General features: G+C 38.6%; 1 protein-coding gene across 1 annotated transcript; it reads right to left on the minus strand.

Moving 5' to 3' along the window:
• Window positions 1-25,355: 25,355 nt before the first annotated feature.
• LOC126149144 (uncharacterized) lies at window positions 25,356-60,739 on the minus strand. Its single transcript, XM_049915797.1, has 5 exons — window positions 59,276-60,739; window positions 58,949-59,133; window positions 29,645-29,801; window positions 26,611-26,720; window positions 25,356-25,399 (listed from the first exon to the last, which is right to left on the minus strand). Exons 1-5 carry the CDS (start codon window positions 59,327-59,329, stop codon window positions 25,393-25,395), a joined length of 513 nt encoding a protein of 170 aa, XP_049771754.1. The 5' UTR covers window positions 59,330-60,739; the 3' UTR covers window positions 25,356-25,392.
• Window positions 60,740-63,752: the final 3,013 nt, after the last annotated feature.

The following is a 63,752-nucleotide window of genomic DNA, read 5'->3' on the forward strand; positions in this document are numbered from 1 at the left end:
TCGAAGGCCAGACATATCAACAATTAAAGAGAACAGCCATGGGTACCAGGTTGGCCCCCTCATACGCCAACCTATTTATGGGTTGCTTAGAGGAAGTCTTTTTGGTTACCCAGGCCTGCCAACCCAAAGTTTGGCACAGATTTATTGATGACATCTTCATGATCTGGACTCACAGTGAAGAAGAACTCCAGAATTTCCTCTCCAACCTCAACTCCTTTGGTTCCATCAGATTCACGTGATCCTACTCCAAATCCCATGCCACTTTCCTTGACATTGACCTCCATCTGTCCAATGGCCAGCTTCACACGTCAAACACATCAAACCCACCAACAAGCGACAGTACCTCCATTATGACAGCTGCCACCCATTCCATATCAAACGGTCCCTTCCCTACAGCCTAGGTTTTCGTGGCAAACAAATCTGCTCCAGTCCTGAATCCCTGAACCATTACACCAACAACCTGAAAACAGCTTTCGCATTCTGCAACTACCCTCCCGACCTGGTACAGAAGCAAATAACCAGAGCCACTTCCTCATCCCCTCAAACCCAGAACCTCCCACAGAAGAACCCCAAAAGTGCCCCACTTGTGACAGGATACTTTCTGGGACTGGATCAGACTCTGAATGTGGCTCTCCAGCAGGAATATGACTTCCTCAAATCCTGCCCTGAAATGAGATCCATCCTTCATCAAATCCTCCTCACTCCACCAAAAGTGTCTTTCCACCATCCACCTAACCTTCATAACCTTTTGGTTCATCCCTATGAAATCCCCAACCCACCTACCCTACCCTCTGGCTCCTACCCTTGTAACCGCCCCCAGTGTAAAACCTGTCTCCAGTCCAGTAAACCGGAAGATGTACACGATCCAAGGCAGAGCCACATGTGAAAGCACCCACGTGATTTACCAACTGACCTGCCTACACTATGACGCTTTCTATGTGGGAATGACCAGCAACAAACTGTCCATTCACATGAACGGACACAGGCAGACAATGTTTGTTGGTAAGGCAGATCACCCTGTGGCTAAACATGCCTTGGTGCACGGACAGCACATCTTGGTACAGTGTTATGCCGTCTGGGTTATCTGGATACTTCCCACTAACACCAACCTATCAGAACTCCGGAGATGGGAACTTGCCCTTCAATAAATCCTCTTCTCCCGTTACCCACCAGGCCTCAACCTCCGCTAATTTCAAGTTGCCGCCGCTCATACCTCACCTCTGCCTCTGTACTTCTGCCTCGACGGACATCTCCGCCCAAACTCTTTGCCTTTATGTATGTCTGCTTGTGTCTGTATATGTGCGGATGGATAAGTGTGTGTGTGCAAATGTATACCTGCCCCTTTTTCCCCCTAAGGTAAGTCTTTCTGCTTCCGGGATTGGAATGACTCCTTACCCTCTCCCTTAAAACCCACATCCTCTCGTCTTTCCCTCTCCTTCTCCCTCTTTCCTGATGAAGCAACCATTGGTTGCGAAAGCTTGAATTTTGTGTGTACATTTGTGTTTGTTTGTTTGTGTGTCTATCGACATGCCAGCACTTTCGTTTGGTAAGTCATATCATCTTTGTATAACCTGGACTTTCTATTGTTCGAAACATTCCAAAGATTTACATCTGATACTTACATCTGAAACTTATAGACAATTTGAGGACTGTCACTGATATTGACGGTATTGATTTGAGCAATGAAATTATTGCTTTGAAATAGCATTTTCTAGAATTTCATTGTCAAGATACCCATACCACTCTGCAATATCTTTTTACAAATCATTAATACCAACATTTCCCAGCTCAGCAATATCCTTAAGAATACTTCTTCCTCTGCCAGTTACAGTTGCATCAGGTGAAAGTTTCTTTTCAACATTTAAAATTGTGAAATAATATTCAATATCACCAACATGTCAGCAGAGACTTTTTAATTTTGCTATTATTTCTATATAGTATGAAATCTTAGTGTGTTTTTGTACTAGGCAAAAATAGAAGATTTTGTAAATATTTGCCAAATAAACCCTGCAATAAATGACTGATTGCTGTGCTCAATAATTTATAAAAAATATAAAAGCAACAAAATTTCAATTTGTGTATGTATATTTCAGTCTTAAAGAACTTTCATTCAGAAACTGTCAGAAAATCAACCAGATTAAAATACTCTTGGATTTGGCAAAACAATAAATTATACAAGCACTGCAAAATAGAAATGAGAGAGGTGAGGAGGGAAAAGGGGGAGGGGGGGGGCATTAATCTGATCCACACATGGGCACCAAAGCGGCTTGTGGTGGAGGTGGTCAGAAATTTAGATTTCAGTGCAGCTCTTGGTGCAATACTGTAACACTCTACATAAATAATTTATACTTCTCCATATTAAATGGTAGGAAAAAAAATGGATTTAATTTAACTTCTTCATTGCAGTCTGCAGTATTTTGTTCGCATATGTTCATGATCAAGAAAGGACCACTTTAATTGCTCAGACTGTGTAATATGAGGGGGGTATGTAGTGAGGTCTGTAGTTCACACTGCAACTAGCATGTACTGCATCTCAATATGCACCACAGAAATGGCATTGTGTTCTGCATTTAATATCAGATATCAATTTCTGGAAAATGTGACACACCTCTGCTGACTGTAATGCTAATTCTTTTTTGGGACTTATTTCCATTTTTTTTCTTCAATCAAAAGATCATTCACACTTTCAGCAATGCCATACAACTGTTCAGAGAACAATTTCATGCAGTCACTGCCTCCATACAATTTAAACTCTGAATATCACTTGTCATTGCCGCAATATATGTAACAGGCTAGGGTGAATGATGTAAGCAAATGTACCTGATTGCAATATGAGCCAGACTCACTAATATGACTGCAAGGAGCAACTGGTTTTAACACACACTGCATATCAGTGTAAATGAAGCTTTAGCTTGTTGCTGCACTTGGTAAATGTTATGAATTTATTCTTGCTACTAGGCATGACACTTGTTGACTGAATTAAACTGCTCAGTCAACTAACTGCGCATTTAGGTTTTTTTTGTAATGAAGATAGCACAAATGGTGTTCACATACTACAATAAGCAATAGAAATAGTATGTATGACACCTGTATTAGCAACCTGCAACATCAACAGATGTTTCTCACAATGATGTTTTGTGATCTGTAGCAGTAGAACTCTAAACTGTCTCTCCCCCAGTCATCTACGACCATCTATTCATAATCAGAATACTGAATATCATACATGTTTACAGAGATACGTTTCCTTTGTTTTTCAAAAATGTTTCAGCTCAATAGGAAATGGTATGTTGACAAATTTTAATTTGTTTGCAAATGGAAAATAGTTAGACACACAGTCTGCATTCTTATTTACTGGATACACTTTGGTTAAAACTGACCACTTGAAACAGGCATTGTCATATGACTGACAATTTAATACTGTATTTATTCACTACCACTTTGGGCAGTTTTGTTTATAGTCCTGAGTGAAACCCTTTATTTTCATTAACATTCATTAGGCTTCTTTTTTAGTGTCCTGCCTGCCACCTTTTGATTGAAGGGAGGGTGGGGAAGGTGGGGAGGGGGGGAGAGGGGGGGGGGGGGGCTACACAGCAGCTGCTTACAGATTTTCCATTGTCCCAAGAGGTACTAGAGAAAAGCAGATGCTTGCAGAATCTGTAATACTGAATAAAAAGCATGTCCTAGTTACAGAAAGTAGGTGAAACTGGTTTCATTCATATATATGTAAAGAGATGCAACCAAGAGACATTTGTAACAAATGCTTCAATGATATACTTAATGGTCTCCATAACCGTACACATACATCCATTCAATGTATTTTGAAATGAGGCTCGTCTGAACAGGCAACTTGTTTCCACTCATGAACAGTCCAAAGCCAGTGTTGACAGGCCCAGGCAAGGTGTAAAGTTTTATGTTGTGCAGTCATCAAGGATACACGAGTGGGCCTTCGGCTCCGAAAGTCCATATCGATGATGTTCCATTGAATGTTCGCACACTGACACTTGTTGACGGTCCAGCACTGAAATCTGCAGCAGTTTGCGGAAGGATTGCACTTCTGTCATGTTGTCTGATTCTCTTCAGTCTTTGTTGGTCCCATTCTTGGAGGATCTCTATCCGGCCGCAGCGATGTCGGAGAGTTGATGTTTTATGGATTCCTGATATTCACGGTACACTTGTGAAATGGTTGTATTGGAAAATCCCCATTCGTTACTAACTTGGAGATGGTGTGTCCCACCACTCATCCGCTGACTATAACACCACGTTCAAACTCACTTAAAACTTGCCATTGTAGCAGCAGTCTAACAACTGCACCAGACACTTGTTGCCTTATATAGGCATTGCCGACCACAGCGCCATATTCTGCCTGTTTACATATCTCTGTATTTGAATACGCAATGCTTATACTACTTTCTTTGGCGCTTCAGTGTGCATGTGCAGTTTTCGGCTGCACACATGCCCTTGAATGGAAAATCATTAAAAAACATTGGCACTTATCATCACATAACTTCAATACCTTGCCTCAAGCAGAAACTCCACATTTCTGCTGAATCAGCTGAATAGTTCTGAATACTTCTGAGCAGTTCCTAACTTTACTGCTGAATCAGAAAGTGATGGGAAGAGAAAAGTGTGTGCACATGCACTTTCCCAGAATTATTTATCTCATGTTAAATGCCTACTCAACAAGTTCCCATAAGTTTCAAGATGTGTTCCATCAGTCAAAAAAGCAATAATAAGTCCTCTCTTGTCAATATATGCATCATATTTCTCTTCTACGTTTCAAGTTACTGAAATGCAGCTGTTGCTTTGCCATATCTATGCTGTATGAATTATATTGGCTGGCAATAATTATAATTTCACAGTGCAGTTAACTCAGTTGTCTAATACTCAGCAGCATGAGTCAACATTGAAAGCTGTGATAATAGCAGCTTGTCACACTAAGCTGTTGTTCGCCAAGGCATCGCAAGTTGTCTGAAGTGATGTGATGGACTATGCATTACCTTTTATGTTATGGAATTGTTTATCCCACTTAGCTTCATTTTGCATGTAACAATTTTCTTAACCTGTGCATTTATTCTCTTGCACTTCAGGAATTTTTCTTGACTTTGTTGCTTGCGATAAGCACTTAATACAGGATGGCTTTGTGGCACTGCCTGAGAGCAGATAGAGTTCCTCCAAACAGGAGGAGGATTCCTGACAAAAGTCTTTCTTCCAAGGAATGGAAGTGTCTGTTGCGTCATTAATAGCATCAAGCAACATCTTGTAGGATGCCTGTTGGGGTAATTAACAGCTGATGTGCAGGACTGATTCTTGTCGAATCAATGCATAATGTGGTCAGAATGCCTGTTCGATGTTCCATGGGATAGAGGGGAAAAAGTATGTGAGTGCAGTTTAGGTGAGTTGCAAATGTTATCTCAAATGGAAAGTGGTCGGACCCTGTCTTGACACACCTGAAAAACTGAACAAAGTGTGATGTCAACATCTGTTCTGTTTCTAAGCGGTGCTGAGGCCACTGTAAGAGATCCTGAATTCAGAATAATTAGGCTGTTGTCACCTGTGGCCTGCAGCAAATCTATGCCATTCACGTTCACAATGCTACATTCCATAGCTTGATGGGGAGCATCAAAAGCTCCACAAACTATATGTATACATGGAGATGGAATTCATTTAAATAAGTTGCCTCAAGAACTGCTTTGGACTCTAATAACAGGTAGGCTGGTCTTCTGTGGAGATGCAGAGTTCAGTAGTAGGAGTCTTGATCTTAACAGCTATTGCCTGGATGTCTAAGTCACATTTATAGGTACTCACTCGAAAGCAAACAAAAGGTTATTAAAAGAGTGGCATTACCTTTACTGTCTTTTCAGTCCTGTGATACTAGCTTGTAACTTCAGAAGTAGATATTAACTTTAGGTTTGAGCCACATTTCGCTCAAAGCAACTGCATAACAATTGTTCTGGAAAAGTTCTCTCAGAAAAGCCTGTCAGTTACGTAGAACATAACAAGTTTTCCATTGGAGAGCAGTACTAGCTGTTGTAGTTGTTTATAGAAATAGCAGCTATGTTTCTTAATTTCCAAGCTTTACCCGTTTTAAATAACTACTCTAGTGATCTGTTCATGATTCCAATAACCTAAGTCAAACAAGGGAAAGTCCAGGATGGACTGTAACAACATAATGAAAAGGATAATTGCCACTCACCATATAGCAAAGATGGTGAGTCATAGATAGGCACAACAAAAAGACTGTCATAAAATAAGTTTTTGGTCAACAAGGCTTTTGTCAAACACACACACATTCTCTCTCTCTCTCTCTCTCTCTCTCTCTCTCTCTGTGTGTGTGTGTGTGTGTGTGTGTGTGTGTGTGTGTGTGTGTGTGTCTCTCTCTCTTTATCTCTCTTGCAAATGTAACCCACACACACTCACTCATGCAAACGTACAGTAACTCACACACAAATGACCACAGACTGTGGCAGCTAAAACCAAAGTCAAACTTAATCATATTTCCTAGCATACGCTGAATATCTGACACATCAATTGGGACTCCTACTTTTGTTTTTTCAACAATTTTCATAATGATATTAAGAAGTTTCTTGATAACTGAACTGGAATCATGATTTGATGGATTGCTGTTACACAAGACGTCAATTCTTTCTGGTATCCTTGATGTGGCTTATGGACATGACAATGTCATCAATGAATATGGATTGCCTTTTGTAGTACTACATAATTTGGTTGCTTGGTCATACACACAGGAGTTGGAGTAGAGTTCATCGGAACTAATCGGTTGACTTTGGCCTTAGTAACTATACAGATATTGCTGCGAGTTACAAAAATTGCTTTGTCATGTGTATGTCAGATTATAGTACATCTTTGGCTATGGCACACTATTTGGTGTTAGCTGTAGAATGACTTACCTGAAGCTCTGTTGATTGGTGGTTGTCTCAAAGGAGGATTCTATGGTGCAGTGCTTCTGGTTGTTGACGGCACCAACACCGTCTGATCACAGGAGTGGTCTGCTGTACAGGGCTGCAGGGGCACAAGGACCTTGTAAACATACTCTTGCCTGAGTGCAGCTTAACATTGATGTTTTGGGCATTTTCTGTCCACTGGCAAGTACTTTCATTGACAGAATAGGCAATACAGTTCATTCCATGATGTGCACTGACTGAATAAGTGTTGGCCAGAAACCTACAGCATTTGGGCTGTCTGTGACACTGTGAATTTCTATGATAAAATTTTAGGCAATTAAAGCACTGAATCCGAGGGGGAATGTATAGTCCCACATGGCATAAGGCTTCATACAAATAGACATCTTCTTGGAGTCTCTGAGATTTAAAGGTTAAAGTACAATCTGATTGTCAGGCAGCCTGTTCTAATACATTAATGTTAACTTCCTTAGTATACTGCTTAACATTTAAGATTTCTTTTTCATAGGTAATTTCTTGCTTGATTTCATCATCTATTAGTGAGATGTATGCATATTTAACAACTTATTGCTTTGTAGTCATGAAATGAGGGGTGTAAGCCTCCATGTGATTTTCTGGGAAAAGCTTCAGCTCCACTAAGCTATTTTCAGTAGACACTGAATGCATTTCCACCTTATTTCTGTTTCTTGTAGCTCTTTACATGGTCTGGTATTTTATGTGATTGATTTTACTGATGTGAAAAGTCGTTGATTCTAGTGGCCTCAACTTTTATATGTGGATGTACAGAACATTGCCAACACATTTCATGCGCAGATAACTTTACTGACTGTGAAGTTTGTTTATTGCCCTTCTGAGGAAGATGGGTTTAATTTCATAGAAACCATGCCAAAGGTTAATGGAAAACCACTATTTATTACAACTGGTTGGTTGTTTTTCATCTGTTATGACGTGTAAAATATCTATGGCTGAAGAAATGAATGACAACCAGCATGAATGAATGCACTGCCTGTATGCCACAGGAATTTCTGTGACTATTTGAAAATTTACAGAGTGAGAGAGGTTTTGAGACATTTCACTGATTTCTTCCCTGGTTGTCTTGAGCGTTTACTTCTTGTTTCTATCAAGATGAAGTGATCATGGAGGAGTAAAGTGTGGAATCATTTCACCGTCCCTGATAAAATGTAGTTTGTGTGGCAAACAGTTGCCATACAGAACTATTAAAATGAAATTGAAGAATCATATTTAAATATCACATATGATGGTGAACTCTGCAACAAATTCATCAAGACCTGTGGATCTGTCGAGCCAGAGCTAGATGTATAACAATAACTGACTGTTTTATGGGATGTATAATTATTTTTTTGTTTGCACTCTCTTTTAAATTGTGGGGATCAAGATGTTACGTACGGTAATATCAAACCCAACATTAAGCATTCGCTCGTTTATACTGAATTAACTTTATTTCGATCATGTCAGTACATCTACATCTACATCTACATCTACATGACTACTCTGCAATTCACATTTAAGTGCTTGGCAGAGGGTTCGTCAAACCACAATCATACTATCTCTCTACCATTCCACTCCCAAACAGCGCGCGGGAAAAATGAACACCAAAACCTTTCTGTTCGAGCTCTGATTTCTCTTATTTTATTTTGATGATCATTCCTGCCTATGTAGGTTGGGCTCAACAAAATATTTTCGCATTCGGAAGAGAAAGTTGGTGACTGAAATTTCGTAAATAGATCACGCCGCGTCGAAAAAGTCTTTGCTGTAATGACTTCCATCCCAATTCGCGTATCATATCCACCACACTCTCTCCCCTACTACGTGACAATACAAAATGAGCTGCCCTTTTTTGCACCCTCCGTCAATCCCATCTGGTAAGGATCCCACACCGCGCAGCAATATTCTAACAGAGGACGAACGAGTGTAGTGTAAGCTGTCTCTTTAGTGGACTTGTTGCATCTTCTAAGTGTCCTGCCAACGAAACGCAACCTTTGGCTCGCCTTCCCCACAATATTATCTATGTGGTCTTTCCAACTGAAGTTGTTCGTAATTTTAACACGCAGGTACTTAGTTGAATTGACAGCCTTGAGAATTGTACTATTTATCGAGTAATCGAATTCCAATGGATTTCTTTTGGAACTCATGTGGATCACCTCACACTTCTCGTTATTTAGCGTCAGCTGCCACCTGCCACACCATACAGCAATCTTTTCTAAATCGCTTTGCAACTGATACTGCTCTTCGGATGACCTTACTAGACGGTAAATTACAACATCATCTGCGAACAACCTAAGAGAACTGCTCAGATTGTCACCCAGGTCATTTATATAGATCAGGAACAGCAGAGGTTCCAGGACGCTTCCCTGGGGAACACCTGATATCACTTCAGTTTTACTCGATGTTTTTCCGTCTATTACTACGAACTGCGACCTTTCTGACAGGAAATCACGAATCCAGTCGCACAACTGAGACGATACCCCATAGGCCCGCAGCTTGATTAGAAGTCGCTTGTGAGGAATGGTGTCCAAAGCTTTCCGGAAATCTAGAAATATGGAATCAACTTGAGATCCCCTGTCAATAGCAGCTATTACTTCGTGTGAATAAAGAGCTAGCTGCGTTTCACAAGAACGATGTTTTCTGAAACCATGCTGATTACGTATCAATAGATCATTCCCTTTGAGGTGATTCATAATGTTTGAATACAGTATATGTACCAAAACCCTACTGCAAACCGACGTCAATGATATAGGTCTGTAGTTAGATGGATTACTCCTACTACCCTTCTTAAACACTGGTGCAACCTGCGCAGTTTTCCAATCTGTAGGTACAGATCTGTTGGTGAGCGAGCGGCTATATATGAGTGCTAAGTAGGGAGCTACTGTATCAGCGTAATCTGAAAGGAACCTAATCGGTATACAATCTGGACCTGAAGACTTACCCGTATCAAGCGATTTGAGTTGCTTCGCAACCCCTAAGGTATCTACTTCTAAGAAACTCATGCTAGCAGCTGTTCGTGTTTCAAATTCTGGAATATTCCATTCATCTTCCCTGGTGAAGGAATTTCGGAAAACTGCGTTCAATAACTCTGCTTTAGCGGCACAGTCGTCGGTAACAGTACCATCGGCACTGCGCAGCAAAGGTATTGACTGCGTCTTGCCGCTTGTGTACTTTACATATGACCAGAATTTCTTCGGATTTTCTACCAAATTTCGGGACAATGTTTCGTTGTGGAACCTATTAAAGGCATCTTGCATTGAAGTCCATGCCAAATTTCGCGCGTCTGTAAATTTTAGCCAATCTTCGGGATTTCGCGTTCTTCTGAACTTCGCATGATTTTTCCGTTGCCTCTGCAACAGAGTTTGGACCTGTTTTGTGTACCACGGGGGATCAGTTCCATCTCTTACCAATTTACAGGTATGAATCTCTCAATTGCTGTTGCTACTATATCTTTGAATTTGAGCCACATCTCGTCTACATTTGCATAGTCAGTTCGGAAGGAATGGAGATTGTATCTTAGGAAGGCTTCTAGTGACACTTTATCCGCTTTTTTAAATAAAATTATTTTGCGTTTGTTTCTGGTGGATTTGGAAGAAATGGTATTGAGCCTAGCTACAACAACCTTCTGATCACTAATCCCTGTATCAGTCATGATGCTCTCTATCAGCTCTGGATTGTTTGTGGCTAACAGGTCAAGTGTGTTTTCGCAACCATTTACAATTTGCGTGGGTTCGTGGACTAACTGCTCGAAATAATTTTCGGAGAAGGCATTTAGGACAATCTCGGAAGATGTTTTCTGCCTACAACCGGTTTTGATCAAGTATTTTTGCCAATATATCGAGGGAAGGTTGAAGTCCCCACCAACTATACCCGTATGACTGGGGTATTTATTTGTTACGAGACTCAAATTTTCTCTGAACTGTTCCGCAACTATATCATCGGAGTCTGGGGGTTGGTAGAAGGAGCCAATTATTAACTTATCTGTTAAGTATAACCTCCACCCATACCAATTCGCATGGAGTATCTACTTCGACTTCACTACAAGATAAACCACTACTGACAGACACAAACACTCCACCACCAATTCTGCCTAATCAATCTTTCCTGAACACCGTCTGAGACTTTGTAAAAATTTCTGCAGAACTTATTTCACACATCCGCTCGAATACAGAGTTCGGAACACACTGAGATCAACAGTTTTCAAAGAAGTTCGTTCTCAAAGATGAGGCGGACAATTCTTGCAGTCGGTAGCCACTACAGAGCCCCTGCCGGTAGTGCGGAGCACGGTAAGGATGATGAGAGGGAGGCGTGTGTGCACCCGGTCGGCTGATGGTGCAGGTGCGCGTGACTGATTGTGTAGTGGCAGGCGTTAGTGCGAGGCGTGATCGAACCGTTTCTCGATGTCTTGGTAGGCACGACCAGCGGAGGCACGGAAAGCGTCCACAGGTTGACCATGCCATGTGTGTCGGTGGGGAGAACATCGTCGCGCTGAGGCCATGCGGCGCAGCGGGGTTTTGATCCAATCAAAGGTGAGGAGTGTGTCGAAGATGCGATGTGATGTTTTGCCGAAGTATTTGCCAGTGAGCGCCACGGTAAGTGCAACGTGTCGGTAGCAGTTTGTTATTGGCCGTATGACGTAAAGGAGCAAGCATGCTGTGGCTTAACAGGTTGTGTAAGAGATGCCGGATGAGCAACACTCGCAGTAATGACAGAGTTATAGAGGCGTTTGATGTCGCAGCAGGGGAGAAAACAGCAAGCTGCACATGACTGACCTTGGCGGCGGTGGATGACTTCGATGTAGACGGAAGCATCACCTCAGAGTCCGTGGAGGGTGAGTGTGTTACAGCAGTAGATGGCAGGATGTTCCAAGCAGTGTCGGTGTTTTGATGTGCGAAACAGCTGTGATCGAAGGTTGGGGGGTGTGGCCGAGAGCCCTGTGCATGAGGCATGGTGACGGCGAGAGGTGGTGGGAGGCGGACGTGGTCGGCGAAACCATGGTCGGAGCAGGAAGGCGATGAGACGTAATGTGAACGTGAAGAAGTGGAATCGGCGGATGAACTACTGGTCTGTGGTGGAGAGGCAACACAGTTCGATGGAACTGTAGATGCATGTGTCCTGTCGCTGTCGGCACTGTGGTCGAGTCGTAAGGCTGCAAGCTGCTCGCGCGAAACTGCTGCACGGTCGTGTGTCAGAGCGGAAAGATGCTCACTCGTCGAAGCAGAAATAGCAGATGTGTTGCTCATACATTGCGGAGGTAGTGAAGAGGGCAGCAAAGCAAGCAGCAATGGAATGTGGCTGGTTATGCCGTGGTACAGAAACGAAGTGTCTGGTACTACCAATGAAAGGTGGCAGTGGCGTAAATAAGTTGCTTGTATCACATCAGTAACATAGAATTTCCAGTTGAGGCGGCGTGATGATGACAGTTGTGACATCTGGGACATAGATCCATGCAGCGTGATTGTCAGGGTATTAGTTGTAGCTGCTAGTAACAGCAAAGGATCGTCAGCAGTCAGAGGCGGAACAATGACAGGAGCATCTCTTTGCATGTCATGCTAGGTCGGTGTCGGCTGCAGCATGTGTAACTGATCTTGTACCAACAAGTTGTATGTCGTAATTTGCTCACGTAGCTGTTGCAGTTGTTCAGGCGAAAATGCATGTCGTCAAGCAGTCTGCTAAGTATCACTGAGTAAGATGGGGTCGAAATCAGAATCTGTCTCTATCAAAAGGTAACCTGGCGTACAAGACAAGGTTGGCGCCACAGTATAGACATAACAGTTCAAGTAGAAGAGATCGTGTGCGCGATCACGAATGTGAAACTCATTACTCGGTGTCAGCAGAGTGAGAACACGTTCACTGCTGTATGAAGCATTGATATGGCTGAAATCGTCTCCTGGGGTGGGTGAAGAAGTTGCAGGCCCAATCGAGTACTGAACGGAAGGGCTGTAAGCGTGTGTAGTGTCAGCGAGTTGTTGACAAGATGCGGGTGCGGTAGCCATGGTAGGATCGTATATTGTGCAGCTGTTTGTTTCGACTGGGTCGAGGTCAGTGAGCCAGCAGGCGGTGGCCGTGACGTCGCTGTCAAGCAGAGTCGCTGCGGCTCGGGTGCTTCGTAGAGGGAGGCGTGCACTGAGAAACAGCCAGCATTGTCATCCGTGTAATTGGTGCATTGTCGTTGATCCGTAGGATGCCCTTGATGAAATTGTTCCTGTGATGTTGGTGACAGGCGCTGAATTAAAGCAGCCTTCGCCCTGGTGTACTTGTCATTCAAATTGTCATAGATAATGTCCGTAATTATATAACGATAGTCCTTTAGGTGCCTGAAGAGTACGAGGTCTTTTTCAATTTCATCGATGATGCCATAAGAGGAGAATATATACTCCGCGGCCATGAACCACATTGGAAGTTGGTCCGAGAGAAATGTTGGTAGTTGAATGCTGTAAATGAGGGACAAGCGCTGAGAAGCGGTGGAAAACTTGGTGCGAACATTCGAACTCTGGAAGATGGGCTGTGCGGAAACCAGGTCAAACGAATTTGCGGAAGACGCGGTAGCCGTGACAGGCGTTTGTGAATTCGACCAGGCATGCGATTTAGCCGTAGTTCGGAGTTCATGCAAACTGGGATTTGCAACATAGTGCCCATTTGTTGCAGTCCATTGTTTGGCATGATTGTCCAGTGTCGAAGCACTGCACAAAGTTAATTCATTACACAAAAGCAAGTCAAAATTGTCCGAATTAATCGGCAAAGGAGCACTGCACTGTCCAGAAGTGAAATTACCGACGTGTTGAGCGGGTTTCGACGGACGAAGTGTGCGCCTCGGTCACATTGTTGGTGTGTGAGAAGGTGACAAAAGTTACCAAAAAGCACGATTCACACAAGAGTCGGGAATTTACACACTAATTACACTTCCTGTACACTGCGTCCAGATGCAGTGCGATGCGAAGTCGATGGACATAGAAATCTGACAAAGGGTTGCTGCATTGTTTGTCCATGGCAATGTTCCAGTACACATTTCTGGCATCGCCAGCGGTGTTCATGAGTGTCGGGGTCACCAGTGTGGGGATCGAGATGTTACGTATGGCAATATCGAACCCAACATTAAGCATTCACTCGTTTATAATGAATTAACTTTATTTTGATCATGTCGGTACAAACACATCCGCTCGAATACAGAGTTTGAAGTTCGTTCTCAAAGATGAGGCGGTCGACTCTTGCAGTCAATAGCCGCCACAAAATCATTGGTAATAATAACGAAAGAAGAGCATACTGGGCAGTATGATATTTTACATAATTAATATGGAAAACTTACTACTGGCTCTAGGATTGTACTTTTATTTATTTTCTCCCTACTGTATCTGCATTCAGAAGTACAACAAGGGTTGCCACAAGTTTCCCCAAGTGAAATTCCCTGATATTTCCCTGATTTCCAGACAAGTTTTGGCATTTTTTCTGGACAAATTGTGAGATCGCAAGGGTAAATTAAGATGTAAGTTGACAATCTGTCTTTACAGCTACAGTACATGAAACAATACTGTAAACAAGGATGTATCTAAAAACACTTGCAAGCAGATGGCGTTTCCTGATGTTGATGTGAGCAAAAATCTTAAGTACTAACATCACCATCATTTGTAATGACCTGTTTTTAGATGGAGAAAGCAAGCCAGATGGTGTATGTGTTTCATTAAGACCACTGATGTTATTTTATTTCAATAAAACGAAACATGTCTGGTGACAAAAATAAGCATTTCCTTGGTATCGCAAGATGGATTTAAAATATCTTGAGTGATTTCAAAAATAACCTCAGAAAAAAGTAGTCCTCTTGAAAGAAGTGTATAAGGCGGGAAGATTTGGGTAAACCAACATTACAAGTGACTGCCAATAAAATGTTGATCCTACTATGTTCGTTATTGTCAGTTATTACCCACTGTATTGTATCTATTATTTTACAGGTATTGTGTGATTTTTCTTTTGAGAAATATATGAATACATGAAGTACAAACAACCAGAAACTGACACAATTTCCTTCTTCTTTTCATCCATAATTTCTAACATATAAACTACTTTTGAAGTTCCAAAATGTAATACAACAAATAAAATGACTATAAAACATCACACTGTACAGCGTACTTGTGGTGAGACTGTCACATTTCCTGAAATCCATTATCCAAGGCCTCTGACCTGCTGATGAACACCGCAATCCTGAGTCCATTGATAAACCATGAAAATCTCTCGCATTGCGTCGCACAAAAACAGAACCAGCCTGCGGGCAGATTAGTGAGACTAGATCCGACAGGCAGGAGCCACACATTAGTGGGAAACGATGGGCTTCAGATCGGCAGGCCAGATTCATTACAGATACCTGGAGAAACGGCTCCCAGTTGTGGTCCGTCATGGAAATCCACTCGTGTGGCCAGCTATTCATGGGCCACAAGCATGTTGATGAAATGAGACCACAGAGATCAATCCATGCAACAACTTGTTCAAATAGTCTGAGAAACAATAATAATGAGGATAGGTAGAAACTCTCCATAAATATGATCGCTGAGCTGCAGACAGGCATGTAGAAAAGACAATCACACACTCACAACTAAATTTTCAGCCAAAGCTTTTGTTAGAAAACAAGAGCACACACATATTCAAACAATCACGCCGACACAACTCGTGCAATCATGACCACCACCTTCCACCACTTCGTTTACACTCTCTGAGAATCAGATCCAAACAAAACACTCCTCAATGTCTTCCTGCCTCTCGTTGGCAGCCACTGGGCTAGTGGCTAGAAGTGGTGGCAGCACTGATTGCAAGCTGAGGGAAGTGTAGGAATGAGGGAGTAGGGAAGCAGCACACATACTGAGCTGCACCCAGCCAGTGACAATGCCGGACACCTCAGTAAACAAACTGTTTCATCTACTGGCACAAAAATTAGATTTTTCTTTTTTTTCAAATTTCCTTGATATTCCCCTGATTGCCCAGACTCGTTTGAAATTCCCTGATACTCCCTTATTTCCAGAAATGTGGCAACCCTGAGAACACTTTCCATTGGTCTTGATTGAATGAGAGATTTCCACCTTCTGTGACACTTGAGGTAGCGTGTTTGTGCCATGCAATATTGGTGAAGTCATGAGCGAGCCAATGTAAGTCTGATCCAAATGTATGCTACAGCCATTAAAAACGTGCATGTACTCCCGTCACATAACCAATTCGGGGACTCTCATGTTCACTCATTCCCCATGGCAATTGCGCACTTACATCCAGAACACTTTTATCACTAAGTGTCTCAAATGTAGTAAAAATCTCAACTTCTAATTAAAAGCAAAGGAAACAGATAATTTCCATACGGGTGACAAATTACACAAGGCAAATAAAAAAAAAAATTTTTTTAATAAAAAATCTGTAAATGTAATGGAAACAATGATACTCTTCAAATCATAAACGATTACAAAAATTCTCCCCAATGGTTTAACAGCAGAATGTCCAAATCTCAGTTACTCTAAAATTAATGAACTACAAGTTGTACTTTCAGAATTTATGGACATAAAAGTAGTCTGTTTAAATCAAATCTGGCTCACAAAATAATTTTAAACTCAGCTGCAGCTTTTGTAGAAACAACACATCTTGTGGAGCCTCCTGTGTTCTACTTGATGGTGTAATAAACTATAAAGTTAAAGATTTCAGCTGTTTAAATTAAGAATGTTGTTTTTGAAAGTGGTTGTTTAAAGCAAGGTGATTTGAAAACTGAGATATCATTGTACAGAATTCCTGGAACTTCTGCCACTAAACTTTTCTTAGATAAATTTCAGCCTGCTTTGGAAAAATTTAAGAAAGAAAACAAGGAAAAAGATACTGATCAGAGCAGACTTCGAATTAGTACATTAGTTGAAACCAGTAACACTGTAAAATTTCATGATTTAATCCAGAAATCTGAGTTTAAATTAAACTTTAATGTTTGTGCTAGAGAAAACTTTTGGTCAGCAATCTGCTTAGATAACATTCTAACTAATTATCAATTTGCTGATACAAGGAAGCTTTGCCTAGATGTAGGGATATTTGATCACTCAGCTTTACTTACAGAGCTCCCAAAAACAGACAAACTATAATCTGAGTCTTATATATGAAGCAATTTAGATTTGTTTTGTGAAAAGTTAAGAGTTATAAACTGGGCTTTAGATGACTGTACTCCAAGCTACATAAACTTTGATAAGCTTTTTACATTTTTTTTTAAAGTGTGTTCAATGAAACACTTCCCTTAAATCATATCAAAACAGAATAAAGAGTAAACTGAATTGGATTACATCAGGAATAAGAATTACAGTGTCAGAAAAAGACAGCTGCATGATGAGCTTAAAGTAAATAGAAATGCAAATTTTGTAATTTGTGTAAAACTCTATAAGATTATTTGTTAAAAAGTTGTATTGGCAGCAAGAAAACTGGCAACAGTGTTTTCATAAACAAACAAAAAATAAAACAAAAGCAGTCTGATCTGTTGCCAAATCAGAGCTGTGAGTAAATATTAATTCACAAATAAGATAAGGATAATATTATTGTAAAACCTTCAGGTGTCAAATTGCCTCAATGGATTCATCGTAAATTTAACAAAATCTGATATAAATGCGACATCCCGTCAGAACAATTTGAATTTCCGGCAAAAAGGTGACAAAAAAATTTTTATTTTGAAAAATTCAATAATATGACTCAAAAAGATGTAGAAGACACTATGTTATCACCGGACAATAAAAATTCACCTGACTGGGATTTAATACCTTCCACAGTAATCAAAGCAGTATGCCACATGACTTCTTATAAACCATCCTTTGAACAAGGTTGTTTCCCAGATGTGCTAAAATGTGCTGAGATAAAGCCTCTTCAAAAAGGGGCACCAGAAGATATGGCAAATTATGATGCTGTATCTCTCATTCCTATCTTTCCTAAAATAATTGAAAAACATATGGAAAAACAACTTGTACATTTGCTTACAGAAAGTGACATTGTTTCCAAAAATCAGTTTGGTTTTCAAAGAGGAAAAATCATCATAAATGTCATCAGTGAATTTAGAGAAAGCATTAACTCATCATTGGTCCAGGGTAAAACGGTTTCAGAAATATTCTGTAATCTAACAAAAGCTTTCAGTGAACCACTTGTTAGTACTTTATCAAGCTTAAGAGCTATTGTATCATGGATACTGCATTAAAGTGGTCCAGTTTGTAATGATCTTTAAATGTTACTACTTAACTTGCGTTGGCCTGTGATTCATCGATGTTGTGGATGCTGCGAATAATGAGAACATCACAAAAATTTCAAGCTTGACAAATTATTTATTGACATCAGCTGATCAACAGAACTGACAGAAGTGCAAAACAACTGACAAAACTGAGCTAAACTGAATTGAAATGCACTGACTCTTGAAGTAAGCAAAACTTGACTGACTCCTGCACAGCATCGCTTTAAATATAATTTTAACAATCGCTACCATTGTTAATTTATTACAAAATGTAACTTACAATTAAAACCAATTTCATCTAAACTCACTGCTGTTACATTTTTACAGGTTACAAAATATAATGTCAAATAATATAATATTTTTATCATCATCTTGGTTTTATGTGTGAAAATTAATTCACAATCTGATTTCAACAATTATTTTGAGGTTACATTAATTCCATAATTAGTGACTGTATGGATTTTATTGCTAACATTTGTTCGAAGTATACACATCGTGCTTTGCCAGATTACATAAATAAAATACACACGTTTTCTCAAATACCAGAATTTCGAAAATTTGAGTGGTGTGATTAGAAAGAGGTAAATATCTGTGCAACTTATAAGCATAATTAATTACAATAAATTACATAAAAATGAATAATGAATGAAATTACATCACTGGATAATGATTGTTATTTTCATTTGAATCATAATGAGGTTTTTTGTTAGTGAATTTACAAATTGCAATTAAGGTAATTACAGGTGTTAGTTACTTATGCTAACATTTCCACAGCCTCTTAATATTTGTTGCTAAACATTTATTACTTCAATTTCACGATCTGATATTTAATTTGGCATATGTACATATTTTTCTTAATGACAACAATCTATTTACAATCAAGAGAATGTATGTCATTCCAGAATATTCTGTATGTATTTGCAAAGAGGAATAGGTTTTTGGGCAAACTAGACTGAACTATACCTATAGAAATACACATAAAAGACCCTAGGAAGCACTGAATCGTACGATAAATACATGGATGCATATAAAAAAGGTGGTATTGGACAGTTCATAATAATTTTGGGGGAGGCAGTTCCATAATAAGTTCTTGTCTGACAGAAAGGAAACAGAGTTATTTTAAAATCAAATTCAGTTAACTATTACTACAAATGGAAAATACTCTCCCAAGGAGTTCTGCAGGGTTCAATACTACATCCACACCTGTTCTTCTTGTCTGTGAATGATATACCATTAAATATTGATGCTTGTTCAGTCTTGTTTGCAGATAGAATATAACACTACAGAAAAAAACAGCAGATAGTGTGCAAAAGGTTCTAGGGAAACTTGAATCCTGGTTTCATGAAAATGAACTAAAACTGAATCAAACAAACAACTAACCCTCCTGGCCTCAACCTTCGTTAGTCACTGTCCTTACCCATCCAGACCCCTCCCTGTTCTCATTCCAGCACTACACAGCCGTCATTTCACCACCGCACCCAGTCTTTTAATTTATTTTATTTCTCTCCTTTCCGCTACTTACCCCCTCCCCCTCCCCACCTTCTCTCCTGCCCTCCGTCTAAACTGAAACACTTCACTCCCACCATAGTATCCCTCCCCCTTCCCACCCCAGCCTCCACCTTACCTCCACCCAGTTGCCACTCCCATCATGCACTGGTGCTGCTGCTCGCAGTGTAGTTTCAGCTCTCTGAGACTGCAGAGGTGTGTGCAAGTTGCGTTTGCGTGAGTGTGTGTGTGCATGTGTGTACGTGTGTCTACTTCTGACAAAGGCTTAATGGCCGAAAGCTTTTATTGTGCCTCTCGCGACTCAGCATCTCCGCTATATGGTGAGTAGCAACTTTCCTTCTCTGGTATTGAACTAATACTCAATGTCACAAAGACCCAGATAATGAAGCTTGTCTCTAAATCATTAACAATGTGCCTGTAAAAGCAGCTCATAATAATCAACTGATGACAGAAGTAAGCCATATGAAATCCTTGGGCCCAAACCTTGACTGAAGTTGAAACTGGAAGACACATGTAGTCTTCTTGACAAATAAATTAAACGCCCTATCTTTTGTAATGTTTATTTTTATCTGGTGCCAGTCACGTGAACACAAGAAAGACAGCCTGTCACATTTATTTTGAATTGGTTATTAGGTATGGGATAATTTTCTTGGGCACAAGGCTATTAATTCTTCACAAGAAAATCATTAGAAAAACCTGGCCATAAAAATGAGTCACTTCACCTGTTATTTAAGCAATTAAAAACACTAACCATTCCTTTACTGCACATACTTGAAATTTTGATTTTTGTATACTATAACCATCCACCTCCTTAGCTGAGTAGTAATGTGTGTGCCTACCATGCAGCAGGCCCGGGTTCGATTCCCAGCCGGACTGGAATTTTCTCCTCCTATGGACTAGGTGTAGTGTTGCCCTCATCATCCTCTGATCATCATCACCGATGTGCAAGTCGCCCAACATGAAATAAGACTTGCAACCCAGAGGCTGAACTTCCCTGGATGGGGCCTTCCGGCCAACAATCACATGATCATTTCAGGTATTTCGTTTTGTATACTATAACCAATATAAACTTGAAAAGTACCACTTCAACCACAGCTATGCTACTTGCCACAAGGAGAATGTCCAACTTCCCTCACATCACTTAAAAGTTTTATGCTCATATATCACTATACACAGGGCTGGAAGAATATAGCTACAATACAATAATGACTACAAGATAGGAACGTATGAAACATGGACCTTGGCTTTCTGAAAATATTACTCCACATTATTTTAATAAAGAAATGTTGTTATACCCATCAATGAATTCATAGAACACAATCCGATACTCCAAACAACAGAAATATGTGGATTACTAATCTGTAAACTGTTAATCTACAACAAATATTGTAGTGTTATTCATATTTTTACATGCTCTTGCATTACTGTTAATTTATAACGCATAACTTTCTAAAAATAAAGTAAAAAGTTCTTTTGTAAATCATTATACCCTCTTTAAACTTGACATTTGTCCTGTACAACAAATCCAATGACCTTACATTTTATGCGATGAGACTAATAAATCACATTTCATCTGTATGTACCAAATTTGGCTTATCAGTATTGGTGCTAGATGCCAAGCGGCCAGCACTATGTTGCTATGTTCTCTATTTAAACTATAGTGCAGATATTAACTAAAATTTACAATGTACGTTCGGTCTAATCAGACATCAGTTTCCACCACTGTAGCTGTGTAAGGTAAGGTTTTGATTTTGTTTTGAATGTACCAAATTAACACTGAGTGAAGTGTGCTGTAATTTAAGATTTGAATGCTGAATATCTGTATTGCATTGTATTTTATTTGACTCAGTTGTCGATTACCCTGACATAAGACTTCAATCTCCAAGTGCCACAGAGAAAGTTGTACAATGAATCTGTAATTTGTAGTACTGGGAAAAACTCTGTTGCTGAAACAGTCCCTACATTAATGTCAAACTGTTTGTTTTACAGGTGAGGCGTCTCTTGCAGAGGACTTGCCAAGAGAAAGTACCACAACCAACCACACCTTGGAAGAAGCAGTTCACTCTACCTAATGGCAAGTTCATCGCAGTGCCATTATGGAATATGTCCACAGGAAGATGGACTGAATGAAAATAAAAGTATTGATAGAAAAGTAATGCATCTATTTACAAAAGATTCCAACCCTTTTCCATTGCAAATGACTTGGAATTTAGTAGTTCTGTACATGCACTAAATCATGCAAGATGTAAGGACAGTTTGTTTGACCACACACTGTTGCATATCAGCTACCAATGAAAGCCACATGGCTGCGACAGGACACTTCATTTCACAAAATTTTAGATTACAGTCTGTGTTGATGGAATGGGCTCATTTCAGTGGTGCACATATCAGCCCAAATTTGTCAACAGCTTTAATTGCAGCCACAGACAATTTCACCTCATTGGCAAAACTTTAATGGTAGTAAAGACAATGCAACCAGTGGGAAAACTGCCATTTCCAGCCTTCTGCAGTGGAAACATTTTGGCTCTTATGTTATTAAGCTCTTAATTTAGTTGTCCAAGATGTCCTTAACCCATAAGTGCCCAGGGGGTTGAAAACAACACTGCTGTGACCTGACAAGGTTGCCTGGACATGGACTGATGTGTAAAGTACATGTGTCAGTTTGGGTAGCACCAAGCATCTGCAAGTCTCCAGGAATATGGCAACGCCAAAATTTGTTCTGGACCACAGCATCAAATGAGGTTGACTGTACCTGTTTCTGTAAGAAAACATTTAGCTCAACATACTGTTCTTACCGATCAGGTCAGAAGAAAACGTGCACTTTGAGAAAAAAGTAATACATATTTGCAAGACAAATCCTTTGCAGAGTTTCATGCACAATTATATTATGTTTTGCGATTACTTAATAGTTTGTAATCTAATAATAAAATCTGATTATCAAATTTCAATTAATAAACATTAATTGGTCTAAGATTTATTTTGATTATTTCTGTTCATAGTAGCGTATGACCTTATGATTCCATAGGTCACTTGTTGGCCCACTGTAAAAATCTCCTTTCAGAACTGACAACTACAAATTATTGCTACGGTCATTATTTGTGGTCACTAATAAATCATACATGTGAAAGTAACACAACTCCATGACATAAAAGGTTCTGGGCATATAAGGGTAAACACTACCAGTCCACTATAAATTAAGATTATTGTACATTTTCTTTTTTTTTTAAGGAAGAGTAGTGTAATAGAATGGCTATCAATGTACAAGATGAACGGTGGCAACATTAACGTCAAGAAGCTGATACAGTACATGCCAATAAGGTGTCAGTTCACTCTGTTTATGTTGGAGATTATAGCTGAACTGTCAGTCGGTGAAAACTACAGTTGCCCTTTGTAATACAGACCTTCCAAAAATTCCTCAAGATGAGCATGTAATCTGCTCCAACCTTTGTTTAATTCTGAAACTTTCTGAGGTTTGTCCCATACATCATCCCACCACCATCACTTACTCCAGTCCAGTCACAAGCTTCACCTATCCCATCAAAGGCAGGGCTACCTGTGAAACCAGTCATGTGGCTTACAAGCTAGGCTGCAACGACTGTGCTGAGTTCTATGTGCGCACGACAATCAACAAGCTCTCTGCCCCCTTGAATGGCCACTGACGAACTGTTGCATCACTTCTATCTTTGGGCGGGCCAAATTTATTAGGGTCATCAGATCTTATGATATCGACAGAAAATCGGTCTCCTCAATTATTTCATTGCGAAACCATGATGGATATGTTTCTTTGTCATGGTTGGACAAACCGGAAAACGTATTTATGATATGCCAGTTTTACAATGAGCAGAAAATCAGAACACCACCATGCAATGTATGGTACAAAGACAAATTAAGGGAAAACAAATGTATGTGAATTTGGAGAATCCAGTTCAAAAGTGACTCAAGCAGTCTGGAATTTGATAACCATTACACAAATTTATTTGGACAATTTAATCCAGACCAAATTACAAAAAATAGTACTCGTTTTCAGAATTAGTTAATACTGTGGAAAATCATGTTACTGTTCCAATTAACAAGCAGTGTGCTTTGCACATTCTTTGAACACTGCTGACATCATAGACTACAGAAGGGAGGGGGGAGGGGGAGGGGGTTGTGGGTTGATATTGGCAAGTGATCAGTCAAGGCTAACCAAACAAATATGGGTATAAAAGGAAGGTACTATGAGACAGATGTTCAGTTGTATTGCAATAAGACTGGGAACATAATGCCTAAATCAAAAACATGGAAAGATGAAAGGACAGCTGCAACTCATTCTTTAGCATCGGCTGCAATAAGAATTGATGCTGCAAGATCTACTACATCTGCTACTTGTTCTACTGCTAATGTTGTTACTGATAATTCTGTTGCAGATGAAGTACTGCCCCTGTGGTTGATCTGTTTACTAATTTACATGATGAACCCCAAGAACCACGACATATTATTCAAGAAGCATATGACACTGGTGAATTAAATACTCCACCTATTGAGGAAGCTGATAAGCATTTCAGAATAAAATGGAAAGGTGAAGATGATCCTTGGCTTGGTCTGGTAGAATATAAGCAAGCATGAGAAAATACTTCAAGTAATGAAGTAGAAATGGCTGAAAAACATACTGTAAAGTTTATCCCACTTCTGGTCATCAAATGTAGAGTATACGAGCTCTTGCTTTGTGAAAAGGGGGGAGGTGGTTGTTACATATGCCTCATGACGACAGGGTGCAGGAGGCCGAGTGGTCAGGATTAGAGAGTGGGCATCCAGGGCTGCTGTTAAATGACAAAAACAAGGAATTAAGTACAATAAAGAGGATATATTTCAATATACGGAGTACATATGGTGCACCTAGGGTCAGAAGTTAGCAGGTTTATGCCAGTCTAGGATGTCGAACAATTAAATGAAATGGGCAATGGAAGGCGAAGCGGTTCATGTTGACTTATGTTTGTGGCTGGTTGCAAACAGCACAGCCAGAGGCTCTGCCTTCCGAAAAGACAAAAGACGTCTGTTCTGCTCGAGGTCTGGATTACAAGAGAGAGAAGCAAGTGTGTTCTTCATCGCAGGACATTCCGGCGTCCACACACGTGATCGGTGTCTTGCGCACGCTATTGGCTAAAATCAATGACATGAATTCGCTAGCAGTTTCAGCAGAGGGCTCAGGGCATCTCCTGTCAGCAGCTTTAATTGGACAGAACTGCCTCAGTTTTGAAAGACAAGCGACTTGTGTCACGTAGACACGGCATGAATTACTCAGGGAGAAAATTTGTAGATTCCACTGGGCCTTTGAAATAAATTTCTTCAACCAATTCCCTAAAATATTCCTTGACTGGCTGCCATCCTGTACAGTACTATTCATTATACTGGAAATAATAATATTGGTACTGATGGTGGTACTAATAGTGTGGATTAATCATCAAAGTTTTTTATTTGGAAAAATTTAAATGCTATTAAAATGGTGATATACATTTTATTAATAATCGTCTATTTCAAGTGTGGGGTTATGGACATAGCTGGCAAGATGTTATAGATGCTCAAGGTAATGTTTATGGTAAATGTTATGTTACATCTGGAGCCCAGAGCTATTGTCAATTAGGTCAATTTTTCTCTAAAGCTCAATTTCATAGGCTACCTTATTACTGTTATATCAAATTGATTTCTATTGATTTAAAACCTGATGGATTAGAAGCTTCATTTTCCACAAGTAGTGTGCTAAGTGGATCAGGATCTGTAACAAATGTACCATTTATTTATTTATAATAAAGGTGGAAATTTAGCTGTTGCTCATGAAATAGTTGAAATAAATAGTACATCTACTAATCCAATGTTAATTAGTGATATCAAGGGGGAAAAAGATTTAGCTAATATCATGTGGGGAGATGGATATAATGATTGTCCATTCTGTACAACATTGGTATGAAATTGGCCTAATTATGAATCTTGGATTATTCCATTTTTTTATAATGGTTCAGGGAAAAAAATATGCGGAGTACTCAAATTGAAGAAAGAGGGCCAGTATTATTAAATAAAATATATTCACAAGGTATAGCAAGTCATGTAGCTAATAAATCAGAAATTTTTTCATGAAATTATAAGCCACAAACAGGTATAATTAAAATAGCATGTCGTACTCATGGTGCAGGTTTAGCAGATGATACATATATGTTAGGTTCAATAAATAGGCCTGCTTTTTCAACTGTAATGAAAAGTGTAAGTCCAGGTGGTTTTGGAATGCAAGAAGAGAATGAAAAATCAAAACCAATATCTAATAATATAACATTATCTGTTTATGATCAGTGCATTGAAAAAGGTTGGGAAGTAGATAAATTGAATGAAATACATCAAGCACATCAAATAGCTAGTTTTAGTTTAGGTATTAATCCTGTGTCAAGTAATACTCCTACTGAGATAAATTCATTTTTGAATGCTAAAATGGTAATTCAGATGACAACTAGAATTACTATAGGCACTAATTAAGAAACACATAATTATCAAATGCATACATTAAATCATACTGATGAAATGTGGACGACTTCTCCAACTAAATCTTTTGTAGATAATTTCAGGTGTGTTTGTTTTGATTCTAATGCAATGCACTGTACTGAAATAATACCTGGATCTTCTGCAAGTACTTCTGATAATTTAAATGTACCTAATCCAAAAAGTACAGAAAAAAACATAAAAACAGTGATCGCAGTAGATCATCTATTACAGTTACTAAGGATGTTAAGGATTTAAGATAAAACTATTTGTATTATTTTTGTAAAAGTTTATATTCAACAAACAAATTCTACAAAGAAAAATGGATTTAATTGTTTTCTAATTTTATATCTCATGTAGTCCAATAATATTTACAAATCCTTTGTTTCCATGCATCTCCTTTGAAATATGAGGGTGGTTTCAAAAGTTCTCGGAACGGAATAGAAAAAAAGTACTTACATCACTGAATCTTTTTTATTTTTCAATGTAGCCTCCTTGTAGATTAATGCACTTGGTCCAACGATGTTCCAGTGCCTTGATCCCATCTCGAAAGTGAGTTTCCTCCAGGCCTGCAAAATAGTTGTCAACTCGGGTTATCAATTCTTTGTTTGAAGTGAATCTTCGTCTATCAAGAAAAATTTTCCATTTTGGGAAGAGATGGAAGTCTGACAGAGCCATACCAGTTGAATAAGGCAGGTGTGGCAACAATTCATACCTTAGCTCATGTAATTTTGCCATGGCGACGGCACGTGTGTGCTAGCACGCATTGTTTTGATGGAAGATGACTTTCTTCCTTGCTAAACCTGGTCTTTTTTCACGTATCTTTTGTTGCAATTTGTCCAGAAGGTTAGCATAGTATTCTCCAATAATTGTTTGCTCAGTGGGGAGGTACTCTACAAACAGAATCCCCTTCGCATCCCAGAACACTCATGCCATGACCTTTCCCGCTGAATGAATTGTCTTTGCTTTCTTTGGTGGCAGAGAATCACCATGTTTCCACTGCTTTCACTGTCGTTTTGTCTCTGGGGTATAGTTGTGCACCCACGTTTCATCTGTGATCACAAGCCGGTGCAAAAAATCGTGTTTGTTTCTCCTAAAATGGGCCAAACATTGTTCCGATATGTCCATTCTCAAGCATTTTTTATCCAGCATCAACGGTCATAGTACCTGAGCAATTTCACGTACTTTCAATCGGCAATCCTCTATGACCATTTTGTGCACTTTTGCAATGATTTCTGGTGTAGTGATACATCTTGGTCGACCACTGTATGGATCATCATCTAAGCTCTCCTGACCAAATTTAAATTTATTTGTCCACTTGGCAACAACTGAATATGAAGGAGCAGAGTCCCCCACTGTATTCTGGAAATCAGCATCAATGTCCTCTGCTTTCATACCTTTCTTTACGAAGTACTTAATCATTGCTCGAATCTTGATTTTTTTCCATCTTCACAAATCACAATGGGGGGAAAAACAACAGAGCCATGTATCTGCCATAGCTCTCTTCCAAGGGCACTGCTGTGGCACATGTTTACAGGCAACAGTCCAATGGATATCACTTGAACAACTCGTTGTGCTAGTGCTGACCTCTCGTGGTCATTCCGAGAGCTTTTCAAAACCACCCTCCTATTCAATATTAGAACATACAAATACAAGAGTTTTTCGAAGAGTAAAATCTCCTTCAAACTTTATTTGAATATTAGGAGGATCACCACTCAAAATATGTTTTAATTGTTCAAATGATCCTGGATCAAAATTAGGATCATCCATACATATTAAACATTTATTAGCACTTTCAATCAATCCAAATGTAAAATGTTTATTATTTTTATTATACCATCCAGTATTAATCATAGCACTTGCTATTAAATGAGCAAATGTAGATTTGAAACTATTAAGTGGACCTATTAACAGAATACAATTTCATTTTCCATTTGTTTTGTTTAATATGTTCTAAAATGTAAATATAAAATCATAAATGGTATCCCAGTCACCTCCAAACTGATGTTCAATTATATCTAAAGATTCTTTTTTGTTGAAATAATATGAATAAAACTGTTGTGGTTATACATGAAAATACACTTTCTTTGCATTCAAGAGATAATTATATAATTATCATATAGAAAAATCACTTAACGTAATTTGAATATGTTTTGTAATATTTGAAACAATCTTTTCATTTAAAGTATATAAAGAATATAATAGAGGGAAAAAGTCCACGTGGGAAAAATATATCTAAAAACAAAGATGATGTAACTTACCAAACGAAAGCATTGGTATGTTGATAGAGACGCTAACAAACACAAACACACACACAAAATTCAAGCTTTCACAAACCCCGGTTGCTTCATCAGGAAAGAGGGAAGGAGAGGGAAAGACGAAAGGATGTGGGTTTTAAGGGAGAGGGTAAGGAGTCATTCCAATCCCGGGAGCAGAAAGACTTACCTTAGGGGGAAAAAGGGGCAGGTATACACTTGCACACACACACACACACACATATCCATACGCACATATACAGACACAAGCAGACATATGTAAAGGCAAAGAGTTTGGGCAGAAATATTATTCCTCCTAAACAATGTATTTTTTATCTTGTTGATAAGAACAGTGACATGATTTTTCATGGTTCTGAAAACATGTACCTTTTTTAATAATTTGGTCTGGATTTAAATTGTCCAGGTGAATTTGTGTACTGGTTAGCAAATTTCAGACTGCTTGAGTCACTTTCGAATTGTGATTCTATTTCCCTTAATTTGGCTTTGCACCAAACATTGCGTGGTAGAGTTCTGATTTTCTGTCCATTGTAAAACTGACAAATCATAAATACATTTTCCGGTTTGTCTCACCGCGACAATGAAACATATCCATCCTGGTTTTGAGGAGATTGATTTTTCCATTGGTGTCATAATGTACGATGACCCTAGTAAATATGGTGTGCACAAAGACAGAAGTGATGCTGTTGTGGAAGATACATCTGCATGATCCGTTACGTCATTTGCAATTGTGAATGAAGTGGATGTGTTCTCTATAACTTTGTGCTTTTTTGAGGAAGAGGAAGAGGAAGACAAACCTTCCATGTTTTGTGTTAATTTTCTATAAAAATCTGTAGATTTTATAATGGTTTTCATATCGGTTTAGCCAGAAGACGTTATGTTTTCAATGGCTTTGGAACTTGAATATATTGAAGAAATTAAGAATTTTTTTGGTTTGTGGAACGGTTCCATTTGTCTTGTATATAATTCACTATTTTGAATAGTGATGCCCAAATATATTTCGATAAAGTGGCTATGTAGGCATACAAGGAATCTATACATTCTTGATATGACCGATATAACTTAACAATTTTAATTAGTAGTGTTATGATTTCTAAGTATTGATACTGAAAAAGCACTGCCATTACTTTCAAGTTTTCTTTTCCTACTTCTTTTCTTAGGTGGTAAATTCAAACTGGTGTCTTCTTTTTGCTCTTCTACAACAACTTCTAGATCTTTACCTGGGGTTTTAGAAGGTTCTTTATCAGGAACTTCCTCAGTATCAGAACAGTCTGAAGATGAAACAGTAGCACTAATGTTATTATTGGAATGGCTTTCAATCCAAATAATTCGTTAATTTCTTTTTGGTTTATACCTTCTATTCCTTCTCTCAGTAACCTAAAACATTTCAAAATTACACTTTAGTTTTTACGTGTGTGTCATCATGATAAATATATTTATCAACAAATTTTGTATGTATTCTATCTCCAAATGCTGGTTTTAAACATACATTGCAAAAAAGAATTGAACTCCTTTGTAATACTGTTTGAAATGTATTATTAATATCTTTACATCTAATTTCAATTGTTTGAAAAGCATAATGACCTTGACATGGAGAATAAGTTGAATAGATATTAGGTCTGGTACTGACATATACATGTACGAAAGTTAATTTTTCGATGCATCATTATATTTCTAATTGACAATTTCATTTATGTAAATTTCAGGACACAGTGCTGCTGATAATTATGCTTTATAAATACTACCCTTATGTAAATTACAAAACAAATATAATTTTCCAATATTGCATACAAGATATATACAATTGACCAAAACAAATTTTGTAATTGGAAACTTATATTCATTTGCCTTGACCATTTTATACAACACATATCAGATATCGTAGCCAAACATTTCATTTCATAAAATGATCATATCTTCTTATTTCTTTCAATTTCCAGTCAAAAGATCACTGGAAATTATCATCATTTGGGTATTATTCATAAGCAGTTTGTCCAATAACTTCATGAATACCTGAATTAAAAATCTATTTAGATGTAGTTCTAGAGTTCAATGGATTTATACTTCCTATGTCTTTTGTGCACTTTGTGGAAATATGTTTCAAACATTCTTTTATTTGCAAATCAGATGTAGTTCTATTCCATTCATCATCAGGATAAGTTGTAATATCATCAGACTCATCTGAATCCCATTCTAACATTTCATGTGCATCTGATATACATGGAAGTGAGTCACTAGAATTGGTGTCCAAGGTTTCTACAGCTTGAAAAACGGTGTGTTTGACACTTCTAAAAATAAAATATAAAAATAAGTTAATTATGTTAATAGATACCTGCTAGTTCTTTTACATAACATATAGATTACTTGCCTGAGTAGTGGAGAGTAACTTACTCCATGATAATACTCATGTATCTGAGCATATAGCTTTCCTTTTATACCCATATTTGTTTGTGTAGCCTTGACTGATCACTTGATAACAGCAACCCATGACCCCCCTCCCCTTGCAGTCTCTGATGTCAGCAGTGTCTGAAGAATACATAAAGCTCATTGCTGCCTGGAATAAGTGATAGTGATGGGATGATGTAAGGTACACACCTCAAAAAGTTTCAGAATTGAACAATGGTTGAAGCAGATTAAACACTCGTCTTGAGGAATTTTCAGAAGGTCTGTATTACAAAGGGCAACTGTAGGTTTCACTGTCTGACAGTTCCAACATAAACAGGGTGAGGTTACACCTTATTGCCATGTCCTGTATCAGCTTCTTGACGTTAATGTTGCCACTGTTCATCTTGTCAACTGGACCACCCAGTTGCTGAGCACGCTGTGCAACACAACATTATTCATTTCAATGACTGCTTCATAGCCTTTGCCATCTGAATCCTTCCTACCAACGCCAGCTTCCTTGAACTGCTTCCTGCAACATGCCCTATGTTCCTGTTACCCTCCTGGCCTCAACCTTCATTATTCACTGTCCTTCACCCACTTATCCCCTTCCCTATTCCCACTCCAGCCTTCTATTCCACCAAGGCAACTACAGTCTTTTTACTTCTCTCCTTTTCTGCCCCCCCCCCCCCCCCCACCACCACCTTTTTCACTCACCTATCACCTTCCCTGTTCTCACTCCAGCAATACACAGCCTTCTATGCGCCACAAACGCACCCACAGTCTTTTTATTGCTCTCCTTTCTTGCTCCCCCCTCCTGCCCTACGTCTAACCTCCAAACTGCACATAGCAACCTTAGCCTCTCCCAACCTTGTTCCTGTATGCTCCCACCAGTAGCATTTTACCATCCCCCACCCCTACCCTGCTATCCCTTCTCCTCCCTGCCCCAGCCTCCTCCTTACCCCCACCACACAGATTATTTCCCCCATTGTGCGCTGTTGCTTGCGGTCTGGCCTCAGCAACCACAGAAAGTGTGTGTGACTTGTGTTTGCATAAATGTGTGTGTACATGTTGTCTAATTCAGAAGAAGGCCTTTTGGCCGAAAGTTTTACTTGTTTAGTAGGCTTTTGTTGTGCCTGACTGCAACACAACATCTCCATTATAAGGTGAGTAGCATTCTACCATTTTCATAATTTTGTCATTATTGTATACTTTCCTTCTATGTTGTAATTGAATAGATAAAAAAACCTGCTCACCAAGTGCCGGCATGACACACACATAAAAGAAGGTTATAATTACGCAAGCTTTCAGAGCCAGTGACTCCTTCCAGCAGAAGGGTTGAAGGGAAGGAAGAGGGGTGCAGGAAAAGGACTGAAGAGGTCTAGGGAAAGGCGCAAAATTCAGAAAAGTCACTCAGAACTGCGGATCAGGGGAGACTTACTGGACTCTTTCTTCCCTTCAACACACCCACAGCTGGCTCCAAAAGCTTGCATAATTATAACACCTTTTCATGTGTGTGTTCTGCCACTGCTTTATGAGGAGATTTTTCATCCATCCAATTCCATTATATTGCCAAAAATTGATTGTTTTCCTTATATGTTGTATAATTTGCATTATATTTACTTCAATTTTCAGGTTGTAATGCACTAGGCCTATATCGGTGTGCACTGAAAACACCATGAGACCATTAAATGCAGTTTCAAGAACCACTGCTGAAGCCTTGAAATAGAGACTCTGTGGCTGGTTCCAGAATCTCCAGCAGATCACGTCTATTGCTCTTGCTACTCTACTGGAGCCAAGGTTCGAAACCCTGGTGTTTGTCATTGCAACTTCTGTACTCTGTGAAAGAGTATTCTCAAAAACTGTAATTTTAATTAACGACAGAAGAACCCATCTCAAACCTACAGACGTTCAGAAACTAACATTTATGATGCCAATGCCACTAGTAATTAGGCTCATCTACTGTTAAGTTTGTAGCATTGTCTTCTGTTTCTCACAAACTTTCATACCAATAGAACCTGGGACGAAGCTGATCTTCTCTGTCACCTCTTCTATCAATCGCAGTTGTGTGTAGACTGGTTTCCCTGAGTACTCTACAGCTTTAATAATAGGGACCAAAAATACATAATGAGATTTTATGCATGTAATGTCATTGGAAATAGTTGTGTCCTTTAGAAGATCTTTAGCTGAAGTAATGCTCAATGCCTCCTCCCACAATTTAAGAACAATGTTCTTAATGTCTTCCAAATGCTCCTAAAAACCTTTTTGACAGCAGAAACCAGCTTATTTACTTGTGGAAATTCGAGACATATCATCTCAGTTACACGATTTGTAGCATGGGCAAGATATGCGATATGGAACAAGGCTGGATAAAATACTTTCAACAATTTAACAGGAGCAGTCATGTACGTGGTTGCATCAATGTAGATTACATGTACTTTATTTTCATCTAGACTGTTGGGGAAAAGTAATTTGAGGGCTTTATTAACAAAGTGAGCAATTGTTTCCTGGTTAGTTTTTTTTAGCTACTTTCTGCATTCTGCAGATCAGATGAGATACAGAGTGAGTGTCAGGATTTAATTTTTCAACAGTCAAATTAGTCACATATCGACCTTGTCTGTCGGTTGTCTCATCGACAGACGTCCACATATATGAATCGCCTGTATCTTCCCTTATCCTGTTCAATGTATTTTCATGTAAAGCATCTTAATAGTTCTTTCTCAGTGTAGATTCTGATGGAATGCTGTGGTGACAGTATTCTCCAAAAAACTTTTGAACTGGCTACTTCCAACTGCAGTGAATGGTATGTTTGCTGCAACAATGGCTCAACACAGGTCAAGATGAAATTCGTTTTTGTTTGTTGCATTTAGTTTAGGTACAAACGTTTGTTTCAAGTTTGGTTTATTTTTTAAATTTGCCTGTTGTTCAGTCCCTGCAACATGCCGACTTAAATGCGACCTCTGTTCAGAACGTACCTAAAAACAAAAAGAAAAGAGAAATACTTTATGGAAGAATTTACATACAAGATCTACTTAGCAAAATTAACCTACATTAAGGGTATAGAAACAATATTTTTGCATTTGCATGTGTCTGGTCCAAGTTAACTCAGGAAAAACAGTGGTATCACTGTTCTCTGAGTGGAAATGGTTACTAACATTTTACTTATGTCTTCATTGCAAAACTTGAAGTGAATAACTCTTCCATCCGTAGAGAAATCCGGAAATTCTTATAAACACTGACAAACCAGAGATGATATGGAGCTGGCTGTTTTCAACATGCCTGACTTTCCACAAATACAATGTCGCTGTGAAATATATAACCACATCCAAGCAGCACACTGACCAGAATGAAGACAGTGCAGGTGTTTTAAACAGGCTGTTCTGACAGGGCAGGAAGGTGCCAAAGGCAGATCACAAGGATCCTCTGTGCCCTACCGGCTACAGTTCACAGCGAGTGACAAAGCTCTGCGGAGCAGGGCGGGCTGGAACAGCCTGGCATATGCTGTCGTCGTCTGACTCACGATTGGCATTCACACATGCAAACAAACCAGTTATCATTCAATTACTGTTTTCTAAGTAGCTGGGAAGAGTTAGGTTGTTTTGGGGGAGGAGACCAGACAGTGAGGTCATCAGTCTCATCGGATTAGGGAAGGAAGGGGAAGGAAGTCGGCCGTGCCCTTTGAAAGGAACCATCCTGGCATTTGCCTGGAGTGATTTAGGGAAATCACGGAAAACATAAATCAGGATGGCCGGACGTGGGATTGAACCGTCGTCCTCCTGAATGCGAGTCCAGTGTGGGCCGGGAAGACCAAAGAGTAGTTTTAGTCATACAAATTTTATTTGACTGGATTTTTAAAAATTAGATACAGTCACAGGTTCTAACATGAAATTACGTATTTTTATGATTTTTAAAAATGAGGTACAGTCAGGTTTTAACATGAGGTTAGGTATTTTAGATACTATAAAATTACAATTTTCGATAAAATATATGCATAATTCTTAGCTGGGTAGACCACGAGAGAACACTAGCCTCAAAAAATTTTATTTAATTGGATTTTTAAAATTTAGGTACATTAATTGGATTTTTAAAATTTAGGTACATTAATTGGATTTTTAAAATTTAGGTACAATCAGGCACTAACCTAAAATTGGGTATTTGTAAGTGCCATAAAACTTGAATTTTTGATCATAAGTTGGCGTAGTTTGTGGATGTACAACTTTTATTGCCTTCATTTAATGAGGAACAAAATAGATTTTTACCTAAAATCTGATGTCTGTTCATAATTGTAATAGCTGCTTATGACCATGAAAGAATTTTAACTTCATAAAGTTTTTTACTTGAATGTATTGTCTTGTAGAAAGAAAGTCTTTAACTCATATGAAATTTGATTAATTTAGTTTCATACAGACACTGGGAATGGTTACCACCCTCTGAAGTAGATTGCCTCACTAGTTCTGTGCAAGGGGCCTACTAAAATATTAAGTTACTTAATGCTCTAACTAATGGTTTAAATACCTTAGTCCAATATCTAGATACATTTTTATACCCTTCAAGAAAAATTTTCCACATAATTAAAGACAAAATAGCACAGCACCTTTCTAACAGGTTGGTTTATCAACAGGCACAAAGAAGTCATCTACAGATGGTCGAGCGGATTCACCTCTGCGTGAAGCTAGGATAGCTGTTGGGAACCTGTGAAGTGTCATCGATGGTAATAAAAAATTATTAGAGTTCAGCCATTTATTCACAATGTTTACAAGTCATTTTCCTTTTGTACCGGCCTTGACTGTTGCTCATTCAGCTGCATGCCCAGCAGCTGCACAGCCAGGAGATGATGTCAGCAACCCTGGCGCCACGGTGGAATGATGGCGAGCAGGCACAACCATTGCCCAGCACAAAGTGAACCTTACACTGGCTGCTGGAGTGTCCTCGGTCATACTCCAAATTCTACAATGACTCTTTATGACCACAATGTACCTGGTGTTGGTAGTTTGGTAGTTGTGTGGTCAATTGGTCTCGTCCCTCCCCCCCCCCCCCCCACCACCACCACCACCACCACCACCATTAGTAGGCTTCAACACTCAGATGTGCTGAGTGTTGAAGAGGAAGACAGCACCCAAGAGGCCCTAAAGCTGGCTTCTGCATAGAAGTTCTATGCTGGAAGCACCCTGCAATGTGGTGGTGATGGAAGATAGTCAGTTTCTCCATCAGTAGATGGTAGGCAGTGAACAGCATGAACTTCATCACAGAGGGAGGCCGTCACCTTGTATATCTTCGGCTAGTTCATACACTGTGCTGGAGCATCTAGGGCATAGATTCACTACAGTATCATGGTCATGGAATCTAGTGCTGTTACTGTGAATGCCACTGACCGACTCATGCCCCCTCATTCTGCTATATTCACTTAACAGGCTGTTAACTGCTGCGTCAGTTTCCCACTATGTACTCTTAGGAAAGAGACAGAGTTTATTGCAACATGTCATATGAGCTAACAAACATCTGTTTCCTTTGATCTTCTGTCACAGTCTCCTTTCTGCTGAATGCACATCCTCAATCAGCAGACAGTGTCGTAATGTATCATCAACCTGACCCATCTGTGACATATCGGCTCACGTCTTGTCTCTGGCATGGCTTGATTTTGCCTCTGGCAATGTGAATCAATTTAAATATTTTATTTTATCGTTTCTACCCTCTACTACTCTGTACTGTAACAGTTCCATAAACCAATTCTAAAGTATGTGAAATATTTTTATTAGAGCTTTCAAGAAGCATTTACTTCATGAAATTATTTTTACATTACTGGGCATTACGGATACAAACTGGGAAAGAAATTTGGATATTTTCCAAGTTATTCTATGAACAATTTTGCAAGAAAACGTTATTTAAAGTGCATGAGATGTAACTGACAGCAGGTATAAAATGAAATGTTTTGTTATTATTTCAGCTTTTAACCTCCAAAAACTTAAGTATTTAATGTATTCCACTTAGTTACTTTTTTTGTCTTTTTCAAAGCATTTTTAACTTTCTTGAATACAACTGTTCAATAATGTGTCGAAGTAACGTATATGCCAGGACACCCCTTTCACAGGCAGATATCATTTGACACACACATAAATATTTCTTTGATTATTTTGCTGCAAATATAATTTTTATTTTTCTGCTAGTATTTTATTTGTAACATAAATCTTACACTGTCACCCTAAACTAAACCAGTTGCAAGACTGATTTTCTCTGTAAAATTAGATTGTCTTCTGAGAAATTCGCATTCAATATTTCTAATATACTATATACAAAGAAACCAAGAGATTAATGAGGCAGAAGCCACATATATTCGTCCAGAATTGCACTACCACCATCGTCATTGTCCACTATTACACGTAAATATTGAGGGTAGTTACCAATTTGTTCATTTAATGTTCACAGAAAGGAGACAAATGAACAGGTCATAGTGGAAGCACCCTGGGTCTACAAGCTGTACAGAACAGACACATTGATTTGCTGCCATTACGGCACACAGCACTGTAATGAATAAAATGTTGAATTCACTCAAACACTAGAATCTTTGAAGTGTTATAATTCCTTTATATTAAATCTCCTGATTAAATTATGTTTCAGAGCTAGTGTTTTCATTACCATAACTTGAAAATAACAATGGGAATACCATCTGGAATATTGCAAGAAAGGACAGGCAGTTAACCATAATTCACGACCATATGCTGAAGGAAAGAAATATTTCTATATATTATGTAATACAAAATGATTGTTGTGTGATCCATGTCTTGTGTTAAGTTTTACATAATCAACTTCATGAAAAAATGTGGAGCAAAACTGGAAGGAACACAGAATGACAAGTGCTAAATTTAAGACATAGAAACCAAAAAGGGACACAACTATAAGTGGAACACATGCAAGTTTAAACAATTTGTCCCAAATTTGTAAAAGAATGAACTCTAAAAGTGGTTTTGTTTCCTTGACTATAGATGTAAATGTATGTTCCTGTCTGTTGTTGGAAATCATGCACCATCCCGACAGAAGGGAGGGAGGGAGAGAACGAATAAAACTGTGTGTCGTTGGACTAATAACAAGATTAATATGTAGGGCATAAGACAGTCAATAGCTTCACTGCATGATAACAATGGTGAAGTCACTGATGACAGTGCCACTAAAGCAGAGTTATTAAACACAGTTTTTCGAAACTCCTTCACCAAAGAAGACAAAGCAAATATTTCTGGATTCCAATCATGAACAATTGCCAAGGTGAGAAATATAGAAATGGATATCCTCAGTGTAGCAAAGCAGCTTAAACCACTCAATAAAGCCAAGGCCTCTGGTCCAGACTGTATACCAGTCAGTTTCCTTCCAGAGTATGCTGATACATATTTACCAGTTATATACAACTTTATACTCATGAAATAATGAATGCTATAGACAGGGGATGTCAAATTTATTCCACAGTTTTATATTTCCATAAGGCTTTCGACACTGTTCCTCACAAGCGTCTTCTAACCAAACTGCGTGCCTATGGAATATCGTCCTAGTTGTGTGACTAGATTTGTGATTTCCTGTCTGAAAGGTCACAGTTTGCAGTAATAGACGGAAAGTCACCGAATAAAACAGAAGTAATATCTGGCTCATAGAAACATCCGTACCTAAAGACTGGAAAATAGCTCAAGTCACACCAATACCCAAAATGGGAAATAGGAGTAATACTCTCTCAAGTCACACAAATACCCAAAATGGGAAATAGGAGTAATCCTCTGAATTACAGGCCCATATCACTAACATCGATTTGCAGTAGGGTTTTGGAACATATACTGTGTTCAAACATTATAAATTACCTTGACAAATACAATTTATTGACACATAGTCAGCATGGATTCAGAAAATACCATTCTTGTGAAACACAACTAGCTCTTTATACTCATGAAATAATGAGTGCTATAGACAGGGGATGTCAAATTTATTCCACAGTTTTATATTTCCATAAGGCTTTCGACACAGTTCCTCACAAGCGTCTTCTAACCAAACTGCGTGCCTATGGAATATCGTCCTAGTTGTGTGACTAGGTTTGTGATTTCCTGTCTGAAAGGTCACAGTTTGTAGTAATAGACGGAAAGTCACTGAGTAAAACAGAAGTAATATCTGGCGTTCCCCAAGGAAGTATTATAGGGCCTCTATTGTTCCTGATCTATATTAACGACATAGGATCCAATCTGAGTAGCCCTCTTAGATTGTTTGCAGATGATGCTGTTATTTACCATTTTGTAAAGCATCAGATGACCAAAACGAATTGCAAAATGATTTAGATAAGATATCTGTATGGTGCGAAAAGTGACGCTGAATAAAGAAAAGTGTGAAGTTATTCACATGAGTACTAAAAGTAATCTACTAATTTCAATTATGTGATAACTCATAAATACTTAGGGATTACAATTACAAATAACCTAAACTGGAACCATCACATAGACAATATTGTGGGTAGAGCAAACCAAAGACTGTGATTCATTGGCAGAACACTTAGAAGGTGCAACAGGTCTACTAAAGAAACTGCTTACACCACACTTGTCCACCCTATTCTGGCTTATTACTGTGCGGTGTGGAATCTGCATCAGGTGGGACTGATGGGTGACATTGAAAAAGTACAAAGAAGGGCATCTCGTTTTGTATTATCGCGAATTAGGGGAGATAGTGTCACAGACGTGATACATGAATTGGAGTGGCAATCGTTAAAACAAAGGCGTTTTTCGTTGTGACAGGATCTTCTCATGAAATTTCAATCACCAGTTTTCTCCGCCGATTGCGAAAACATTCTGCTGGCGCCCATCTACATACGGAGAAATGATCATCACAATAAAATAAGAGAAATCAGGGTTCACACAGAAAAATTTAAGTGCTTGTTTTTCCCATGCACGGTTCCAGAGGGGAATGATGGAGAGACAGCTTGATGGTAATTCATTGAACCCTCTGCCAGGCACTTTATTGTGAATAATAGAGTAATCATGTAGATGTAGATGTACAATGTATGTGTGTGTTTCTTTTGCTCATAGTTTTTGTACAGATGTTTTCTGTAAGCTGATGAGGTAAACCCAACATTAAAGAAGAAGAAGAAGAAGAAGAAGAAGAAGAAGAAGATGATGATGATGATGATGATGATAATGATGGTAGTTCCATAAAAACACGGGAGAACTGCCGGACATCAGTAACTGAGCTTTAAATAGCGGAGCTCAGCGCGTACTCGCCAGTACTACTACAGTGGCATTCACCTGAAGATGGCCAGAAGACTCTGCGCCGAAATATCGTGGCAGGAAGTTACTGATATCCGGCAGTTCTCCCGTGTTTTTATGGAACAGTCAGTATGCCGGGAAAGCTATAAACATCACATAATGATGGTAGCTGAAAATGCCCTTTTGTGGTTTTTAAGGAGCTGGCTGATGCCAGGACTTATGAAAAAATAGCAGCCCAGTAAATATGCATTGTAATGAAGCTGTTAGTAAAATGCAGCACATAAAAGCCAAAAGAATAATTTTTTTGTAATACAGATGACATTATAGGCAAATATTGATCATTTACTATAAATGCGATTGAACAATGTAAGGTGTAATTTTTGTAAATGTTTGCAATCTGCGTAACTTGTACAACAGAATTAATTATGTAAATTACACAAACATTTTTAGTGTATGTAACTTACAGAACTGAATTAATTATGTGTAAGATATGACTTATGTATGTGGCAGTGTAAATGTAAACCAGTCACATGCTTTAGTGCATACTGACAATGTCATACGTAATGCCACAGTTGTTTGCACACAAATAACACAATTTCAGTTTGAACAGAAACATAATAATTACCACCACATGTTGTTGTTGTTGTGGTCTTCAGTCCTGAGACTGGTCTGATGCAGCTCTCCATGCTACCCTATCCTGTGCAAGTTTCATCATCTCCCAGTACCTACTGCAACCTACATCCTTCTGAATCTGCTTAGTGTATTCATCTCTTGGTCTCCCTCTACAATTTTTACCCTCCACGCTGCCCTCCAATGCTAAATTTGTGATCCCTTGATGCCTCAGAACATGTTCTACCAACCGGTCTCTTCTTCTCGTCAAGTTGTGCCACAGGCTCCTCTTCTCCCCAATTCTATTCAATACCTCCTCATTAGTTATGTGATCTACCCATCTAATCTTCAGCATTCTTCTGTAGCACCACATTTCGAAAGCTTCTATTCTCTTCCTGTCCAAACTATTTATCGTCCATGTTTCACTTCCATACATGACTACACTCCATACAAATACTTTAAGAAATGACTTCCTGACACTTAAATCTATACTCTATGTTAACAAATTTCTCTTCTTCAGAAACGCTTTCCTTGCCATTGCCAGTCTACATTTTATATCTTCTCTACTTCGACCATCATCAGTTATTTTGCTCCCCAAATAACAAAACTCCTTTACTACTTTAAGTGTCTCATTTCCTAATCTAATTCCCTCAGCAACACCCGACTTAATTCGACTACATTCCATTATCCTCATTTTGCTTTTGTTGATGTTCATCTTATATCCTCCTTTCAAGACACTGTCCATTCCATTCAACTGCTCTTCCAAGTCCTTTGCTGTCTCTGACAGTATTACAATGTCATCGGCGAACCTCAAAGTTTTTATTTCTTCTCCATGGATTTTAATACCTACTCCGAATTTTTCTTTTGTTTCCTTTACTGCTTGCTCAATATACAGATTGAATAACATTGGGGAGAGGCTACATATTGGATGATATTTTCCAAATCTGTCTTCTAAAGTATAAGTATCCACTTCATTTGGCAGAAAGTAGCTATTAACCCTTCTCATGAAGGCAATAGTCGGTCAGACAGCAATAACTGTGTTAGACGTCTGCTCAAGCTCACAATGTGACTTTGCTAAGTGTACTCACTGGAATTTCTTAACACCACTAGCTTAGACATTGTAAGTCTAGCTTAGACACTGTAAGTCTCACATAAAGCAAAAAAATATGTGAAGAATTTTGTGAAACTGGCTCCTGTACCTGCAAATAAGTTCAATACATGAGACTCGGTTGCTCCAACATAGCCACCTGTTACACATAAATTTTGAACTATGTATAATACAAACTGTCAAAAAAGTACAACTGGAAACTAATACTGACAAGATCTGGTGTTCATAATGCAATATATCACTAACACCCAAACCTCCAAATGCCAGACACCCAGATCAGTACCATACGCTGTGTGTCAATAGAGTATCAACCAAAACACTGATTTAGTTCGTGCTCTGTGCTATTGTCCAGTAGAACATGTGTAAATGGCAATTAAAAGTAACACCAGAACTACGAAGTATAAGAAACGCGTATCTGTGAGCTGCAAATGTTGAGTTCTCTGGTAGGTGAGTTGGTAGAGTGACAGATCATCGTACTAATGGTCCCGAGTTCGATTCCCAATCATTGCAATATTTTTTAACAGTTTACACATGAAATTGTTACATGGGAGAATATTTTTCTGATGTACAAAAGGACATTTCAGAGTTTACAGCACTGTTCTTTTGGCAGTCTGCTTTCGCTTTGCTAGCTGAAAGGAGCAAACCTATAGAGTACATATGTATAAATACATGTGGTGTTATCTATACAAATGTACACTATAGGTTCGCTACTTTCAACTAACGAAGCGAAAGCAGACTTCCAAAAGAACAGTACTATGAACTCTCAAACGTTCTTTTATGTGTCAGAAAAATTTTCTCCAATATAACAATTTCATGCGTAATTGTTTTGAATTTGGGATCTTTAGTACAACAACCTGACGCTCTGCCAACTCACCTACCAGAGACCTTCAAGTTCACAACTCACAGATATGGTTTCCCTATACTCTGTAATTCTGGTGTTACTTCCAATTACCATTTACACACCTTCTACTGGATTACAGCACACAGAATGAACTAAATTGGTGTTTTGGTTGATACTCTATTGACGCACAACATTTGGTACAGACCTGAAAGTCTGACATCTGGAGGTTTGGGCATAAGAAGCAACATTACCTTATCTCCACAGAGCATTTCATCATTTAGAGTAAAATAATGTAGAAAATGTGTTTGATTCTGTTCCCAATCTGACAGTTATGGAAAGTACTCCACATAGTTACAGGGCTTCACAATGTTAACACAGAAACACTCCTTGGTTATATATAAGACAGTAATGAAATGAAACCAATACTATGGAGTCAAATGTATGCCTCACACTTGTTCTGATACAATTCAAGAAGCTAACTTTGCTCTGAGAAGAATTTTACACCTGATGCTTTACATGGAAGCTGCACTGTAATGCTAAACACAATCGTACCCACAAGACAGATATTTCTCTAACTCTACAGCCATATGCACAAGAGAATTTTTTGTGTGTACCTTGAAGTACTGCACTTACGCTATTCCCGATGTCAACTTTTAAATGGAAAATCCTTACTTCAAATTTTTTTCACTTGCCCATATTCAACCTTAAAACACACAACCTTCCAGCCTAACATACGCATCAGGATACCCTATGCTACAGATCAGTTTGTCACAATAACCAAGATTTAAGGGGGTGGGGGGGTGGGGGGGTGGGGGGGGGGGACCAATAACACACACTAGCCAGTCTTTATCAACAACTACACATGGCAGAAAATTTTGGGTATGGGACAGCTTTAACAAGGGGTGAAAGGAATTTTCACTACCCATTCACAGTATATTTCACATTTATTTACTATCCCTTTCAAATCACATAATGACTTTAATGACAAAATGTTCAAACACATGCTTTGCACACTTACCCTACCAGTTATGGCTCTTTTTTAAGTTGCAAGTCCAAGAGTTGTCTGGAATCTTCACTGTTTTCTCTCCAAGAGGTGGATGAATACCAAGGGCAGCCAGTAACCATCTTGGTCATGACGGCATTGTGAACTGACTTGTTAGTAATTCGCAGTTTCATCGATATTAGTAGAAAGTGCATTTCCTGTCATAAAATTTTGTGATGAAAGTTGTAAAGCTTTGTCTTGTTTTGTATGTGTGGATGTACTCAGTGTGTTTGGTGAACGCAGACTGTACATTAAATCAAACTACTTGTTGTGGTTTCTCTTACTGCAAACCAAGGCTAACAGCAATCGCGAAATGTTTTGAAAACCGTGAGGTATCTGTGGAAAGTGCTCTTCAGTGAGAACTTCTAGCAGCAAAAAGGTATGTTCAGGAAACTGAAGATGTGTTAAATTCATTTTGTGATGGAAATATGATCATAAATTTGTGCAGAATAATACTTTCTGGAGGTGAAGAAGGTAGTCTCTGTTATGGTGCAATGACACACAACTCATGTTGAAGACTAACAATAAATGCTAAATCCTGAATGGAGATGACTGTCTCTAGGCTGCCAAAACATAAAAACATAAACAAGTGCAGCAGGAAACAGTAAAGAAGAAGAAGAAGAAGAAGAAGAAGAAGAAAGTAAATGGTATTGTCATACTGTCCAAGGTGTGTAGCAGTTGTTAAGGCTAGTAGTGAACCTGGATTCAATGTTGTGAATACCATATCACCAAACCCAGTGGCCCTCCTCAAAGAAGTATTGATAGGCTGTAAGAAATTAGTTAAACCTGGTAGCAACTGTGTGTTAACTGGAGTTGCAAATTATCTCTATAAGAAGAAGTGCACGGTTTGAGTTTGTTCTTATGGACCTCTACAAAAAAACACCAGAACTGAATTTCATCATTTGTTAAGTTACCTCATTAGGCATGGCCTTATGTAAAACTGCACAATAAAGTGAAAGAACAAACATTTTGAAAATATCTGCAGGGAGTCTGTGAATGCAGCTTTTGAAGGGTCCTGAAACCATGTACTGTTGCAGCTGAGGTCAGTTCACACATTGGTGATGTCGGCCAACTACAGCAGGCATCAGATCACCCACACCAGGGGCCAGGTCGCCTACGAATGAGGATGGAACACCCTCAACAGTTGACTTTACATCGGCAGCAGAGCACCCTGCATCAACAGCAGAGGACCTTACATCAGAAGTTGGAAATCAGACACCAGCAGTAATACAAGGAGACCCTTCCCTGGCACCTGTTGATCCAGTCTAACCAGTAGCTGCTGTGGAGTGCTTTGCAATGCAGCTCAAAACAAGACCTGCAAGGTGCAGAAAACCCTTAGTGCCCAAGTGAGTGCTCTGTCACCAGTCTCTATTCTAGAGGCTTTCATATTTTAACCTATAATATCCAGAGTCCAAGAACTAAATCTTCTGAACCTGAAATTGTAGATAACGGCGCCAATACCGAGTGTATGTGTATCATGGAGCACTGGCGTGGGGATTCTGAACGGTATTGTCACCATAAATTATTTCAATTTGGCTAGTCAGTTTTGTAGGAAGGATACCAAAAGTGGTTGAGTTTGTATTTTTCTTAAACCTAATGTTGAATATAAAAGGAAGTGAGTGGCAGAGGATCTGAGGATTTAAAAACATTTTGAAGCTGGTGTTGTTCAACAGCATGGGGAGACAGGTGATGTATAGTTATACTTGTAGTGGTTTGTAGAGCCCCTAGTGGGTACAGACACCTTCATCAATAAACTGGAGTCTCCTCACTGTAATTGTCTGTGTGGGCATTAATATAGACCTTGTGAGCACTTAGGGAACTAATTCTTGAGGTATGGCACAGCTTCAGCATGTTTTCTCTTCTAAATTTAGTTAGTAACATTTTCCATGGATCATATCATAACAATGTGAAACGAGCCATTACACATTCACATCACAAATTGATTTGTACATACGGTTACATTCTGAATGTTTCTAATTTCTTTTTTTCTGTACAAAAAGAAAAAAAAAGATATACAGATATGAATTAGTAATTCCTATGCACCACCTTTTACATATTACAATAATAGAAACTCTTCTACGGAATAGAAGGAGTTGTCAAGGAGAAACTTTTTCAGTTTGTTATCAAATTTTAATTTTCTGTCTGTCAGATATTTTACATCACTGGGTAAATGATCAAAAATTTTATTGCAGCACTATGCACCCCTTTTAGGCTAAAGATAACCTTGATGTGGAGTAATGAATGTAATTTTTCTTTCTGGTATTGTATCTATATACCTCATTGTTCCTCTTGAACTGCAGTGGATCATTTACAACAAACTTCATGATGGAATAAATCTGGAGTCTGTTCAAAAAATTCTAGAACTTTGTCCACAAAATTTTTCTATGCCTACCTTTCACTTATTGTGCATGATCTCCTTTGAAACACTCTTCTCCGCAATTTCCACAATTGATGCACTTCTCCCAACGCTGCTTCCACTTTGAGATGCAGTCTTGGTACGCCTTTTGCTACATCATGTGAAGCGCTGTCTGTGAATTTTCTTTTACCTCGTCTATCGTTACAAATCTTAATCCTTTCAACAGGATTTTCACCTTTGCAAATATGAAAACGTCCACAGGAGCCAGGTCTGGAGAGTACAGAGAATGACGCAGCACAGTGATTTTGTTTTTTATTCAATACTCACGCACCAGCAGGGATGGATGTGCAGATGTGTTATTGGGATGCAAGAGAAATGAATTATCACCACATTTCCGGCCATTTCCTTCTCACATTTTCTCGCAGGCATCGCAACACATCCCAATAGTACCATCGGTTAACAGTTTGTCCCTGTAGCATGAATCCATGATGAACTAATCCTTCAAAGTTAAAGAAAATTATCAACATGGCTTTGATGTTTGAGCTGCCTGATGAGCTTTTTTTTGTCTTGGAGAACCTTTCCGGACCCATTGTGAAGACTGAACCTTGGTCTCATAACCATAAACCCAAGTCTCATCACCAGTTATGGCTCTCTCAAGCAACATCTCACTATAATTTGTGTGATCAAAAAGCTCTTCACAGATTGCGAGGCGAAGCTCTTTCTGGTCTCGACTCTTGAACCATGGGACAAACTTGGCAGCAACATGATGCATTCCAAGATGCTGTGTCAAGACTTCACGATATGATCCAACTAATACGTTACATTCTTCTGAAATCTCTTGAACACTCAGTCTTCGATTGGCATGCACAGTTTCATTGACATTGCTGACATGAGCATTGTCAGTAGATATTGAAGGGCATCATGAATTAGGGTCATCTTTAACTTCTGTCCAGTCAGTTTTAAACCATGTGAACCAATTGTAACACCAAGTGCGGCTGAAACACTCATCACTGTAGGCTTACTGCATCATTTGGTCTCTATAAAGACTTTCTTGAATTTCACACAACATTTAATACAGACACATTGCTCATCTAACTCTGCCAGCTCAAAATTCGCGAACTGAGCAACGCAATGTACTACTCACTACAGCACTGAACAATAACTAAAAGACATACTACAATGAAACTCCCGGCAATTACACATTAAACTGATGTGTGTGCAGGGATGCAAATCACATTTTGTTCCAACATGTTATTGGCGTGGATTTACAAATGTTCCAGAATTTTTTGTTAAGACCTCGTATACTGTGAAGCGGTAGTCAGAATGCCCAACTCCTTAAACAGATGTCTACAAGATGATCATGGGTGAGCACCACGTATTATTCTCACACCACACTTTTGCACAATGAAGACTTTCTTTCTTAAAGATGAGTTACCCCAGGACTGGATGAATATAAGCAAAATATGTCAACTTACTGATTTGTTTCTCCCCAACATTTGCAATGATTCTAATCACAAATGTGGCTGAGCTAAGTTGTTTTAGGAGTTTCAAAACATGTTTTTTACAATTTAGTCTCATCAATAGCCCCACAAGAATAACAAATAGAATTAAAAGACTCATAAACATATTTTCAGAAGTGGACACCACAGAGAGAGAGAGAGAGAGAGAGAGAGAGAGAGAGATTATTAACACTGAGTTGGGGTTATCTGATCATAATGGCCTCATCCTTACAATTCCAGCTAAACCTGTGAAAGTAAGGGCTGTACTTCTTCATGTAGAAAACTGTGCTAATATTGATGATAGTCTAAGTAATGAATCCTGGTTAGAAGTAGTTACACAATGAAGTACTAACAATGTTTATGATGCTTTCTCTTCAGTACTCATGTCCAATTTCTGAATTTGTTTTCCGAAGAAGTTGACTGGATTCCATTCATGTCAGATCACCAAATCTAGTTACTGGATTACCTCAGGAATTAAATTTCCTGCAAGACTTTAAAAATCGTCAGTTCTCAAATGAAAAGATCCATAAATCCTCAGTTTATAGAAAACAAAAAGACTTATAAGAAATTGCATCAGCAGATAATTGCAAAGGCAAGACTGTCGGACAACAAATCAAAAAATGTATGGGATACTGCTGAGAATATCAATCAGACCAGGATTCACTTAGGTTTCATACACCAGCAGACAGCATAAGGTTAGTTTCAACCAGTGAGCATGAAGTAATGTGTGTGATTAAGAGCCTTAAATGCAAAATGTCAGCTAGTGTAGATTGTGTACCACTATCACTTCTAACCCTTACTGTTGCACAAATTGCAGAGCTCTTGGCTCACATTGTTAATTTATCATTCATTGAGGGAGCGTTCCCCCAAATATTAAAAATATTGAAAGTGATACCTTTATTCAAGAGTGGTAAAGTTGAAAATTATTAACCCATTTCACTCCTCTCAGCATTCTCTGAAGTACTTGAAAGATTAATGAAACAATGAATTACCAAATACAACCACAGTCTACTGACTAGCAACCAACATGACATTTAAACAGGTAGATGTATAGAAACTGCGGTACTATATTATACCAATAAACTGATCAGAAATTTTGGGTCAAGGGAAGCATTCGATTCCACCCACCTACTTTGACCTGTGACACATGTGTGTTCTTTGACGTCATTGTGACACCGTGTTTTTGGGTGGGGTCGTGTTTGTAGATGGTGTGTTGTTGCATTTGGAGGCACACTCTTGTGGTGGATGTTCATGTTTCAAGATGTTTGTGTTATGTGTCATATTCGGTAATTTGACTTCATGTAATCATTCTGAGAAATAGTTGTTGGATGCGTGTGCTGTGTCACCAGTGAATTACACTGACTTATTGTCTTGAGGGGTTACGCATTCATGTTAGGTTTAATTATTGTTGTGTGTTTTTTATTCGCTCCATGCTTGCGTTGGGCGATAAGATGACGGCGGTAAGGTATTTGCAGCAGTTCAGCTTGATTGTCAACTACATGATGTTTCATGTGTGTAATGAGATTGTGAAGTTGACAATAGTCCGGACTTCTGAGGACAGGAACCTGTATGTGGCACTGAGAAAATATTTGTTGAACTACCTGACATGAAGATTTGGTTCGAGATCTCAGTTGGCCATCAGGGAGATTATTTTAACTAAACAAACACTGTTTTTAAGGCTCAGATGGTTCAAATGGCTCTGAGCACTATGGGACTTAACATCTTAGGTCATCAGGCCCATATAACTTAGCACTACTTAAACCTAACTAACCTAAGGACATCACACACATCCATGCCCAAGGCAGGATTCGAACCTGCAACCGTAGAAGTCGCGCGGTTCCGGACTGAAGCGCCTAGAACACTGTTTTTAGCCTTGTTTCACAATTTATTATTAATGTCATTGCCCAACCTATGTTTCGAGTTATAAGCCCATTTTCAAGTACATTACTGATTCCCAAAGATGGTAATAGATGTTAAGGTTCCAACAAATGCAAAATTAGTCTCTTTTGATGTGTACAGCTTGTTCACATCTAGTCCAGTAAAAGACCGTGTCACAGTCACCAGTGTCACAATCTATTCACACAATATAAATTCAGAAGCGCAGCTGAGCACTGTTAGTATAGTGGAATGTTCTTTAAATCAAAATTATTTCTGCTCACAAGGGGGCTATTATCAGCAAACAGATGGTCTGGCAGAAATGTTCATGGACAAGTGGGAGACTGATTTTCTGAAGAGAGAACCACTGGCAAAACACGCTGTGTATTTGTACATATATGTAGATGATATCCTCTGTAGGTGGAAAGGTTCCAATGGAGAACATAATTAAAGGAAAATACGAACCAGTGGCACACTAACATAAAGCTCAGCATAGAGTTTAGGGAGGGGGGGGGGGGGGCAGGGGGGGGGGGCAAAATAAATTTCCTGGACAAAAGCTCAAAGATAGGAGGCAGTAACCATATACTTAAAATTTACTGAAAAGATTCCTTCACTGACACTTTCATCTCCGCTTCCCTCCAACATCCTACAAACATGCAGCATTCCATCAAATGATCCACCATCTCCTTTCTATCCCTATGTCCCAAGAATACTTTGACTAGGAACTTAACACAATAAAAACAATAGCCATAGCCATAAATAGTGAATTTGACCCCCAACACCATTGATAAAATTTTAGGTATAAGGATGAAGAAGCAAGCCAGGTCCTTACTGCCCACAATGAAAAATACAGACAAACAGGAAAAGAAATGGTGCAGATTACCTTTTACAGGGAAAACATCAAATAGCATAAGTAACATCTTGAAGGCAAAGGGTTTCTCTGTGTTTTTTTACGCCCCTCTGGCAATAGGTGGTTTCTTGCTCAATGCAAAAGACAAACAACCAGCTATCACAAAAAGTGGGGTTTATAAAATCACTTGCCGTGAACATCAGTCACGGTACAATGGATAGACGGGGAGGTCAATCTGTACCAGGCTTAAAGAACACCACAGAAGCTGGAGATTGAGGGAGCCTGATTCAGCCTTTGCAGAACATTGCCTGAACAATAACCACGAATGCACAATAGATATAAAAGTCTTACACACAGAGGAATAGGGAGACAAACTCTATCAACTGGAAATTTTAGAAATTAAAAAACAGATGTGTATATCCCCACACCTATTATTAAATGAGCAAATCCAATTCAATTATTCACCTCTTTTAGATGAGATCACAACCACAGGATAGAAGCGTAGCTTTGGGCCCCAGTCCATTGTATTGAAAAATGTCTTGGATGATGCATAGCTTTTGTCTAGTCATTGTAGCATAATTGGGGAATGGTAACAATGTATGTAATTTGTTAAAAATGGTCATTGATGTAGTTGTACATTAAGTTATGGATCAATACCTTAAGAAGTTGAGATGATTATCTTTGCCTTGTGATTACATTTATCTGTGCATTATCATCTTTGGGTTGGTTTGGGTTGGATGGGTGAAGAGACCAAACAGCGAGGTCATCGGTCTCATCGTATTAGATAAGGATGGGTAAGGAAGTCCGCTGTGCCCTTTCAAAGGAACCATCCCAGCAATTGTCCAGAGTGATTTAGGGAAATCATGGAAAACCTAAATCAGGATGGCCGGACGTGGGACTGAACCATTGTCCTCCCGAATGCGAGTCCAGTGTGCTAGCCACTGCACTACCTTGCTCTGTCATCTTTGGGAATCAGGGATGTACTTGAAAATGGGCTTATAACCTGAAACCTAGGTTGTGCAATAACATTAATAATAAAATGTGAAACAAGGCTAAAAACAGTGTTTGTGTAGTTAATTTACGATGCGTCACCAAGAACCCACAGTCGATTCAATTAAAATGAAATTGTTTTACTTATACAAAATTTTTGTTTTATCTTTCAACTTTATAATTTGAGGAGTTTTTTTGTTTTGGTTTCCAAGGGCTTCTCTTGTGTGTATGTTTGTGTGTGTGTCTAATTTGGGCAGGGATAAGGGGGGGGGGGGGGGGGAGGCGGCAGTGGTGGTCAGCCTGGCTGTATTTTCCAGTGGCTGGTTGATAAGTAATTTTTTTTTCGTTTTGTTTTTAATGCATTATTTATGGTTTCTTTGTTTTGGTATGCAGTTTTTTGTGTTTATTTTAACTGGTGAACTGAGTTTGGGAGTTTTGGGTTTTTGATTTGTGTGTGGCATTTTGGTATAGTTTGCTTTGTTTGAGCTATACAAGTGAATGGAATTTTGCCATACCACATTTTGGAGTTGCATGTGTTAGATTTTTGGTATCGAGCGCTTCGTTTGGTCTATATAAGTGAAGTGAAATTTGCGATTCCTACGGTTTTCATGTTTGTATAATTATATCATATGTTGAAAGCTTTCTGTGTTTGTTTTTGTGGATAATATTTGTTTTGTGATGGCAGTGTTTTTCATATTGCTGTAAATTCAGCCTGTGCCTGCCCTAACCCCTCTACTTCCCATGGCTGTCCTGTTAGTTTCACTACTATTATTATTTCTTTCCCTTCTCAGACGTTATGTATGGTTAAAAACGAAAAGTGACGCGGACCTTGATCAAGTGTGACTTCCATTTAATTGTATGGTATATGTTACATTGCATTTAGGAACTTTCCGGTAATTGAACATGTATCAATAATTACAGATTTCTGTAGTTGTATATATATGTTTGGATGTAGCTGTATTGCGTTGATGTATTGGTGGATATTGTGTGGTATGACTCCTGTAGTTGATAGTATAATTGGTATAATGTCAACTTTATCCTGATGCCACATGTCCTTGACTTCCTCAGCCAGTTGGATGTATTTTTCAATTTTTTTCTCCTGTTATATTCTGTATATTTGTTTTATTGGGTATGGATATTTCGATTAGTTGTGTTAATTCCTTCTTTTTATTGGTGAGTATGATGTCAGGTTTGCTATGTGGTGTTGTTTTATCTGTTATAATGGTTCTGTTCCAGTATAATTTGTATTCATCATTCTCCAGTACATTTTGTGGTGCATACTTGTATGTGGGAACGTGTTGTTTTATTAGTTTATGTTGTATGGCAAGTTGTTGATGTATTATTTTTGCTACATTGTCAGGTCTTCTGGTGTATTCTGTATTTGCTAGTATTGTACATCCGCTGGTGATGTGATCTACTGTTTCTATTTGTTGTTTGCAAAGTCTGCATTTATCTGTTGTGGTATTGGGATCTTTAATAATATGCTTGCTGCAATATCTGGTGTTTATTGTTTGATCCTGTATTGCAATCATGAATCCTTCCATCTCACTGTATATATTGCCTTTTCTTAGCCATGTGTTGGATGCGTCTTGATCGATGTGTGGCTGCGTTAGATGATACGGGTGCTTGCCATGTAGTGTTTTCTTTTTGCAATTTACTTTCTTCATATCTGTTGATGTTATGTGATCTAAAGGGTTGTAGAAGTGGTTATGAAATTGCAGTGGTGTAGCCGATGTATTTATATGAGTGATTGCTTTGTGTATTTTGCTAGTATCTGCTCGTTCTATAAAGAATTTTCTTAAATTGTCTACCTGTCCATAAGGTAGGTTTTTTATGTCGATAAATCCCCTTCCTTTCTGCTTAATGTGACTCTTTCTGTTGCTGAATGTCTGTGATATATTCTATATTTGTGCCATTGTGATCGCGTAAGTGTATTGAGTGCTTCTAGGTCTGTGTTACTCCATTTCACTACTCCAAATGAGTAGGTCAATATTGGTATAGCATAAGTATTTATAGTTTTTGTCTTGTTTCTTGCTGTCAATTCTGTTTTCAGTATTTTTGTTAGTCTTTGTCTATATTTTTCTTTTAGTTCTTCTTTAATATTTATATTATCTATTCCTCTTTTTTGTCTGTATCCTAGATATTTATAGGCATCTGTTTTTTCCATCACTTCTATGCAGTCGCTGTGGTTATCCAGTATGTAATCTTCTTGTTTAGTACGTTTTCTATCGACTATGCTATTTTTCTTACATTTGTCTGCTCCAAAAGCCATATTTATATCATTGCTGAATACTTCTGTTATCTTTAGTAATTGGTTGAGTTGTTGATTTGTTGCTGCCAGTAGTTTTAGATCATCCATGTGTAGCAAATGTGTCATTTTGTGTTGGTATGTTCCAGTAATATTGTATCCATAATTTGTATTATTTAGCATGTTGGATAGTGGGTTCAGAGCAAGGCAGAACCAGAAAGGACTTAATGAGTCTCCTTGGTATATTCCACGCTTAATCTGTATTGGCTGTGATGTGATATTATTTGAATTTGTTTGGATATTAAGTGTGGTTTTCCAATTTTTCATTACTATGTTTAGGATCTGCATCAATTTAGGATCTACTTTGTATATTTCCAATATTTGTAGTAACCATGAGTGGGGTACACTATCAAAAGCTTTTTGGTAATCAATGTATGCGTAGTGTAGCGACCTTTGTTTAATTTTAGCTTGATATGTCACCTCTGCATCTGTTATCAGTTGCTCTTTACATCCTCATGTTCCTTTGCATCAGCCTCTTTGTTCTTCATTTATAATTTTGTTCTGTGTTGTATGTGTCATCAATTTTTGTGTAATTACTGAAGTTAATATTCTGTATATTGTTGGTAGGCATGTTATGGGGTGATATTTTGCTGGGTTTGCTGTGTCTGCTTGATCTTTAGGTTTCAGATAAGTTATTCCTTGTGTAAGTGTATCAGGGACTGTGTATGGGTCTACAATATAACTGTTAAATAATTTAGTTAGATGTGAATGTGTAGAGGTGAACTTCGCCAGAAATTTGCTATTTTATCTTTTCCAGGGGCTTTCCAATTGTGCGTAGAATTAATTGCTCGGGTGACTTCATGTTGCAAAATTATCACTTCAGGCATTTGTGGTATCACTTTTTATGTGTCTGTTTCTGCTTTTATCCACCGTGCAAGTCTGTTATGTTGTACCGGGTTTGACCATATGTTGCTCCAGAAGTGTTCCATGTCTGTTATGTTTGGTGGATTGTCTATTTTAATGTGTGTGTTGTCTATTGTCTGGTAAAATTTCTTTTGGTTTGTGTTGAATGTTTGGTTTTGTTTCCTTCTATTTTCACTTTTTTTGTATCTTCTAAGTCGTTTGGCCAATGCTTGTAATTTCTGCTTCTTTTCATCTAATTGCTCTATCGCTTCTTCTTGTGAGATTTTACCTAACCTTTTTCGTTTTTTGTCTGATATTTCATTCATTATAAATTGTGTTAGCTGTCCGATGTCTTTTCTCAGTTGTTCTATTCTGATCTGTAGCCTGTGTTGCCATGCTGGTTTTGTGGGTTTCTTCTGTGTGTTGGTTGGTTCTGATCTCTGCCTAGTGTGTATATTTAGTGTAGTGATTGCTCCTATATAAACCAGCAGTTGTAACTCTTCCGTAGTTGTATTTTCATTTATTTTGTTGTGTATGATTGTGTTGATAGTTGTTATTGTTTATTTCGACTTGTGGGTTATTTGGTGGTCTATGCAAGAATGGTCTTATGTCTGTATTTGTGTCTTTGTATTCTATATTTAGTACTGGAGGGCAGCGTGGAGGGTAAAAATCGTAGAGGGAGACCAAGAGATGAATACACTAAGCAGATTCAGAAGGATGTAGGCTGCAGTAGGTACTGGGAGATGAAGAAGCTTGCACAGGATAGAGTAGCATGGAGAGCTGCATCAAACCAGTCTCAGGACTGAAGACCACAACAACAACAACAACAACAACAACAACAACAACATATGTCAGCTGAAATTTTTCTTCTATATCTAACATGTGTGTCACTTCGTGTTCTATTTGTGCTTGTTCTGGTGGCTGTCTTAAGATTTCGTTTTCCTCTGACTGTTTAATTGATGCATGTTGTTCTTTGTTTGTTTGCTCTGGGATGTTTGAGTCCATTACTGTATTTTCTTCTTCTTCTGATTGCACATTATTTTGTTCCAGTATTTGTTGTACTCCTTGTTTGATGTTTTCTAATTCAGACTGGGGTATCCTGTTATTTTTTATTATTACACAGATCTGATCAGCTAGTTGTTCTGTTCAAAATTTTAATTCAGGATATCTGGTAATAAATGTTGTGTATACTTGTGATCTGTATCCAGTTGTGTTGGTTCCTAAGTTTGTTGCTTAGTAATGATATAACATGAGGTGTCGGTTAACTTCATCTGACCATCTCATCCTATGTCTTTGTTTTCCTTCTAGAGTGGTTGCAGGAAGCAGATCCTGCAAAATACCTCTATTTGGATTTAAATCATTTTCCCTGTGGCTAGCAGTGTCGTTAACATTGTGGATGGGCATAGGGTTCAAGTGTCGTCCCCGACCATGAGAGCGCTTTTCCGAGGCTTTTATTATTATTATTATTTCTTTTGAGTGAAATAGTCTTGTCATTTTTATTCGCTTTGGACGTAGTGATATTATAGCCGCAATATTGTATTTGCTGGAAGTAGAGGTGTCCCCCGTCTTGATGACAGCATGGGTCACAGCAGACAGGTGGAATCGAACACTTTCCTAATGCCGAAACTTGGATAACTACAATAGCACTGAGAAGTTCATTTAGATTTTCAAAAGCTTTTGATATGATTAGTCATAAAAAATCTTTTAGATAAGCTGGAAGCAATGGAGTTAGAAGGAGTAGAAAACAAGCAGTTTCAATCATATTTCCAAGACAGATAACAGACTGTGGCGCTCGTATCAGCTTAAACTAATCATAAGTCAGATTAGTATGTGCTGCAAGGGACGTCCAAACTGGTGTACACCAGGATAGTGTGTTAGGCCCTGTTCCGTTCCTTATCCATATAAATGACAAACACCTCATAAACTGCAGACAAGATCATTCTGTTTGCAGATGACACTAGTATCATAGTGAGAGACGTGAAGGAATCTCTGTCCACAACAACTGATCAACTCCTCAAGTCCTTGCATTTATGATGAAGTGCCAACAGGTTGACCCTTAATGTGAAGAAAACAAATTACATACCATTTGAAAAGATAAATCTAAACCAAGATCTCCATCTGGTAGTGGGCGGAAATGAGGTGGAAAAGGTATGATGCACAAGACTATTAGGAATGTATGTTGTTCAAGACAAACTGGAAAGACCATTTCTCCTCAGACAGTGCCAGAAGGGCTCATTTTGGTTACTTCCGGTCTCTTCTAGCTTTTAGGATGGATTTCTGGGGTAAACTTAATAGTCAATTAAATGAAATTTTTACATTACAGAAAACAGATATTCAAATTTTTTTCGCATAGTTCTGCAAGGACTTACTGCCTGCCCCTATTTAAAAAGTTGTGTTCACTTACTGTACCTTCCTTGTACATATACAAATGTGTGTTGTTGACAAGTGCTGGGCTTGGTGACCTGGAAACAAACTCTGATTACCACAGCTATAATATTCACAACTGTGAGTCCCTTCATACAGAACAAGTCACAACAATTTGTGCTCAAACATATGTGAGCCAGAAACTTCCTGGCAGATTAAAACTGTGTGCCCGACCGAGACTCGAACTCGGGACCTTTGCCTTTCGCGGGCAAGTGCTCTACCAACTGAGCTACCGAAGCACGACTCACGCCCGGTACTCACAGCTTTACTTCTGCCAGTACCTCGTCTCCTACCTTCCAAACTTTACAGAAGCTCTCCTGCGAACCTTGCAGAACTAGCACTCCTGAAAGAAAGGATATTGCGGAGACATGGCTTAGCCACAGCCTGGGGGATGTTTCCATTCTGGCTGTGGCTAAGCCATGTCTCCGCAATATCCTTTCTTTCAGGAGTGCTAGTTCTGCAAGGTTCGCAGGAGAGCTTCTGTAAAGTTTGGAAGGTAGGAGACGAGGTACTGGCAGAAGTAAAGCTGTGAGTACCGGGCGTGAGTCGTGCTTCGGTAGCTCAGTTGGTAGAGCACTTGCCCGCGAAAGGCAAAGGTCCCGAGTTCGAGTCTCGGTCGGGCACACAGTTTTAATCTGCCAGGAAGTTTCATATCAGCGCACACTCCGCTGCAGAGTGAAAATCTCATTCTGGAAACATCCCCCAGGCTGTGGCTAAGCCATGTCTCCGCAATATCCTTTCTTTCAGGAGTGCTAGTTCTGCAAGGTTCGCAGGAGAGCTTCTGTAAAGTTTGGAAGGTAGGAGACGAGGTACTGGCAGAAGTAAAGCTGTGAGTACCGGGCGTGAGTCGTGCTTCGGTAGCTCAGTTGGTAGAGCACTTGCCCGCGAAAGGCAAAGGTCCCGAGTTCGAGTCTCGGTCGGGCACACAGTTTTAATCTGCCAGGAAGTTTCATATCAGCGCACACTCCGCTGCAGAGTGAAAATCTCATTCTGGATATGTGAGCCATTTTGGTGGCATTATTTATAATGCATTGCCTGCATAGATGAATTTATTGGAGATGGAAACAGCTTTAAGAGCAGACTTTAAATCATTTCTTGTTGAGAAGAATTTTTACAATTTAATGAATATGTTACCTTACAGGATCATTATGACTCATTTATGGTTGAGGTATTTTGATTCTGTTAACTGATGTACCATCTATGCTGGGTGTCTTTGCTAAATAATGTTTCTGCTGTTGGTTTTCTGTTGCCTCTGTTTCTTACGCAGTGCTATACAATTCCTCTGATAAGGAATCTGATGTTAGCGTAGTTATGATGGACATAGGTGTTAGCAGGTGTTTTTATTTTTTCAAGGGTATTTTATATCAGAGTTTCATGTTTTAGTAATGTCCTTGATTTACTTACTGTGCATGCTGTACTTTTTAGCAGTGTTATGTAATACGTTCATGTATTTTCACTGTTTCAGTAGTGTTTTTATTTTCAAAATTTGGTATCTTTGTTATATTGATTTACTTTTTGTGCATGCTGGAATCGGAGTGTGGACTAGGTATATGTGATTACTTTTCTAATAATGTTCTTAGCGAGGTGCCTGTGCCAGTCTTAATCCCTGTCTGGCCATCCTGACTTGGGTTTTCCCATAACTACTGAGGTGAATGCTAAGATATTTCCTTTCAGTAGGCTACAGCTTACTACATTAATGTTTTACATGTGTTTGTATTATTTCTGTAATGAACCTGACACATCCAGTACTATTGTCCTGAATGGTCTACTGAAAAACAAATAAATTGATAAAAGAGTGGGAATAGAATCTAGAGAATCATGCATATTATTAACCTTTTCTACCGATTACTAGCAATGTAATTCACAGCATAAATCTCTTTTCTGGTAATGAAAGCTGCTGAGTGGGTGAGGTTTCAGACTTCCAATAAACAACGTTACTTAATTTCATTCAGAAACTTCAAACTAACCTTCCTTCTGACAAAGATGCTCTATTGGAGCTGTGACAACTTCTACAGTTATGCTGTCAATATTTGTGTGTATATATATACTATGTATTTTGAATTATCTCAACAACAAGTGACAAAGCGTAGTTCAGGTAAGGTATGGTGATGATGATGTTTAGTTTGTGGGGCTCTCAACTGCGTGGTTATCAGCGCCCGTACAATTTCCCAACCTTTGCTCAGTCCAATTTCGCCACTTTCCTGGATGATGATGAAATGATGAGGACAACACAAACACCCAGTCATCTCGAGGCAGGTGAAAATCCCTGACCCCACCGGGAATCGAACCCGGGACCCCGTGCTCGGGAAGCGAGAACGCTACCGCGAGACCACGAGCGGTGGACACCAGGTAAGGTACCTGCAAACATAAGAAAGTGATTAGTCTCCCTATTCCAAACAGGAACTCTTACTATACTTTATGTCGCCATTCTCAACATCAAATTATTAATACTTTCTCAAAATTTAAAGCCAAAGGAAGAACAAATGTAAACCATACTTACCACAGACTGTTGGGTTTGGTCAAAATTTTCTGTGTGTACAAGCATTACTGTCATATATCACGAGGAAGGCTAGTTGAAAATGTTAACAATACCACTTCACTAACTTCTTGTCAGTTTGATTACCGAAAGCATTAAACTTGGGTCCTGACAACTAATCGTCTTTACAGTAGAGAACATGTCTCTAGGTTGCACCGACACAGTTCACCTAGTCAGGAATATCTGTTAGCTGCTATTTACAATTAATCACAGTGTGACATCATCTCATGGTGATATATTTTGTAGCAAGAATGTAACAGGGTACTTAAGAAAATGGTGCATTTTCTGTACTGTATACACAAACAATAGACCATTATGCTTTGGAGCATAAACAGGAAAACAGATAACAGACACTCTTATAACAGAGACATTCAACGGTATACAAAACTATGTACCACAGTAGGAGGCACCTACAAACGCAACAAAGTTCGATTTATTTCATTTAAACTTCACCCCAATCGAATTGTGATGCACAGTATAATATACGGACAAAACACATTACTCATAAAGTCCTATTTCAGTACACACTGCTTTAAATGTTTCACTTTAAAGGCTTTATAAACAAGTCCCCAAGTTGATGTTTGGAACACATACATTCCACACTGATATAAACATTTTGCTAGAGTTCATGCACTAAATAATAACGTACTTCGATGCACTTGGAAAATATTTTACGGCGTTCCAGTTAGAAGTGGCTTTGGCTATCAATCGAGCAACTTCTGAAACAGCATACGCGAGATCAAGAAAATTAGAGCATGTCAGACAAGTCATGATCCTACAGCTGAACGACAGGGGGCAGTGCTGTTGAGAGTGTTGCTAGCCTTATTGTCTAATTGTTCAGGATCACAGGAAATCTCCAATGGTTTTTAATCGACATGTTAAAAGGATGTAGAATCTTCTCTGTGTATGCTTGCTGTGAAATGAAGGACCCGGACTTTGGTTGTTCTATCAGCAGGTCTAAAAAGCTGTCTAAAGAGCCCACTGTTATTTTCAATTCTGACACAAGTCAAAAACCAATTCAGTATACATTTTGAATCGACCCTGCGATGTGATTATCATCGACGGAAATGGCACTCTACAATTTTTCTGTTTTGCTCTATGGAATGGAAGTACAAAAACGAATATGCCCAGTAGTCTTCAAGACTGAGTCAAACTTATTATTTCAACAACGCGATGACTGCTTAAGTCCATTTAATGAATTATTGAGGCGATAAACAAGACCTGACCCGTCATCGAAATCTTCTGGTTGAGTCAAACATATTTCTGTGTCAAAGTCGCCACACAAAAATACATTTCTAATGTCGAATTGCCCAACGTCAAGATTTTTTCAGTTGCGAGCACTGGTAAGGTGCGAATAACGTCATAACGAGAGACTGTGCTAAATTTTCAACATAATCATATCCTCCACGTTGAAACATACCGCGAACAACCAAGCGACCAGCGAGCTAGATATCGATCAATCGACCTATGAGGTTTGTATTTTAGACGAAATATCGTATTTTCGATATCATGTTCACCGGGCAGTTCTACCACAAGCTAACATAACAGAAGTAGTAGTAGTTTATTCATCCAGAGACAATTTACATTGCATGGATTTCGTCAAAAAAATACATAGTATATATATATACACACATATAGGGTGAACAATACTATACAAAATATAGATGTGCATAGTAGACTACGTAACATCAGACCACATTGAAATAGCATGTACAACTTTGATTATTTACATTGATGTATGAGAAAGACTTTTTACATGGAATACACAGTTGATATTTAGATATAACACATACAATTCTAGCACCTTTGAACATATTATTTATTTAGATCATAGCAACAGTCAGATATATAATTGTTTAGTATGGAGCTATTCCAGGTATTCTTTTACACTATAATAGCAGTTGGTCATTAAAAATTTGAATACTGCTTCTTTAAATGAAGACAATTTTTTATTTCTTTTATCTTTACCGGTAGTTTGTTATACAATCTACTTCCTTGTATGTTTGTTTGTTTCTGCGCCAAAGCCTTGTTAACCCTTTTTATATGAATTTCATTGCACTTTCTTGTGTTGTAAGTATGTAGATCCGAGTTGGATTGGAAATTGTTAATATTTCGTTTTACATTAATTACGCTTTTCTGTATATAGAGGCACGGTAGGAGTAGAATATTCAGCTGTTTAAATAATTGCTTTGAAGGAGTTAGCCTTGAACTGTTGGTAATTATTCTAACAGCTCGTTTTTGTAGCGATTTTGTTACCTACTGCGCCAGCAGCGTGCCAAGCGCCCAGTAAGTTAAACTGTTGAGTTCGGCGCGATCATAAAGGTAAAAGCAAATAGTAGTAGTTTACTTTGGCTTTTACAATGGTTTTTACAAATGGGAGCGTAGCGTAGAGCAATAAATTGCACCAACAACAAGAAGAAGATACCAAATCTGTGTTTTTTTAGGTTTCCTAAGGGCCTTGAGAGGTATATACCATCATGTTACTATTTGTTACTATTTGTAGAGAAAATAGGATCTAAATGTTCCTTGGAAGAAGCAAGGCATAATGGAAGAGGCCTTATCCACACCATTTGATACAATTGAAATTCCACCCACCTCTCCTTCTAAAATTAGGAAGATAATAAACTCTCTCAAGAATAAAAGCTCACATTTAATTGATGGCATTTCCAGCAGGATAATAAAAGCTTGTTCCCAATAAATAATTGAGATTCTTAGCCACATATGTAATAGCTCTCTGAGCAGGGTATTGTCCCAGATAGACTGAAGTACGCCATTGTTAAACCACTGCATACAGAAGGGGATATGTCTGATGTCAACAACTACCGCCCAATCTCTCTTCTGACTGCCTTATCCGAAATTCTTGAAAAAGAAATGTACTTCACACCTTTGTAAAAATGAAGTTTAAGAAAATGTCAGTTTGGTTTCCAGAAGGGTTTTTCAACGGAAAATGCTATATATACTTTCACTAATGAAATATTAAATGCTCTGAGTAACCGGACGTCACATGTTGGGATTTTTTGTGATCTATCAAAGGCTTTTGATTGTGTAAATCATGGAATACTTCTAGATAAGCTCAAGTACTGTGGTATGCATGGGACAGTGCTCAAATGGTTTAAATCATACCTAACTGGAAGAGTGTAGAAAGTTGAAATAAACAGTTCACGCAATATGCAAAAAACTGGTGATTTCTCACACTGGGGAACAATCAAGAATGGGGTGCCGCAAGGTTCTGTCTTGGGTCCCCTGCTGTTCTTAATATATTTTAATGACTTGCCATCGTATAATCATGAAGATGCAAAGCTGGTACTTTTTGCCGATGATACAAGTATAGCTATCACACCCAACAGACAAGAATTAACTGGTGGAATTGTAAACGATGTTTTTCAGAAAATCATTAAGCAGTTCTCTACAAATGAGCTCTCATTAAACTTTGACAAAACACAGTATATACAGTTCCACACAGTAAATGGAATGACACCATTAATAAATATTGACTTCGATCAGAAATCGGTAGCTAAGGTAGAATATTCAAAATTTCTAGGTGTATGCATTGATGAGGGGTTGAACTGGAAAAAACACACTGAGGATCTGCTGAAACTTTTGGGTTCAGCTCCTTATGCTATTCGGGTCATTGCAAATTTTGGCGATATACATCTCAGTAAATTAGCTTACCACAGCTATTTTCATTCTCTGCTTTTGTATGGCATCATATTCTGGGTTAACTCATCATTGAGTAAAGGAGTGTTCAGTGCACAAAAGCGTGTAATCAGAATAATTGCTGGAGCTCATCCAAGATCATCCTGCAGACACTTATTTAAAGAGCTAGAGATCTTCACTGTAGCCTCACAATATATGTATTCACTTATGAAATTTGTTATTAACAATCCGAACGAATTCAAAAGTAATAACAGTTTACATGGCTACAACACTAGGAGAAAGGATGATCTTCAGTACTCAAGGTTAATTGTAACTTTTGGCTCAGAAGGGGGTAAATTATGCTGCCACAAAAGTCTTTGGTCACTTACCTAATAGCATCAAAAGTCAGACAGATAGCCATTTAAAAGGAAATTAAAAGAATTTCTTAATTTCAACTCCTTCTACTCATTAGATGAATTTTTGGATATAGTAAGTGGGTAATTTCCCAACCTTTTACTAACCTAACACATTCCACATCATTACGAAGTGTCGTATTCATGATCTATGGAACAAGTACTAATCTAATCTAATCTAAACTGTATATTGATGGTTAATGTATCGATTTAGGAGTAGAAAATGACTAGTGAATAGCAGACGAGAAGCTCTTATGAAAAAAGACCATGTTTACCTTTATAATAATGTTCAGTTTTGTCTGCTACATGTCGAACAAAACCAGTTCATGAATGCAGACAACAATAAATTGATTTGGAATGCAGTTGATCACATTGTTTGACATTTCAAATAC

The sequence above is a fragment of the Schistocerca cancellata genome, chromosome 2, assembly GCF_023864275.1.
Source record: "Schistocerca cancellata isolate TAMUIC-IGC-003103 chromosome 2, iqSchCanc2.1, whole genome shotgun sequence".
In the NCBI taxonomy this organism is placed as follows: Eukaryota; Metazoa; Arthropoda; class Insecta; order Orthoptera; family Acrididae; genus Schistocerca; species Schistocerca cancellata.

Excerpts from the sequence above, each read along its gene's own strand:
- LOC126149144 (XM_049915797.1), bottom strand. The coding sequence starts at position 59,329 with ATGACAGTAATGCTTGTACACACAGAAAATTTTGACCAAACCCAACAG. Across the intron at positions 29,802-58,948 it reads CGAAATTGGACTGAGCAAAG|GTTACTGAGAGAAGGAATAG; the intron begins GTTGGGAAATTG and ends GAAATGTTTTAG. Across the intron at positions 26,721-29,644 it reads AGAACCTTCTAAAACCCCAG|GCCTGGAGGAAACTCACTTT; the intron begins GTAAAGATCTAG and ends ACTATTTTGCAG.